This window comes from Nicotiana sylvestris, chromosome 11, assembly GCF_000393655.2.
Source record: "Nicotiana sylvestris chromosome 11, ASM39365v2, whole genome shotgun sequence".
Classification (NCBI taxonomy): Eukaryota; Viridiplantae; Streptophyta; class Magnoliopsida; order Solanales; family Solanaceae; genus Nicotiana; species Nicotiana sylvestris.
In genome coordinates, this window is record NC_091067.1 from 143,261,949 (window position 1) to 143,334,037 (window position 72,089).

Consider the following 72,089-nt stretch of genomic DNA (forward strand, 5'->3'; position numbering starts at 1 on the left):
AAGAAAAAGACTCAAATGAGCATAGTAAATAAACACTTTAAGTGAAATCATGAGAAGTTTTGACAAAGAAGAATTAACTAAGACCAATTCACGAGTTCAAATCTCTTTTAATTGTACTCATGTTCACCTATTGAGAACTGAAATCACAATATTTTCTAATCCCAAGTGTGTCTCACCAAATGAAGCGAGATGCCCATATATCACAAAATATATATAGATATAACAACAACGAAGGGCATATATAGAAAACAATCGCTCACTCTCAACAAAGAAGTACCTCAAACTACTGAAAATTGTCATAAGCTTGACTATCATGTGGTACTCCACTAATATAGGAGTCTTTCGGTTGAGATCTTGTAGGAATTTTGCAAGGTTGTAATGTAGGCTTAGGGAAGGGTAGGATACATATAGATAATAGTGACTTAAATTCCCTATAGGCACTACATATTTATTTTATCGTTTAAGTACAATTTTCTTTCCTCTCATTTAAATAATAATTCTCTATTTTGTTTTATCATTTTCACATTTTTTTTTGAGACGCCAACATTTCTTTTTTGCTATCCCTATTTTTGTTTTTTTTTAAATTTCAGAAGCAACTATCTTTTTTAGTTCTCATGGCAACATCTCAAAAGATTGACAAGTTCAAACAATTTTTCTTTCACCAGTTCTTTTCACAATTGCACCTCACACTTAGCTTTTTACATTTAGATCAACTCCTAAAGTGCCCAAAAGGGAATTAGGTGAACAAATAATAAGTCATAACAAAACAGGCAAAGGGTTAAAGCTTGGCGACCAACAAAATAAGAGATATTTATTTAAGTTCAACTGGGCTAACTAGGGATAAAAATCATCAAGGTAGGTCAATTTAGGCTCTGACTCAACAAAGAAGGCCTACTTTCATTTCTCAACTCAAAGATCTGCTTACAATTTTGCCTCGAACCACATTCAAGGCAAGTTCTAGATTTCTAAGTAAGCAAGAGAACTAGGCAATATAAGCTAACCATACAATACACTTGGGACCAATGAAAACTATGATTTCAATCACCAATAAGTAAGTATGAGCTTAGAAAAGCAATCTTAAAACCCATGAATGATACTTAATTAAATTCATTTTTTCTAAATTTCATGCTTTTCAAGTCAAATCAAATTTAGCCAACTTATTTACCAAAACAAGTTAAAACAACTAAAAGTCCTAAGAATAAGGCAACTAAACATTTTTTCATTTTTTTTAAAATTTTTATAATTTTACTAAAAACACATTTTTCAGTTGTAAAATATTTTTTTTTATATTTAATCGAAAAAAAAAACTTAAAAGAAACACATATATAACAAACATATTCCTCTACCCTCAAGCTTAAATAATGTCATGTCCTCATGACAAATAATTTAAAAGTAAAAGGAGATAAAGGAGCTTCCCTGATTTGTTTTGATTCTGGCCTCATTTCCTTTTTCTTGGCTTCTCAAGGTTTCTCTCATATGATAAAGACAAGATTATGGCAATGAAAATGTTCATTTTATGATAGGAGAAAACTGTCATTGTCTTAATCATGAGAGTGCTTCTTTATCATGGCAAAATATATTAATACATACTACATACATACATACATATATATTATATAATACAAACATGCAATTATTATTATTATTATTATTATTATTATTATTATTATTATTATTATTATTATATATATAAAAAAAACTAATTTTATTATATATTTACTAAAAAGGAAATATTATATGTTACTACTAATAATCACTTTAAAGATTAAAGAGAGGGGAAGAGAATAGTTCTAAGTTTAACGTCGTCAACTCGACTTATTTTAAAAATTAGACAAAAAGGATTGTTGAAGCCTGTTTGTCAAAGAATCTGCTGATATAAGGCTTCAAACGATGACCATTTACTTTGAATTTGTCTCCCCCATCTGCATGTTGTACTTCAATGGCACCATGGGGGGTCACTCATGTTACTGTATATGGTCATGTCCAGCGTGACTTAAACTTTCCTGGAAATAATCTCAATCGGCTATTGTACAACAGAACATGATCTCCAACTTTAAAATCTTTATGGCGGATAAGCTTGTCATGCCATATTTTGTATTTTCCTTGTACAATTTAGCATTTTCATATGCTGTAAGCCTGAACTCTTCCAACTCATCAAGCTGCAACAGACGATTTTTGCCTGCATCTGGCAAGTTTAGATTTAATAATTTTATAGCCCAATAAGCTTTATGTTCTAATTCCACAGGTAAATGACAAGCTTTCCCAAAAACTAGTCTATAAGGAGATGTACCTATGGGAGTTTTATAAGTAGTTTTGTATGCCCATAAAACATCATCCAATTTTAAAGACCAATCTTTTCGAGAAGAACCAATAGTTTTTTCTAAAATTCTTTTTAATTCTCTGTTGGAAACTTCTACCTGCTCGCTTGTTTGAGCATGATATGGGGTTCCTGTTTTATGCGTTACTCCATATTTTAGTAACAAACTAGCAAATTTTCTGTTTATAAAATGAGTTCCTTGATCACTTATTATAACTCATGGAGTTCCAAATCTAGAAAAAAAAATTCTTGAGAAAAGCACAAACAATATAAGCATTATTTTTTCTAGTAGCAATTGTTTCTACCCATTTTGAAACATAGTCAACAACTACTAAAATATATTCATAGCCACTTGAAGGAGGAAAAGGACCCATAAAATCAATGTCCCAAACATCAAAGATTTCGCACACGAAAATAGAATTAAGAGGCATTTCGTCCGTTTTTGAAATGTTACCGATTCTCTGGCATTTATCGCAAGTGGCGACATAATTCCTTGCATCTTTGAATAGGGTAGGCCAGAAAAATCCAACTTCAAGTACTTTAGTTGTTGTCTTTCTTCCTCCATAGTGTCCTCCTACAGCACCATCATGGCAGTAACTTAAAATGTTGTTCATTTCTGTCTCCGGTACACATCTCCTGATTATGTCATCTGCACAAAATTTAAACAAGTAAGGATCTTCCCAGTAATAATGTCTTGCTTCTTTTTTAAGTTTTTTCTTTTGTTCATAAGAAAAATCTTTTGGAATCCATCCTCCAGCCAAATAGTTGACAATATCAGCAAACTAAGGTGGTCGATTTATAATGGTTATGACTGAAAATATATGTTCATCAGGAAATTTCCTCTTTGATATCTTTTATCTCAGTGGGAGGATTTTCCAAACGAGATAAATGATCAGCTACCTGATTCTCAGAACCTTTTCGATCTTTTATTTTAAGATCAAATTCTTGCAAAAGGAGTATCCATCTTAGCAATATGGGTCTAGCATCTTTCTTTGCTAAGAGGTACTTTAAAGCTGCATGATCAGTATAAATTGTAACCTTTGTTCCTATCAAATAGGAACGAAATTTGTCAAACGCAAATACTACTGCTAGTAGCTTCTTCTCAGTTGTAGCATAATTCTTTTGAACTTCATTAAGTGTTCTGCTGGCGGAGTAAATAGGCCTGAAAATCTTTTCTCTCTTTTGTCCCAATATTACTCCTACTGCTGTATCACTTGCATCACACATTATTTCAAAGGGCTGGCTCCAGTCAGGAGAAACAACAATTGGAGCATTAGTCAATTGTTTCTTGAGAATCTCAAATGCTTTTCTGCAATCATCTGAAAATTCAAACTTTACATCTTTCATCAGTAGGTTAGTTAGAGGTTTTGAGATTTTTGAAAATCTTTTATAAACCTTCTATAAAAATCTGCATGCCCTAAGAAACTTCTATTGCCTTTAACAGTGGTAGGAGGAGGTAATCATGCTATAACATCAATTTTAGCCTTATCAACTTCTATTCCTTTAGCAAAAATTTTATGTCCTAAAACAATTCCCTCTGTTACCATGAAATGACATTTTCCCCAATTAAGAACTAAATTTGTCTCTTCACATCTTTTAAGCACCAAAGTTAAATGATAGAGACAATCTTCAAATGTCTTACCAAAAAGTGTAAAATCATCCATAAATATTTCAAGAAACTTTTCAGTCATATCTGAGAAAATTGCTGACATGCAATGCTGAAATGTAGTAGGAGCATTGCATAATCCAAATGGCATTCTTCGGTAAGCATACGTACCTTGTGGGCATGTGAATGTGGTTTTCTCATGATCTTCTGGAGCAGTTGGTATCTGATTATACCCAGAATATCCGTCAAGAAAATAGTAAAAATCATGGCCTACAACTCTTTCAAGCATTTGATCAATAAAGGGCAAAGGAAAATAATCTTTCCTTGTGGCATCATTAAGCCATTTGTAATCGATACATACTCTCCATCCTGTGACTGTTCTAGTAGGTATGAGTTCATTATATTCATTTTTTATTACTGTTGTACCTCCTTTCTTTGGTACTACTTGTGCATGACTTACCTAAAGACTGTCAGATATTGGATAAATGATACTTTTTGCTAGAAGTTTCACCACTTCTTTCTTGACGACTTCCTGCATTACTGGGTTTAGTCTCCTTTTTGTGACGACCCAGCCGGTCGTCTTAAGAATTGATGCCCCGATCCCCAATTAACTTTTTTCCCCATATTTGTTTCTACTATTGTGAGTTGTCGGGAGTGTTTATTTGGAGTTTCGTAGAGTTTTGAGACACTTAGTCCCTAAATGAGAGCTTAAGTTTTAAAAATTTAACCGTAGTCGGAACAGTATGAAGACAACATCAGAATGGAATTCCGATGATTCCTTTAGCTCCGTTGGGTGATTTCGGGCTTTAGGAGCGTGTTCGAATTGTGTTTTGGAGGTCCGTAGCCAATTTAGGCTTTAAATGTCGAAAGTTGAATTTTTGAAATTTTCGGTTCGATAGTGAGATTTTGATCTGAGAGTCGAAATGGAATTCTGGGAGTTGGAGTAGCTCCGTAGTGTTGAATATGACGTGTGTGCAAAATTTCAGGTCATTCGTACGAGGTTTGATAGACTTTTTGATTGAAAGCGTATTTTGAGAGTTTTGAAGTTCTTAGGCTTGAATCCGATGCTAAATTGGTGTTTTGATATTGTTTTGAGTGTTCCAAAGGTTGGAACAAGTTTTATTGATGTTATAGGATATGGTAGTAGGTTTGGTTGAGGTCCTGAGGGCCTCGAGTGTGTTTCGGATGCTCAACGGGTCATTTTTGGAACTTAGGAAATTGCAGAAAATGTTGCAGCAGTCAGTTCTGGTTTCCTTCTTCGCGTTCGCGAGTGGGGTATCGCATTCGCAAAGAGGAGCTCGGGTTGGTGAGGAATTTGTGCTTCATGTTTGCGAAGTGTCTACCGCGTTCGCGAAGCTGGGAGTTCTATACCTACGCGCTCGTATAGGAGGAGGAAGTTGTGAATCGCGTTCGTGTACCGGGCATCGCGTTCGCGATGAAGTACGCGATGAAGAAATCTGGCCCAAGTGAAATTTTGCTTCGCAAACGCGAGGGGTCTTCCGCGTTCGCGAAGAAGGAATATATGGGCAGTATTTAAATAGCCATTCGCGGCCCTTCTTCATTTTTCCACCATTTTGAACGGGATTGAAGCTTTTGAGGGTGATTTTTGAGGGAACCAAAGAGGAATCACTTGGAGGTAACATTTTTGACTTCATAACTCGTTTATATGTGATTAAATACCTAATTAGTGGTGAAAATTTTGGGAAAATGGTTAATTAGGGCTTGAGATTAAGAGACCTTAAAATGGGTATTCAAGGGGCCAATTGAGCTCTGATTTCAGTGTTCTTGTTATGTATAGACTCTGAGAGTATGAGTATTCTGAAAATGTAAATTTCACCCGATTCTGAGACGTGGGCCTGAGGGAAATTTTGGTCATTTTACCTAATTTTGCGTATTAGCTTAGAACTTAATTGTAGAATTAGTTACTTGAAGTATTATTTACATTATGAAATTGAATTAAATAGATTTGGGCCATTTGCAGTCGAGTACTCGTGGCAAGAGCATGGTTTCGGATTGATTTGAGCTGGTTTGAGGTAAGTGACTTGCCTAACCTTGTGTGGGGGACCTTGCCCTTAGGATTTGGTATATTTGATAATTGAAATACCCTGTATGTGAAGTGACAAGTGTGTACTTGAGCTAATTGTTGAAAATTCAATTTTCTTTAAGTAATTTCAATTATGTTCCTTTTTCTCCTGTTTCATTTTACTTGCAATTTAAAACTGTTGTTAGCTAAGAAAAGCATGTCTCATTGACTTAACTGTTTATTTGCTTAAACAGCCTTAATTGTATTACGTGAAGCATGTTAGGTTAGAATTACCTGTTTACTTGGTACGGAGTTAAGCTTAAATGAGTGTTCCTTTTGTTGATGCTGCGTGTTTTACTTTAGGACTACAGGACGACATCCCGGGAGATCCGCTGCACGTATTTATGATTTGAGCTGAGGTGTGGGATACTGAGAGACCCCTAGCATGGATATTGAGGATGCCAAGAGATCCTCGGGATACCGAGAGATCCCTAGCACGTATATTGGGGATAACAAGAGATCCTTGGGATAACAAGAGATCCCTAGCACATATTGAGGATACCGAGGGATCCTTGAGATACCAAGAGATCCCTGACATATATATTGAGGGTACTAAGAGATCCTCGGGATACTGAGAGATCCCCGGTTATCTCCTTGTGATTGGTTTTGCCTCTGTTTCAGTTATTGAATTCCTTGTTTTCTCGTATTAAATTCTTATTGTTAGTTTTCAACTGTACTACTTATCTTATACTAACATATCTTATATTTTTATTTTATCTTAGTAGGGCCATGACCTCCTCGTCACTACCTGACCGAGGTTAGGCTTGGCACTTACTGAGTACCGCTGTGGTGTACTCATGCCCTTTCTGCGCATATTTTCATGTGCAGATCCAGGTACTGCGACTCAATCTTATCACCCTTGAGGCGAGGCAACTGCTCCAGAGACTTCGAGGTACATCTGCTACGTTCGTAACCGAGGAGTCCCTTTCCATTCTATCTTGTAGTGACAGCCCTTCTATCTTTTCTTTAATGTAGACATTCCGGAGTTAGAACACTTTATTATATTCGTAGATTGTGATTCATAGGTTTTCGGGTTTTGGGAAACTGTATTAGTTTCGAGAATTTATATTGTGTATACCAAGAAGCACTTTTAAACGTTGTTATATCACTCTATTTCTGTTTTAAATTATTTTTATTCTGCAAATTGGTTTATCTTCCGCAATTTAGGTTTACCTAGTCGTAGAGACTAGGTGCCATCACGATGGTTCACGGAGGGAGAACCAGGGTCATGATAAATTTGTATCAGAGCTCTAGGTTCATAGGAGTCATGGATCACAAGCCGGTTTATTAGAGTCTCGCTGATCGGTACGAAGACTTATGTACTTATCTATGATAGGCTATGTAACTATTAGGAAAATTTTACTTCATTTGATTTCCTTGTCGTGCGAGATTTTGATATCACAATTCTAAACTTTTGTCTTCTATTCTCTCACAGATGGTGAGGACACGCGCTACCAAAGATGATCAGGCACCAGCGCCCCTACTGCAGACGTCAGAGGCTGGGGCCGGGTAGAGGCCGAGGACGCGCACGTGGTGCAGCCAGAGCACTTGCGCGAGCTACCGCCGAGGTACCACCAGCAGTTTCAGCAAGAGTCTAGGAACCTGATACGCCTACTGCTACTAATTCTCCAGCTCTTCAGGAGACTCTTGCGCAGTTCATGAGCATGTACACCACCTTGGCTCAGGCAGGGTTGCTTCCCCTTGCTGCAGCCACATCTCAGGCTAGGGGAGGAGCATAGACTCCCGCCGCCTGCACTCCTAAGCAGCGAGTGCATGTTGATCAGGTACCAGAGATTATTCATGTACTGCCTGCAGTGCCAGCTCAGACCGAGGACAAGGCAGCGACTTCAGAGGATGAGCAGCGGAGACTTGACAGGTTCAAGAAGTATGATCCTTTGATGTTCAGTGGGTTAGTGTCAGATGATGCCTTAGGATTTCTGGAGGAGTGCTACCGTATTCTCTATACCATGGGTATATCATGATAGAGCGGGGTTTCCTTCATTACATTCCCAGCTTCGAGGAGCCGCCTATGAGTGGTGGCGCACCTATGAGTTAGACAGTCCGGACGAGGCTGTTTTACTGACCTGGACCCAGTTTTCAAATCTTTTCCTGAGAGAGTTTGTTCCTCAGAGCCTCAGGGGTGCATGGCAGGCAGAGTTTGAGCATTCGCGCTAGGGTGCTATGACTATCGCAGAGTATGATGTCCGTTACACTCTCTTGGCTAGGCATGCCCCAACCTTGGTTTCTACTGTTCGCGAGAGGGTTCTCCGATTTATTGAGGGGTTTATTCCCAGCATCAGGTCTAACATAGCTCGTGAGTTAGAGACATTTCTTATCAGCAGGTGGTGAGCATTGCTAGGAGGATTGAGGGTATGCATGCTAGGGAGAGAGAGGAGAGAGAGGCCAAAAGGTCTCGAGTGTCGGGCCATTATTCTGGTGCTCGTGCCCCAGCTGCAGGTCATCATGGTAGGGATTGTATGAGTCGCCCTGTTCATTTAGCTTTTCCAGCAGCCAGTGGTGCTCCATCTCCTCCTACACCTCAGGAGCCTTATTATGCACCTCCGATTTCTAGCGCGCCTCCTGCGCGGGGTGCTTTCAGAGGTCAGTCCAGCTGACCTGGCCCAAGCTAGTCACAACCACCACATCCTCCCATAGCTTGTTTTGAGTGTGGTGACACATGCCATGTGGTTAGGGATTTCCCTAGACTTGGGAGGGGTGCACCTCCATAGACTTCTCAGCCACAACGTGCCCCGCAAAGTTCTCAAGCTATGGTTACAGTTCCAGTTGCTGCCCCACCTGCTCAGCCATCCAGAGGTGGAGGTCGGGAAGGTAGAGGTTACCCTAGAGGGGGAGGCCATGCCCAATACTATGCCCTTCCTGCCCGTACATAGGTTGTTGCCTCTAATTCTGTCAGCACAGGTATTATACTGGTTTCTCACAGAGATGCATCGGTTCTATTCGATCCATGCTCCACTTACTCTTATGTGTCTTCTTATTTTGCTCCGCATTTGGGTGTACCTCGGGATTCTTTGGGTTCCTTTGTTTATGTTTCTACTCCTATGGGAGATTCTCTTATTGTGGACCATATTTATCGATCGTGTTTGGTTGCTCTTAGTGGTTTTGAGACCAGAGCCAATTTATTGATGCTCAGTATGGTAGATTTTGATATTATCTTGGGCATGGACTGGTTGTCACCCCATTTTTCTATTCTGCATTGTCATGCCAAAACTGTGACTCTAGCTATGCTAGGTGTATCGCATGTTGAGTGGAGGGGTACTTTAGATCACACTCCCGGTAGAGTTATTTCTTTTCTTAAAGCTCAGCGTATGGTTGAGAAGGGGTGTGACGCGTATTTAACTTATGTAAGATATGTTAGTATTGATACCCTTTCAGTTGATTCAGTCCCAGTAGTACGAGATTTTCCCGATGTGTTTCCAGCTGATCTTCCAGGCATGCCGCCTGATAGAGATATTGATTTTGGCATTGATCTGTTGCCGGGCACTCAGCCTATTTCTATTCCTCCATATCGTATGCTCCTCCTGAGTTGAAAGAGTTGAAGGATCAGTTATAGGAATTGCTTGACAAGGGTTTTATTCGTCCCAGTGTATCACCTTGGGGTGCTCCTATCTTGTTTGTGAAGAAAAAGGATGGTTCTATGTGTATGTGTATTGATTATCGCCAGTTGAACAAGGTTACAGTGAAGAACCGTTATCCCTTGCCTCGTATTGATGATCTGTTTGACCAGCTTCAAGGCGTACTAGTATTTTCTAAGATTGACTTGTGCTCAGGTTACCATCAGTTGAAGATTTGGGAGCCAGATATCCCAAAGACTGCTTTCAGGACTCGGTATGGTCATTACGAGTTCCTTGTCATGTCATTTGGGCTAACCAATGCCCCAACAGCTTTTATGAATTTGATGTACAGTGTATTTCAACAGTATATCGACTCATTCGTCATTATTTTTATTGATGATATTTTGGTATATTCCCGGAGTCGGGAAGATCATGAGCAGCACCTAAAGACTGTGCTTCAGACTCTGAGAGAAGAATTTATATGCTAAGCTCTCAAAATGTAAGTTTTTGTTGGATTCAGTGACATTCTTAGACCACGTGGTATCGAGTGAGGGTATTCAGATGGATCCAAAGAAGATAGAGGCCGTGAAGGGTTGGCCTAGACCATCCTCAGCTACCGAGATTTGCAATTTCCTTATCCTGGCGAGTTACTACCGTCGTTTTATGGAGGGGTTTTCATCTATTGCAGACCCTATGACCAGGTTGACCTAGAAGAGTGCTCCATTTCAGTGGACGGATGAGTATGAGGCGAGCTTTCAGAAGCTCAAAATAGCTTTGACTACAACTCCCATTTTGATATTGCCTACAGGTTCGGGGTCTTATACGGTCTATTGTGATGCCTCGAGGATTGGCCTCTGAGCGTGTTGATGTAGGACGGTAGGGTAATTGCCTACTCGTCCAGAAAATTGAAGATATATGAGAAGAACTACCCTATTCACGATCTTGAGTTAGCTGCCATTGTTCACGCCCTAAAAATTTGGCGCCATTATTTATACGGGGTTCCCTATGAGATTTATACTGACCATCGGAGCTTGCAGCACCTATTCAAGCAAAAGGATCTAAATTTACGCCAGAGGAGGTGGTTAGAGTTGCTGAAGGACTATGATATTACTATTTTGTATCACCCGGGCAAGGCCAATGTGGTGGCCGATGCTTTGAGTCACCAGGCAAAGAGTTTGGGGAGTTTGGCTTATTTACCAGCATCGGAGAGGCCTATGGCGATGGATGTTCAGGCCTTAGCCAGCCAGTTTGTTAGATTGGATATTTCGGAGCCTATTCGGGTTGTAGCTTGCGTGGTTTCTCGGTCTTCCTTATTTGATCATATCAGGGAGCGGCAGTGTAATGACCCTCATTTTCTTGTCCTCAAGGATAAGGTTCAGCATGGTGATGCCAGAGATGTGACTATTGGTGATGATGGGCTATTGAGGATGCAGGGTCGGATTTGTGTACCCAATGTTGATGGGCTTCGAAAGTTGATTCTAGAGGAGGCCCATAGTTTGTGGTATTCCATCCATCCGGGTGCCGCGAAGATGTATAAGGATTTGAGACAACACTATTGGTGGAGGCGGATGAAGAAAGATATAGTTGGATTCATAGCTCGGTGTCTCAACTGTCAACAGGTGAAGTATGAGCCCAGAGACCGGGTGGGTTGCTTCAGCAGATAGAGATTCTGGAGTGGAAGTGGAAGTGGGAGCGGATCACCATGGACTTTGTAGTTGGGCTCCCATGGACTTTGAGGAAGTTCGATGCTATTTGGGTGATTGTGGATCGGCTGACCAAGTCCACTCATTTCATTCCTGTGTGTACGACTTACTCTTCGGAGTGATTGGCAGAAATTTATATCCGGGAGATTGTTCGACTGCATGGTATTCCAATGTCCATCATTTCAGATAGAGGTACTCAGTTCACATCACGATTCTGGAGGGTCATTCAGCATGAGTTGGGTACTCGGGTAGAGTTGAGTACAACATTTCACCCTCAGATCGACGGACAGTCCGAGCGCACTATTCAGATTCTTGAGGATATGCTCCGTGCATGTGTGATTGAGTTTGGAGGGTCTTTGGATTAGTTCTTTCCATTGGTGGAGTTTGCTTACAACAATAACTATTAGTACAACATTCAGATGGCACCGTATGAGGCTTTATATGGTAGATGGTGTAGATCCCCGGTGGGTTGGTTTGAGCCGGGTGAGGCTAGATTGTTGGGCACAAACTTGGTTCAAGATGCTTTGGAGAAGGTTAAGATGATTCAGGATAGACTCCGTACAGCCCAGTCCAGAGAGAAGAGTTACACTGATCGGAAGGTTCGTGATGTTTCCTTTATGGTTGAAGAGCGAGTTCTGCTTCAGGTTTCGCCTATGAAGGGCGTTGTGAGATTTGGGAAAAAGGGAAAGTTGAGTCCGAGGTTTATTGGCCCTTTTGAGATATTGAGGCGTGTTGGGGAGGTTGCTTATGAGCTTGCCTTACCTCCCAGCCTGGCAGAATTTCATCCGGTATTTCATGTTTCGATGCTCCGGAGGTATCATGGTGATCCGTCGCACGTGTTGGATTTCAGTTCAGTCCAGTTGGACAAGGATCTATCTTATGTTAAGGAGCCAGTGGCAATATTGGACAGGCAAGTTAGAAAGCTGAGGTCAAAAAACATTGCATCAGTAAAGGTTCAGTGGCGGGGCCAGCCGATCGAGGAGGCAACCTGGGAGACCGAGCAAGATATGCGTAGTCGTTACCCTCATCTTTTCACTACTTCAGGTATGTCTTTATGCTCGTTCGAGGACGAACGAATGTTTAAGTGTAGGAGGATGTGATGACCCGACTGGTCGTCTTAAGAATTAACGCCCTGATTCCCTATTAACTACTTTCCCCAAGTTTATTTCTGCTATTTTTATTTGCCGGGATGTTCGATTTTGAGTTTCGGAGAGTTTTGGGACACTTAGTCCCTAAATGAGAGCTTAAGTGTTGGAGAGTTGACCGTAGTCGGAATAGTGTGAAGACAGCCTCAGAATGGAAATATGAAGGTTTCGTAGCTCCGTTGGGTGATTTCGGGCTTAGGGGCGTGTTCAGATTGTGTTTTGGAGGTCCGTAGCTAATTTAGGCTTGAAATGCCGAAAGTTGATTTTTTGAAGTTTCCGGTTCGATAATGAGATTTTGATCAGAGGGTCGGAATGGAATTTCGGAAGTTGGAGTAGCTCCGTAGTGATTAATGTGACGTGTGTGCAAAATTTCAAGTCATTCGGACGAGGTTTGATAGACTTTTTGATTGAAAGAGTATTTTTAGAGTTTTTGGAATTCTTAGGCTTGAATCTGATGAAAATAGGTGTTTGATGTTGTTTTGAGCGTTCTGAAGGTTGGAACAAGTTTGAATGATGTTTTAGGATTGGTTGGCAGGTTTGGTTGAGGTCCCGGGGGCCTCGGGTGTGTTTCGGATGCTCAACAGGTCATTTTAGAACTTAGAAAAATTGTAGAAAATTGCAGCAGCCCAGTTCTGGTTTCCTTCTTCACGTTCGCGAATGGGGTCTCGCGTTTGCGAAGAGGAGCTGGGGCTGGGGGAGATTTAATGCTTCGCGTTCGGGAAGCTGAGAGGTCTTATACATATGCGTTCATGATGGTGTTCCCGCGTTCGCGTAAGAAGAGGAGATTGTGCACCTCGTTCGCGACTAGGGCATCGCATTCGCGATGAAGGAAAGCTGGACCAAGCGAAGTTGTGCTTCACGAACACGAGGGTCCTTCCGCGTTCGTGAAGAAGGAAATACCTGGGCAGAATATAAAATTTCAAAATCGAGGGTTTAGCCATTTTTATCAAAACTTAAGCTTGTGAGCTCGGATTTGAGCGAGATTTTGAGGGATTTTCAGATATATCGATTGGGTAACGATTCTTAACTCGTTTTTGCTTGTAAACCATTAATCCAAACATGAATTCATCATTTAATTTCTGATTGGAGATGAAAATTGGGAAAACGTTGGAAGAAAGTTTTTAGACCTAGAATTCAACTTTTGATTGGGAATTTGACCTTAGATTTGGTTAATTTTGGTATGCATGAACTCGGAAGAGCGTGAGAATTTTGAAAATATAAATTTTAACCGATTCCGAGACGTGGATCCGAGGGGCATTTTGGTCATTTTACCTAATTGCGCGTATTAACTTAGAATTTAATTATAGAATCAGTTACTTGAAGTGTTATTTATATTATTTAATTTAATTGAATAGATTTGGGTCATTTGAAGTCGAGTACTCGTGGCAAAGACGTGGTTTCAGGTTGATTTTGAGCTAGTTCGAGGTAGTGGCTTGTCTAACCTTGTGTGGAGGACCTTCCCCTTAGGATTGATATATTTGGTAATTGAAATGCCTTGTACGTGAGGTGACGAGTGCGCACTTGTGCTAATTATTGGAAATTTGGTTTTCATTAAGTAATCACTAGTATGTTTCCTTTTCTATTTTTACTACTTGTACTATTAAGCATGTTGTTAGCTTAAGAAAGCATGTCTAAGTGACTTAATTGCTTTATTTTCTCAACCTGCCTTACATGAATTATGTGCAGCATGCTACGCTAGAATCACTTGTTGCCTTAATATGAAATTTTACCATTTCTGAACATTTTTCCTGTTGTTGTTGTGTATTTATTTTGGGACTACGGATGTGGGATTCTGGTAACTCCCCCTTGTCTGTTTATTTTGGGACTACGGATGTGGGATTTCGGTAGATCCCCCTACACAGTTATATGGAACTACGGGACTGCACCCCGTAGATTTCCCCAGTACTGGGTATTTACATTTGGGACTACGGAACGGGATTCCGGTAGATCCCCGCGCACTATGAGTTGGACTACGGGATGGGATTCCGGGAGATCCATTGGATATTTATATTTGGGACTACAAGACGGTATCCTGGGAGATCCCCGATTGTTATTATTGGTGCTGAGCTATATTCCTTATGTGTTTACCTTACTTCTGTATAGTTGTTGTTGTCCTGTACATCCTGTGTTATTTTACTGCTGTACGTATTTATATTGTTCTGTTATATGTTGTTGATCTTTATATTTTATTTAACTTCAGTAGGGCCCTGACCTTCCTCGTCACTACTCGACCGAGGTTAGGCTTGACACTTACTGAGTACCGCTGTGGTGTACTCATGCCCCTTCTGCGCATGTTTTTCATGTGCAGATCCAGGTACTGCGACTCAGTCCTATCACCCTTGAGATGAGGCGACTACTCCAGCGACTTCGAGGTATATCTTCCGCGTCTGCAGACCGAGGAGTCCCTTTCTATTCTAGCTTTTAAACATTTGCCCTTCTGTATTTATTTTCCTTGTTAGATATTCTGGAGTTAGAGTACTGTGTAGTGATCCTAGCTTGTGATTCATGGGTTTCCGGGTCTTGGAGATATGTATTGGTTTCTAAGAGTTAAATATTGTGTATGCCGGGCGGCACTTTTAAACACTGTTTATCACTCTTCATTCTGCTTTAATTTATTTTTATTCCGCACTTTGGTTATCTTCCGCAATTTAGGCTTACCTAGTCGTAGAGGACTAGGTGTCGTCACGATGGTTCACGGAGGGCGAACCGGGGTCGTGACACAGCATCAACTCTTGGAGGGACAATGGCATATGTATCCTCAATATACTCATCTATATCCGCAAACACATTCTCTTCTTCCGGCTCACCCATGTTTACCTAATGACACCAAGCAAAGCAAGAAAAGTATGATGGAATAGAAGAAGATGTAAAGTAAAGCACACACTAATTAGTAATTTCAAAACTGTATTCCTCGGTAACGGAGCCAAAATTTGATACGCTCAAATTACACCTAAATAAATAGTATAAGGCGGTTGATGTCAAATATAATAATCCAACTAGGTTGGAGTCGAATTCCATAGGGAATAGGTGTGAAAAGGCTACTTGAGTAGTGTGAAACTTGACTTAAGTCATAATCTTACTCCGTTAGTTTGAAAAGAGTGTTGTAATTATAAATTATCAAGAGAACTATTTTGTTAAGAGAATGTGATTAATTTGATTAAGGAAATCAAGGTTGTGTCCCATCAATGGAATGTAATGCTATCGGTGTTAATATAATATATTTCTAATGGATGGTCCTTTGATATGCAAATGGTTCCTAAATGACTCCCAATATTTTTCAATAATTAGGTAGTATTTTCTCTTTATAATTTTCCCAAATATAAAAGAGTTACAATTAAAAACAACCAATATATGCCAAATAAAATCCACTTATTTCTAAGTGATTCTATTAAACAAGGTTTAAAACCTTGAGTTTTTGCTATTCAATCTATGATATTGCAACATTTGGTGTGCCTGTATAAATCAGTTTTGTTGGTGAATACTGCCTTTAAGTAATGAAATTTTATTTAATTTAAGCAACACTCATGTTTTTTCCCCTTCAAAATATGTAATCACACATGAATAGATATGCATTCCTTATAAGTGTCATTAATATACTGTATAAATATAAGGTATATCTATGTATATACGTTAATTAATGTATTCTTACAACTAGTTAATATTTGTGTATTTTAATGTATATTTTCCTTACAGTAATATACTATGTACATATACTTCAAATACAATATAATACAATGGAGTAGCTTAAAGTTTTGTGGGAATACTTATAATATTTCGATGTTGTGTTTTAGTGAATCAATTTGCTGGATGGATAATACCTTTAAGCAACAAATTTTTATAATTAAAAACAAAAGTTTTATTGATATGATAAATCATAAATACGATGCATATCAATACATGAAGAATGAAATATTCTTAACAAAATGGAGTTAATTTAGATTTGCATTGATGTGATGATAATTGATTGCTAGTTGATTCCCTAAATTATAGGATTCTACTATATATATTGGGTGATTTTATAAACTGAACGCCTAGTTTGTATAAAATAAAAGCACTTATATTGTACAAAACGTGAATCAAATAACAGTTGTAGATAATGGAAGGGTTTTTTTTTTTTGAGCAAACAGAAAATATATATATTAATAACTAAGGAACATCTACTACATGATTAACATAAGATGTGTCACGAATGATGCATTGGTTCCCTAAGCTTACTAACAATTGGCAAGCTTCATTGCATAACAGCTTTTCATGGGTAGTAGTTTCTAGTCTATCACTTTTCACAAAATCTATTACATATTGGTGGTTCAACAAAAACTTTTTACTGGTCTTCTGAGCATTACTTCTTCCTGCTGCTCCAAAAACTTGGTTATCCATTCCTAGGCTCCTTTTTGCTAGTTGGTGAGCAATCCTATTCCCCTACCTGAAAGTGTGCTAGAGAGTAACCCTCTGTTGGTGCATTAAGGACCTGCAATCATTAACAGTTTTATAAAATAATTTATGACCTTCCTGTAAGGTCTGAATTACCTCTGAGCAATCTGTCTCTATTTCAAGTGGGTAGAGATTCCACTCCTTTGTTGTCCTTAGACCTTCTCGTAGAGCTTTCAATTCTACTGCTAGTGAGCCATTTGCATGAGTTGGTTTTGTAAAACCAACTACCCAGCTACCATTTGCGTTTCTGAAAACACCACCTAAATCACAATTTTGGTTATAGCTATGAAAACTGGTATCAACATTCAGTTTGAACTAACCCCTAGAAGGTTTGAACCAATTGGTTTTTATTGGTTATTTAGGAGGGTGAATAGAGATTTTTTCCGTGAGTAATTTAAATTCTATGGCCCTTTGCATGATTTGAGAACTACTGATCTGGTTGGTAGTGTTATTGTATTACTGTTTCTGTTAACCTAAATGTGCCAAATGATGAAGGGAAAGTAAGTGTTCCATTTTAGGAAATCATGATTAAGAGGAAAGTTTAGGTCCTTTATTTGGGTAAGCCAGTGTTTCCCATGTTGATTAATATGGTGGTGCCATTGAAGGTTGAACCAAAATTTGTTGACAGCTTTGCATTCTAGGAAGATATGCTCAATTGATTCTTCATAAGGGCTTTTACATATGGGACAGTTAGGGTCAATGTTTAGTCCAATTTGTGAAAGGTATTTTCTGCAAAGGATTCAATTGTGAAGGCATCGCCATAGGAAGAATCTGATTTTATTGGGACAGTCCAATTTTCAAATCCAGTCGAAGTCTAAATTAGTGTATTAGGAGATTCCAGAAGCGTATAACAAGACTTGGTAGTAAAAACCCCCTTAGTGGTGAGAGACCAAATAGGTAAGTCAATTGAGAGACCCTTAAGACGGACTTTTATTTTAGTGATATTAGCTAGTAAGTCCGGAGGAAAAGAGAGGGTTAAGCAGTCTAAATTCCAATTGGAACCATCAAAGATATCTCTGATTTTTGTTGAAATATCTTTGGAGGAAGAGGTGCCTATTACATGATTCCTTAGATTACCAAAATTTGGGATCCAATTGGTCTCCCATAAGTTAAGATTGGATTGAAAGTGGGGGGACCATAAGATGCCCTTGGAGCAGATTTCCCACCCTTTGCAATTGCTTTTCCAAATGAAGGAGGATCTATTCATAGAGGAACTATTACAATAGTAAGAGATGATAAGCTTTGCCCAAGGAATTAATGCATTTGTGAGGAGTCTCCAACTTAAGCTAGCTAGAGTGCATAGATTTTTATTAAGAGCCTTGTGGATGCCTAAGCCACCGTATGGTTTGGGTTGGCATATGGTAGGCTAGTTCACCATGTGAATTTTCCTTTTCTCTCTTGTGCTACCCCATATGAAGTCCCTTTGGACTTTATCAAGCTCTTTTAGGGTTTTCCTGGGGAGGAGAATATATTGCATGTAATGATTTGGGATGGAATTAAGGCATGATGCTGCAAGGGTTGTTCTTCCTGCCAAACTAAAGAATTTTCTTTTCCATGAGGCAAGTTTAGTTCTCATCTTATCAATAAGGAATTGATAGTCCCTAGGTTTTGGGTTATGATGTAAGATAGAAAAACCTAGGTATGAGCCAAAATTGTTACTTCTCTTAATTCCTAACATAGTAGTAATATCTCTGATAAGAGTATGGTTGCAATTTTTAGAGAAAAGTAATTTTGAATTTGTAGTGTTGACACATTGATCGGATAGAGAACAAAACTAGTCAAGGCCATTTTTAATAGCTTGACAAGATTTAGCATTAGCTCTAGCCATTAGTGTAAGGTCGTCAACAATTAATAAATGGGAGATTTTAGGATATTTATAACCTAAGGATATAAGGTCCCAATTCTTGATGTCCACTTGATGTTCTATATATCTAGTGAGCATTTCTAGGCAGAGGATAAAGATATAGTGGGAGATGGAGTATCTTTATCTAATACCTCTACTTGGTTGAAAGTAATTCGTAACAGATCCGTTAACTAAGATTGCTATTTTACTGTTGAAATGCAACTCAGTAATAATTTGGAAAATTTTGGAGGGAAATTAAAGTAATCTAGGGTATGGCGAACAAAAGACTATTCTAAACGATCAAAAGCCTTTTCTAAGTCGATTTTAAGAATCATATGGCCCTGCTTGCCTTTCAATTTGTTAAACTTAGAAATCAATTCCTGGATAATGATAGCATTATCAGACACTCTTCTGTTTTTCTTGAAGCTAGCCTGATATGGACTAATCAATCGATCTAAGAAAGGTTTAAGACAGTTGGCTAGAATCTTGGTGATTAGTTTGTAGATAGTATTGCATAAGCCAATAGGTCTGAAATTTTTAATGTTGTGGCATTATGATTTTGGGAATGAGGCAGAAAAGAGTTTTGTTAATTTCCGGAGGGATTTACTGATTGTTAAAAATGTCATGACAAAGATTGCTAACTAATTGCCCTATGTGATACCAATATTTTTGAAAAAAGAAGGGGTGCAAACCGTCTGGACCAGGAGATTTAAAAAGTTTGAACGAAAAGACAATTCTTTTAATTTTATTGTCTAAAAGGGGTGTCTAGATTGTCTAGGTTTATCTTATTACATCTGGATTGGGGATTTAGGGGGTTAGCCCAGATAGAATGTGAGTGAGAAGAATTAAATGTAGAGGTAAAATAATTTTGAACATGAGACATAATTTGGCTATGATCATTTATCCAATTACCTGCCTCATCTTTGAAGTAATTGATTTTGTTTCTTCTTTTCCTATTGGTGGCTGAGACATGGAAGAATTTTGTATTTGAGTCTCTGTCATTAAGCCACATGATCCTAGACCTAAGTTTTCAAAAATCTTCCTCTATTTTTAGAATATCATTGAATTCATTTTGAAGGTCTAATTCTAAATTCCTAAGGAAAGAGCTGGTAGCATAGCTATTAGAAGTTTGGATGCCTTGGAGTCTAGCTAGCAATTTTCTCTTCCTTCCCATTATGTTGCCAAAGGTACTATCTTTCCAAGGTTTTGATTTATCTACAAAATTTAGGCTAGCTTTAAAGTAATCACTATCATTCCAATTATTTTTGACAATTATTTGAAACTCCGGATATTTACACCAAAAGGTTTCTAGTCTAAATGGAACCTTATGGGGTGACCTATTCCTTGGAATCAATTCTATAAGGATAGGATTGTGGTCAGAATGAGTTCTAGGCAAGTGAATAATAGAGCTTTTAGTAAAGAGTTCAATCCATTCCTCATTTCCGAAGACTTTATGAAGTCTTTCTAAAATAAGACCCTTCTTGTTATGTCTATTATTTGTCTAAGTATATTTGCTTCCTTTGAAGCCTAGGTTGACCAAGCTACACTTGTTGATTTTGTACCATATGTATCTAGCTCTACTATCCTTAATAGGTTTGCTACCGAATTTCTCACTAGCGGCTAAAATGTCATTAAAGTCACCACCTACTTGTCACACCTCCTTTTTCCGCCCCGCGAGGGGTGAAGGAGTTTTTTTTTCAATTAAAGGACAATCGAAACGGGATTTGTTTATTTATTTTAGAGTCGCCACTGGGGAGATTTATGGTGTCCCAAGTCACCGGTTGAATCCCGAATCGAGGAAAGAATGACTCTGTTTAACAGTCCGCGAATCAGAAATCCGGATAAGGAATTCTGTTAACCCGAGAGAAGGTGTTAGGCATTTCCGGATTCCGTGGTTCTAGCACGGTCGCTCAACTATTATATTTGGCTTATTTGTCTGATTTTTTTAACAATTAAGAACTTATATGCAAATTTAACTTTGACCCGCTTTTATCATTATTGTTATTATTATTATTTTATACAAGAATTGCAACGTCGTGAAAACGTATCTCGAATCACGTCACAACCAGTGTACACGTGATTTGTTGACGCATTTTGACTCCGCCAAGATTGGGATTTGGGTTACATAAATGCACACCCATATTTAAGAAAATACCCTTATTAAATACGCGCCTAAAGACTACGCGTTGTTATACTTTTAGGTAGGACCGTGAAATTTACTAAACCGCCCATCCCGGAATCTAAGTATTTTTTAAAAAAAAAAAAAGATTGGAGGACCCTGCAAATTTTTGTATTGTTTATATTTATTTATTTTTAGCGAAATCCTCCCTTATTTTATGAATATCTTAAAATGACTACATTTTTTTATTATTATTAAGTTTGTTTATAAATATAAAATCAATCTCTACATACTTAAAAATAACATATTAAATACTAGTTTAAAACAAATATTAACGGATAATTATAAATACAATATGGAATTGTCAAATAATTTTTTTTTTTAAAAGAAATTAATTATCCCATAACTGGATTAAAATCATATTGTTAGATGACTTGAGCTATTGAAATTAATTATTTACAAATACTGAAAATTAGAAACAATCTTGATTACTAATCCGTATTTCTAAAATTTAATTAATTTAACCTTAACTAACCTTGTTTTAATTCAAATCATGTCCTAATACTTGATTCGCAAAATTAATTTAAATTCATGTTTCAACTAAATTTAGCTACATGATTTCGATTAACTTAATGTTGGCGATACTAAAACCCTTATGAATAGTGAACTTAATTAGTTTTGCCAAACTGATTTAATAAAGCCATTTTTACGTTATTTTCTTCTCATTTTAATTATTAGACAGTTTAATCAGTAATGAACATGCTTAAATATATACTACCTAATAATCAGGTTAAAGCAAAGCATTATTTAATACATCACTACAATATGTCTAGTTATGCAAAACGACGGCGATTTACAGAATAATAATATATAAAATACCCTAAATACAATTAAAAAAACAAAAAAAAAACTAAATTAGAAATTTAACATTTCATTCTTCATTTCAGCTTACAAAATGCCAAAATTACAGTTGTGTACCTGGTATTGCCAATATAATAAGAAGAAAGTCAGCAACGTAGTACGTAACACAGCAACATCAATAATAACCAGCAATCCAGTCAACAGAAAATCCCAGTGATAGATTTGAAAATCAAGATAAAAATCCAGAAACACCGACAACAAACAACGGACATAAGCCAAGGGAATCTTTTCAGATTTGAAAGACTAATTAATATTTAACCCTTAATTTCTGAACCCGTATATCAGAATATTTATCAGGTGTATACTACTCTCTCTTTTAATTTCCATCTTTTTTATTTTGTATTTTTTTTTGAAAGTCTTAATATTTTTCGGAATTTTTATTTCTCTCTCTTTAATCTTCAGCCCTCTTTTTTCTGTCTCCTCCTCTAAAATCTGATCAAGTCCCTCTATTTATCCCCATCTTTCAGCATTTTTTAAACATAAAACCCACTATCTTCCCACTCAACCCCCTTTTAATCCCACTACTTAATGTTTTGTCCCCCACTACATTAAACAAATACCCCATTATATCTTGTCCCCCATGCTTATATTAAACAATTTCATTATTCCCCACCATTATATCTTGTCCCCCATTATTGATTATTTTAATATTATTTTAATCCTAATTGACAGAGCACTCAAAATAAATAATTGTTCAGAATTTTAATTCCAAAAATACCCCTCTGACCTTACTGAAATTACCATTTTGACCCTGAAAACTTTGTAATTTACCAATCTACCTCGTCAGCTATAACAAGTTCAACTAATCAATTCTAACCAAAATATAGCAACTATAACCAATTCCTAATCAGATTTTATGAACAAACTCAAACTATATGAGTTCATAATTTGAGCTCAAGAAACAACTGGAATTATTTTGATTGAACAATCTTTTTAAACAACAAATCTATTTTTAGATTCACCAATAATAACAAACAAGTATATTCAAATCATGAGCTCAAATTCAAATTAAACTTAAACAAAAATAAACATATTCAAATCACTAAATTCAAACAATCAATTGATCTTCAAATTAAATCCAACAAAATTACAGCAAAGATACATGATTCAAACTAAAATCAAAAATTAAAAAACTAAAACATAAACTCACATTAAATCACTGAATTAACATGAACTTCAAACAAAAAATGAATTATCATTTCTTAATTAAACAAAAAACATGTCAGATTCAAACGATTTAAACTAACCTCTTCTATATTAAAATTAAATCCTTTTAAATTAATAAAACAAACTGAAGAAATAATTAATTGAACTTCAACTTAAATCTAAAAACATTATAATTAAACTAACAATTTCTATCTAAAAATAAATAAGAAAAATGAAACAACTGAATAAAAATCAAGAACAAGAATCAAACATTTAATGATTTCAGATCCGAAAAATATCAAACAAATTACGGACAAAATGATACTCAAACCAACTAACCGGATCGGAACGACGAAGAACATGAATGAAAACAAATCCATCCGGAAGCGATTATCGCATCAAAATAATTCGACGCCGAAGACGACCCTGAACGGACCATCGAAGAACTTGAAGAAGGAAGCAGCGGACAACAGCAGCAGTGAAGGATGAAGAAGACCCAGCATCAGCTCGTCGAGGCAGCAGTAGCGACGAGGTGGAGCTGGGTTTCGACGAAGAAGAAGCAGCAACGTCCATGGCGACGTGAATCTGGAAGTAGTAGCACGATGGAGCAGCAGCGACGCAGCAGTGAAGGATGAACAACGCAGCAGCAGCAGTGTCGGAGAAGAAGAAGGAGACGCGCAGCAGGGAGCTTGACGAGCTCGTCAATGGCGGAGCTTGGCAGGGCGGTCGACGGACTGCTGTGGTTGGGCGAGTGAGCTGGTGTTCAGAAGAAGAAGAAGAAGGAGGGCAGTCCATGGACGAGCTTGAGCTCGAGGGTGGTCGTTCATGGCGAAGCTTCGAGGGTGGTCGTCCATGGCGAAGCTTCAAGGGGGGTCGCCCATGCTTCGTATGTTTGATGTGTGTGTGTTGTGTATGTGTGTGTATGTGGACGTGTGTGTGTGAGTGTGACAGGGTGAGGGGGAAGGGCTGGAGGGGGTGGTCGTTGGGCGAGGGGAAGGGCAGCCATGGGAGAGGATTTGGAGGTTTGAAGAAGAAGAAGGTAAGAGAGGGGCGGATGGGAGTTTTCAACAGTGAAAATTTTTTAGGGTATTATTTTTGAAATGAAAGATAGGGAAATAGGGTGTTGGGTATTTATGGTTATGGACTGGGTCGGCCCGGTTTGGAATGGACCGGGTCGTAGAGGAAGGTTGGGTATATTTGGGCCTGTGGTTCAAAATTGAAGAAGAGGCCTAATTCCGATTTTCTTTTATATTTTTTGCTCTCTTTTCTTTTACTTCCTAATTAATAAAACTAAAATTTTAAATTAACTTATAAACTAAATTAACTTATAAAAAATACTAATTAATTTCAAATAACTATTATCGCACATTTAAATAGCAATTAACGATAAAATCGCACAATTTAGACGTTAAATGCTAAAAATGCAACGTACATTTTTTATTTTATGATTTTCTCATTTTTGTAAAACAAACTTAAATAAATACTAAATGAAAATGCGACATATTTTATATTTTTATTAATTTAAACAAATAAACATGCACAGACAAAAATACAAATAATTATACAAAAATACCACAAAAATACAAACATTGCACACAAAGGAAAATTGGTTTATTTTGAATTTTTGGGAGTGATTCTCATATAGGGCAAAAATCACGTGCTCATACTACTAACCAAGGTCCTTTATAAGAATTGCTAATACTTTCTAGGTGATCCCACATAATATTTCTATTGTGAATAAAAGTACTAGCATATGTGGAAGTAAAAAGCCAAGGTTTACGTATAAGAATTACCTCTATGGTTCCATGAATCTCTTAACCCCTTCGAACAACATTTTGAACGTTGATTATGTCATCCTTCCACATCATTACCATACCACCAGACTGTCCCTCCGATGGAACTTCAATCATCTCAGTGAACCCAAACTCATTAAGCATGGTTGCGTGGTTACCCATCCTTGTTTCCAACAAAGTCACCATACATGGCCTATGTGTGTCAAGTATCTCCCTAAAGTTTCTCCGGAAATTGTCATTATTCCCTCCTCTTATATTCCATATTATGAAATTTGTAGGATGATTCATGGCTAAATTAGATTCAGGGTTTACCATCTCTCCATTCTCCCGTATCCCTCCCGTTTGGACATGATTTCTTCTCATCGAAGGAATTAGAATCATCGCCTTGTTGCCCACTGTTGGGTCGTGTGGAGGACGGATATCCATCGAGCACTTGTATATGGCCAACGGGCAGCTGAGTACATGCATCTTCTCGTGCCTCTCCGTGAAGAGAATTTTTTTTATTCCGTCTAGGTTTGAGAGTTCTAGGGTTGGCCCTAAGTGTAGGTTTAGACGGACATCATCCTTCTCTATTTCTGCCTCTACTGGCCTGGGTATGGGGTCGACCTGTTGTTGATGTGGGGGTATTGGAGGGGATGGGGGGGGCTGGCATCTCTTGGTTCCCCTGGTTGATGTCCCAAGGGAGAAAGATGGGGTTGCGTTGAGTATATATCTCTGGTGGAAAGAATGGAAGATCCAACAGGGCATTTTGAAGGTTTATGGGGTTGAACTGAGGTGGCATGCTCCATTGTTCTCTCATTACTTAAGTCATTTGAGGGTTCATTAATGGAGCCATCGGGTGGATAATGTTGTTGATCTATACTTGATTGAGATAGTTGTTCATGGCTAACCTTATTCCCTCTGTGATGAGTTGTGCTAGATATTGTGTGTTGTAGAGGATCACAACAACCTCCTGGCCATTGATTGGGACCGTGAACGATATTGCATGGCCCATGAGACCTAGTTCCATCCAGCTCGAGGGTTGGTAGTCTTGAGATTGGGGTGGTTGAGCGTAAATTATCTGGGGTTGTTCCTGAGGATTGAAGGTGGAATGTTTTCCATGTTGAGAGGTCTGTGTTGTGATAGGGTTTGGATTAGGAGATTCCTTCTTCTTAGGGATAAAGGAACTCTTGGCATTTTGGATAGGAGAAGAAATATTTAATGCACTGGTAGTAGGCGTGAGATTTTGGGTAGAAGAAGAGGTTAGCCGATTGGTTGGAGAACCAATGATTGTTTCTTCCAAGTTCATGTCTTTTGGTTGCTCTAGGTCTTGATTTATAGGACACTTAATTGCTATTTTGAAGTTTTCTAAGGGAGTGTCCATTTGACTACTCTCTTCTACAATCGTTGCCATTTGGCCAATATGCATAGTGTGGGGGAGAAGGATTAGTTACCTCCTATAGCAAAAGTTAATACCTTATTTATTTTAAATAAATACCATTTTAAAAAATTATATTCCATAACTACCTTTTAATTTTTATAGCCAAATACCTATTTATGGTCATCCTACCCTTAAGCCATAAAATACGCCGCCCTCTCTCTCATAAAATACGTTGCCTCTCTGGCTTGACCCTAATGAAGGCAACGAAATCTCCAAGGCCAACTACCTTTCAGCGATCTTTCTTGTTTTCTTCTTTTTTCTCCCATCGCTGCTTATGGAATCATGGTCGGAATTCGATGGGTCGTCGGAAAATCGTCGACTAAAATAGGTCGTCTGAAGTTTGGGGTTGAGCAATTTGAAGATTCTGTTACCTTTTATTAAGAGCATTTCAATGTATCTCGTTGTATTTCTATGTATTTCATTGTATTCACTATTTTTTTTTCATTTTAATTCAATGTATCTCGTTATATCTCATGTATTTCATTGTATTCAGTATCTTTTTTTCTCATTGTATTTCAATCTATCCCGTTGTATTCTATGTATTTCATTATATTCACTGTCTCGCTATATGCCATGAATGTATTCATATATTTTTTTTAATTAATATAATTTATGTATTCAGATGTATTATATAATTTCTCTGAAGATTGCTATGCATTTGTGGTATTTTTCGATTGAGAATCTTTTTTATAACTAACAAATACAAAATTTGTGTGTTATAATTGAGTTTGTTGAGTTATATTAGGAGTCTACTATGTTAGTTGATTTACTTTCCATTTTAAAAATAATGTAATTCCCTATTTCACGTCGTGAATACAGTCGAATACAGTCCATGAATACAGCCGAATATACTCGAATACAACAACTGATTAGCTGGACTTCCCTGATTCACGCCTATTTTGCTACTGTATTCATGAATACAATAACTTAAATACATCAAATACATCTTATAACCACAGAAAAAATATCTATAATTCGTATTATAGCAAATGGTATCTATAGATGACTAATTACTAATAAAAGATAATGCTTTATTAAAATTTCTCATAATGGAATATACTCTTATAAAAGTTGCAGTTATGAAAATTTCCCGTTTTGATTTCTGCGAAAAGCTGGCCAGAGCAGCTTCCCCACGAAGAATTTGGGGTAAGTTATACATTTGATCGGTCGGTCAAAAATAATTATATTCGCTAAATAATTATATAAAAAGTATGTATATTATAAATTAATATAATATATATATATATATATATATATATATATATATATATATATATTATTTTTGGGAGAGGCTAAACTGTATAATTCTCCCAAGAATTCTTCAAGAGAAAGGGTCCACATACCACCGAAACCGTTCTTGGGCTTATGTGAGTACTCCTACACGACCCATAATACCTGCATATTGTCTGATCAAATGAAGCAGATCCCATGAATTGGGCACTACCATCTTGTGGGCCACCCCTGACGTGAATCTTTCAAGCTTATCCATGGTTAAAGGGTGAAACTCAAAAATAGACAAATTTACGAGTAATAAAGGAAAAATAGCTACCGTTTTAAAAGTAATCAAAATTTAGTCACTTTTTATGTAAAAATAAATCTGAATGAAAATACTGTTCAAAATCTGGAAAATATTCTAGCATAATATACTAGAGTTCCAACATAATATACTGGAGTTCTAGTATAGCATACTGGTCTAGCATAATATGTTGAAAGTTCATACACAGGTGCTCCAATCTCCAGTATATTATGCTGGAACTTTTCGTGTGTTGGAGCTCCAGCATAATATGCTGGAAGTTTATACACAGGTGCGCCAATCTCCAATATATTATGCTGGAACTTTCAGTGTTGCAGTAAAATAGTGGCAATTTTTCAATAATTTTGCAAACGCTATTTTTTTTTAATTATCAGTCCGAAAACTGGCTAGACCGTGCAATTTTCACATGGTTATAAATCGTAGAAATTGTAGTCACTAGCCATTATTAAGCCCCGTAATTAAGAAATAACTACTGTCATGAAGTTTCAAATTCCACAGTTGCTTTCTATGACATTCTTTTGGAATTTAACCAATGAAATATGAAATTCTATGACAACGGCTATTTTTTTGTGTTCGGGAATTGAAAAGTGGCTATTTGTGGACTTTACCCGTCAAAATCACGTACACCTTTAATCTGTCTATTTTTGTTTCTACACTATTTTATTTTACTTTACTAAGTATGCAGCAGCAAATTGGATCACTATAAAACTTAATCATGTTGTAGTTGTTTTGTTGGCTTCCCATCCGAATGTTCGGTACTCACATTGGGACCCGACTAAATTTGAATTCGCGCCGGGAAGTCCCACGTTGGGGGTAAAGTGTTCCCTAACAAAGGTGACTCCATACCCAGGGACTCGAACCCGAGACTTCTGGTTAAGGATGAAGGGGTACTTACCACTCCACCACAACCCTTGTTGATCATGTTGTTGCAGTTGTTTCTCAATAAAATGTGGAGCCTAAATCACATCACAGTTATGGAAGACAGTGAGTCAGTGAATGCAGTGGTTGGGTAAAATTTTCAAGGATCAAGATCTTATTGTAAAAATTGCACAGAGCGTTCTATTTGGTCGCTCTCATTTAACTTATACCCATTTTTTTTAAAACTTTTAACTTGTACTCACTTTTTAAACAACTTCAGCTCCCTTTCTTCTCCGCTTCAGTACCTCACCAGAAGAAATCAAGGATCTAGATTGAGATTGATATGCATAAAAACAACATCACAAGCTGTGCAAAAGCTACCCTTTCACGTTCTTACTTTATTTTTTAGCTTTTCTTTTTTCCCTTCGAGAATTGGAATGACTGCTCTAGTTCTCTCCTCTGCTTTCTACCCACTAATCCAATCCCCCAGATGATACATGTATATATCCCTCTCTGACCTTTGTTTTTTTCTTATGCCTTTCACGTTTTTAATTAATTTAAAAATATTTATACCTGCCTAGCTAATACAAGACGAGCAATTGTATGTAATATTAATAGGTGGTAAAAAAACTTCAGCTCTAGAGCTGAAGTTTTGTGTTATAACTGGAAACTTCAGCTCTAGTATGTAATATTAATAGGTGGTAAAAAACTTCAGCTCTAGTATGTAATATTAATAGGTGATAAAAAAACTTCAGTTCTAGAGCTGAAGTTTCCCATTTACAACACAAAAACTTCATCTCTAGAGCTAATTGTACAGAGGAAGAAGAGGCTATGGATATGGCTATGATCCAAGCTAATTGTACAGAGGAAGAAGAGGCTACAATGGATAGGTTTTTAAATGGTTTAAATAAGGAAATAACTGATGTAGTAGAATTACAACAATATGTAACAATAGATGAGTTAGTTGATTTGTGTGTAAAGGTAGAAAATCAAAATAAAAGAAAGCAGACTAGCTCGTGGAAAGGTCGGACAAGCACCATCTCCAAGAAGTCATGGCCATATCATGAGATGAAGAGTTCTTCTAGACCTCAAGAAGACAAGGGTAAAGGTAAATTTGAGAACAAAGAGGGAGGTAAAACCTTTAACTCTAAACCTTTTACACCTTCTAGTTCTATTCAATGCCATCTCCTCTAAGATGCAGCTTTGACTTCCTTTTGGAAGGAAATCTCTCCTTCCTAAAGTGAACCCAAACTAAATCTCCAGGTTTAAAAATAAGTTGTTTTCGGCCCTTATTCTTTCTCAAGAAAGTTTGCTTATTTTTCTTCTCAATTGCAAGCCTTATTTGCTCATGAATTTTTTTCATCATCTCAACTTTTGTCCTACCATCAAGATTAGCAATATTATTAGTAGGTAATGGTAATAAATCAAGTGGAGTAAAGAGATTAAAGCCATAAACAACCTCAAAAGAAGACATACCTGTAGAAGAATGGATTGTTCTATTGTAAGAAAATTCAATCATAGGCAAGTGATATTCCAATGAAGTTAATTTACCTTTCAAAATAACCCTCAACATGTTTTCTAAGGTTCTATTAACTACTTCAGTTTGTGGGTGACAAGAAGTAGAAAACAACAATTTAGTGCCTAACTTCCCCCAAAAAACATGCCAAAAGTGGCTCAAAAACTTAGCATCTCTATCACTAATAACAGTTCTAGGTATACCATGCAATTTGACAACCTCTTTTACAAAAAGACCAGCAACATGTGAAACGTCATTAGTCTTTAAACAAGGAATAAAACGAGCCCCCTTGGAGAACCTATCTACCACAACAAATATACTATCCTTACCATATCTTGTTCTAGGCAGACCTAACACAAAATCCATAGAAATATCAATCCAAGGTGAAGTAGGAAGAGGTAATGGCGTGTAAAGATCATGTGGTAACACTTTAGATTTAGCTTGTTTACATTCCAAACACTGTGTGCACATTCTTTCAACATCTTTTCTCATTCCAGGCCAAAAGAAATTTTCAGCAAGTATGTCTAATGTCTTTGGGACTCCAAAGTGTCCCATAACTCCTCCACAATGTGCTTCCCTTACAAATACTTCACGTAAAGAGCAATTAGGGATACACAACTTATTTTCCTTAAAGAGAAACCCATCTTGTAGGTTAAACCTCTCAAAAGGACCTAACTTACAATCTGCAAAATTTTTGCCAAAATCAACATCATTAGCATAAAGTTCCTTGATTTGATCAAAACCCATTAATTTAGAAGTCAGGGTAGAAACTAAGACATACCTTCTTGAAAGTGCATCAACAACAACATTCTCTTTCCCTTGTTTGTAAGAAATTACATAAGGAAAAGTTTCAATGAATTCAACCCACTTAACATGTCTTCTACTAAGCTTACCTTGACTCTTCAAGTATTTTAAGGATTCATGGTCAGTTTTAATGACAAACTCTCTTGGCCACAAGTAATGTTGCCATGTGGCTAAAGCCCTTACCAAAACATATAGCTTTTTGTCATAAGTGGAATAGTTCAATGTGGCTCCACTCAACTTCTCACTAAAGTAGGCAATAGGTTTAGAATCTTGCATCAAAACAGCACATATTCCTTTGCCAGAAGCATCACATTCTAGTATGAAGAGCTGAAGTTTTTGTGTTGTAACTGAAAACTTCAGCTCTAGTATGTAATATTAATAGGTGGTAAAAAACTTCAGCTCTAGTATGTAATATTAATAGGTGGTAAAAAAACTTCAGCTCTAGAGCTGAAGTTTCCCATTTACAACACAAAAACTTCAGCTCTAGAGCTGAACTTCAGGCCCGGCTACTAGAATGCTGAAGTTTTGCGTGATTGCCTTTGCTACTTCAGCCCCGTATGCTGAAGTTATGCGAAAAAGCAGGTACGCTTGCAATTTTTTTGCAAAGCGGGCACAAGTTAAAATGTGGCATAAAAAGCGGGTATAGATGCAAATGCCCCGATCTTATTGTACACGAACCACTAGAATGTGACGCTAAAAGCCCTAAGTCCTACCATTGCCTTAGAATTAATAAGGACAAGTTACATATTTGGCCGGTCAGTTAAATATACAAAAAAACATAGTATGTATTTTGTTTCAATTTATGTGAATTTATTTCTTTTTAACCCGTGCTAAAAAGAATGATCCATTTTCATATTTGATAGTAAAAATTACCTATATGCAATGATTTATAGCCACATAAAATATGTGCCTCATTTTACTCCAATAATTTATAGCCACAAGTTCAAAAGTCTTCTTTTTTTCTTAAACTTCATACCCAATCAAATAGATTTACATAAATTGAAACGGGAAGAATATAAAATATGAATATTATACATTGCTATACAAAAATATATATTTTACCGACTATTATAAAAAATGTAGAACTTAAAATAATAGTCAGCAGAATATATATTTTTGGGAGTGGCTATACTATAAGTTTCTCCAATTAATAGCATAAATTCCTGCCTCAACGGAGAAAAGGCTAAGAAGTAATAAGTAGAGAGGTTATTATCTAGTGATTTTATCAATAAATATTGTGTATTCTTGACCTTTTTGTACATAAATGCTAACTTTATGTATACATCATGTACTTGTTTATCAAAATATTCTGTTAAATGCGTTTCACAAACTACACACACATTCTACCAACCAGCCTATTGAATGTTAAATGCACGATGCAAACATCAACGTTGTATTTTTGCCAGATGTGTGCCGGATAAACTTACAACAAATAGTTTTAACTCAATCACCATATTCATGATTTGAAGTTTATGGGTTTTACAATAACCTCAAATTAATATACAATAATAATCGAGTTCATAGTGAAATATTCATACATATTTCGTAAATTTTTAATACATATATAAAATCTATAAAAAACTACTAAGTTCATATGAACGTATATCTCATATCTAGATCCGTCACTGACCTCCATTAGGTTTAGTGGCAAACTTAGACTAGACGATGCAAATTGTATCTAACTCAAACTATATGTGATTGATTAATACATGTATAAAAAACAAAACCTACAAACTTTAAATTCTAGATTCGTTACTAGTTAAACTGATAACTCAGAAAAGTTTTACATGATCGTGAAAAAAGGTAATTAAATTTTTTAAATCTTATGGGACGATAGAGTGGAATTTGCACAACAGAATTCTGGATTCAATTACAAACCAATAGAGTATAACGCGATTAAGCCATTTGACCTCACAAAATATGTAAAACACTTGCACAAAGAACTTGTGTGTGGATTATGAAGTATATATATGATTCTAGTTATAATTAAGGGTAATTCGGTGTACAAAGTATTTCGCATTCACCTACGATTTGGGGAAAGGCCGCAACTCAATGGGTACGATGTAGACATTCCACTCGAATACAAGCATTAACGGCTGCTTCCACGGCTTGAAACAGTGACCTATAGATCACAAAGACAACTTTATCGTTGCTCCAACGCTCGACTTCGTCTGGTTCTAGTTATACTTGATCAATATTTACATATTCATAAAACTGACAAAACTCGCATTACAACCACAACTACAAATTAAAGATCCAATCCCTGAAGAAGAAATTATGTTCCTATCTATATATGGAAATATTTTCTTCGCCCTCAATAATTATTCTGCGTACAATATCTTAGATAGGATTTGGACTTACGTGGACTATGGAAGTGTAAATTGACAACTCAAAAACCTAATTAATACAACAAATAAATAAAAACTCAAGAAAAGATAAATTATTTTTTATTGTACCAACATTGAAACATGACTTTTCTAATCATCACATGCCCTTAAGGCCCAATACTCTCTTCTCTGGCTAATATTGTCCCTACCATTGTATGGGCATTTCATGTCAGATTAAAGTAAGGCAGCAAGAAGTTACTACAATACTACGTGAAAGAAAGAGAAGTGGACGTAGATATGCACAAAGGCGAATTCGAGATGATTTTATAATTTACATAACAAGTTAAACTCTTAAGAGGCGTCTATTAGTTGCTGGTTAGGAAGGGAATTATTTATGCATTAAACTTAATATAACTAATATAGGAGTATAACGTTTGGTAACTTTTTAATTACTCTGTAGTGTTTGGTTATCATCTTACAATCCCAAGTCATGAGTCAATTTATATATAATTTTATGCGGGATAAAAGATGGTATAATTAAAATCCTACCTAACAAATCTCTGTATAACCAAACAACGCATATTTAATTCCTATATTATTAATACAATAGATAACTCTAATCAGCAACTAAATGATTCTGACCCTTTTTTTGGTTTTCCATCCGGTATCCGGCACCCATATTGGGGCCGACTAAATTCGGATTCGCGCCGGAAAGTCTCACGTTGGGGGTAAAGCGCTCCCTAACAAAGGCGACTCAATACTCAGGAACTCGAACCCAGAACATCTGGTTAAAGACGAAGGAGTATGTATTATTCCACCACAATCCTGGTTGGTGACCGTGTCCTTACAATAAAAGTACATGGCACCAAAAGGGTCTAACCTTTTATTTATCCAACAATTGAGAGACAAACATGAGAGTATATGTAGTGAAACTGGGTGAGTAGCCCAGCCAGCTAAGCTTACTTCCGGGGGGGGGGGGGTCTCCAACTGCAAGAACGATAGAGAACAAGAAAGTTGCATCTGCCCCCATCCTAACATGTGCTTAAGTTCAATAAAGTGTAAAAAAAATATTTACAAATTATAGCATTGTATATCAGATTACTTATAAGGTAATTATGAGTAAATTTTTATGATAAGATTAAGTATTAACATGATTAAAATGGTAACTTAACCTAGCTACCATCGGGGGTGTAAAAAAATTAATATATAACTTAAATCCAAATGATATTCACATGAGTAGGGTACAATATCTTCATTCTCTTTTCCTTTTAAAATCTTTTGTCGCCAAGTAGTAGATACATTTCAAATCCCAGTCTGTCAAAAATATCAAAGCCCACAACTCATCAGTGTAATAAGCAGTACAAGTGAGAGACTGATATATACATATACTAGTACTTAGAGACAGATAGAAAGGAAGAAAGAAAGAAAGAATTTATAAACAGAAACAAGATTTGGAAGCTAGAAAATTGATGTAAAAAGTGTGTTTGTATTGGGTTGATGATTGGAGTGAAGACATAGGGATGAGTGTCTAAGCATGTGAATTTGAGGTGTAAAGGCATGGGAAGCCAATATTTCAAGACAATCATTCTCCCTTCTTGCTTTTCTTTTTAATTACCCTGATCTTCTTAGCCTTTTCTGCTAGTAAAAATTGTTCCCATTTCGATATAGATCTTTTTGTCGAACCCATCATTTATCTCTTCCATTATACTATATGCTTTTAAATCATTTGAGAAACTTCTTTATTTATAAGATCAGCTTCTGTGTAAAGGCTGCATACACTTTAATATCTACTTACTTAACTCTCTGGTTACTCCTGCAATCAAGGCAAAAGCTCAGTATCCCACTTTCTATTCAGGTATGTACACTCTCTTGACAATATTTAGTGATCATTGTGTACTCTGATCAATTTTGATGTTATAGATAAAATACACAGTTTTTTTTTCTATTATATATGTTCATCTAATACATTGGATCAAATCTTTTGAACCACTTTTCCTAACTGCATGCATGCTTTAATTTCTTTTCGATTAATCCAAATGGTCGCCCACCTAATTTGTTAAATTAAAAACAGTTGAAGGATATATAGTATATATATGTATTGTATAATATATGTATAACTGTGTATAATTTATGTATACCGACTAAAAAAGTAAATATTAAATTTGATCGGCTATTGTTAATGTGTATATTTCACATCTCATCAAAGCTTAAACATACTTGATTATGAACAGTACTATATCGCTATGGCCCTCGTTTAGCCCTTCTTTGGTTTAGGGTTAATTTGGACTGGACTAACAACTTGTTTGGATGGTTGTGATCTGTTCTGTTGTATTGAAGCGTATTGTTATTTTATAAATATAATATTTGTTTTGATTCACTTAAATTTTATTTTATTATATCGTTAAATTTGTTGTTACGTAACAACGAAAAAACCACTTTAGTAACGACCAATTAGATGGGATCACGTCATTACCTTTTTTTTTCCCAAACTTGCCCCTTTTTATTATTAAATAATCCTATTTTATCTGGTATATCCTACCTTTTTATATAATAATTCGATCTTGTGTTTTACTTTCTTTTGCAAGTTTATTCTTCGTATTATTAGTGCATGAAATCATGAAATAATGGCAAACAATACAATTTGTAGCGAAAATACGTATTGTCCAAATAGCTTTGTTCTTTATATATCTTTGCTGGACTCATGCATTTATAATAACTTTGATGAAAGCTAACAAGAGCTAATATATTCTATCTTCTACACAAAAACTCCAATTATTTAAAGAGTAATCCGGTACATTAAGCTCTCGCGCAGGGGCCGAATCACAAATAATCTATTATACACAATCTTATCATGTATTTCTACAAAAGACTATTTCCACCATTCGAACCCATAACCTCTTTATCATATGATTTAAGATTAGAAGTAAGATTTTTTGGCAAGCAATAAACAATTTTTTTTAATAACAATTGAGGTTAATATTCGTCTAATGTCGTTGTCAAGATAGAACGTGGTAGGGTTAGAGTGCTTTAAATAGCTAACTACTGGACATGTAATAAAAGTTGGAACTAAGTTGTGAATTGTGATTTTTTTAGCAACTTTTAGCTGTTTTTATAATCTTATTTTTGGACTCTTTTGGTGAATATCCTGATCTACCCTTCATTGACAAAACTACCCCTTTAAATATGAGGTTCTCAAGTGTTCTTTCCATGTTGGGAACTTTAGTGAACACATACTATTTAAAAGTTAGCAATTAAATTTCCTATTCCACCCTTATCTATGTCTCTATTCACCTCAAATCTCATCCTAGTGTGATCCTTGTTTGTGTCTTGTTATTGTCATACGTACAACACTTACAAATTTTCATTTTCAAGCTTCTAAGTCTTGCCCTTTTCAGTCATCTGCCCCCACGGGCCATTCTACTGTTATTAAGTATTACTCCTATCTCCTTAGCTACAATGACTTGTAATCTGACAAATTTCAATAGTTGAAAATTCTTTAATTTTGACATTTATGTTTTGTCCTTATTCCTTATTTACACTCTCTTATATCAATGACATAACATGTAAGTTCACAACAATAAAAAATATTTTTTGGTATATTTGATTTTTATATTTAGTTTGTGTCAAAAGTCTTTATTTTTATTAACCTTCGTATACAGTCACATATAAATATAAAATAGAACAGAGAGATAAGATATATTTGTGAAATCATCATCTATTTGATGAATGGAATGAATCCCACGTCGGACTGGGATGAGATTATCTCTGATCTCTTTATAAGGTTCGGACAATCCTCTTCCCTTTAGCTAGCTTTTGGCGTATAAGTTAGGTCCAATGCTTATCTTAACAACTATCATGACACTTTTGTACCTACCACAAATGTACAAGTTGATTTAATTGTTATTTTAAATTTTATACACTGATAGAATACTTAATTACTCTATGCATTCTAATTTATATGACACATTTTTTTTAATCTATTCCAAAAATATTGACACAGTTATATATTTAAAAGCTTTTTAATTTTAAACTTTCTATTTAACCCTTAATAACATCATGACATAGTTTTAGACTACATAATATTTTTGGTACGTGCCCGAAATTGTTTCTTTTCTTATTAAACTTTGCGTCCAATCAAGTTGTGACGATATAAAATATAAAATGGAGGAGTAAATACTACTCATAATACCACTATATGCTTGTGTAAATGAGCTAAGACTTAGATAAATATCATGTACATATAAAGATCATAGTGAGTATACATATATATCACCGATACAGACATGAGAAATAGAGTTATTATTATACGCAGAGAACATGGAACAACAGCAAAACAAGCAATCTCCTCCTCTTATACCACCACTCCCCAGAGATCCAAGAGGCTCACTAGAAGTATTCAACCCATCAACTTACTCTATTTTCCGGCCAAAAAATCCAGTTTTCCGATCATCACAGCCGTCGTGGAAAAATAATTGGGCCGAGTCCGAGCCCGAGCCCATTAAAAGAAGCAGCAGCATCCCTGAAACAGAAGAAGAATCAGAGCCTATAGTATCCAGTAATAATGATATTAAAGAGGAAACTACTGCCACGTCATGGATGGCAATCAAAGACCCAATTATTACTCCAATTTCAACGTCGCACTTGGCTTCTCCGATTACTCAGACGGCAATTTCGCCGGCGGCAGCGGCGGCGGTGAATGAAAATGGAGCTGCTGCTCAGAGAGCGGCGGAGTGGGGACTGGTGCTGAAAACTGATGATGAAACTGGGAAGTTAAAAGGAGTTAAAGTTCGAAATTCTGGAGATGATCCTAATGGTAAAGCTGAGAATTCTAGAAGGAACTCCGGTAACTCTATTCGGAGTTCCGGCGAGTTTTCTGACGATGGAGCTGGTAAGCATTGTTACACGAATTTAACAAATTACACTATCAGTATATACATACAAGCTCATTTTATTTACTTTATTTTTTATGTTGTCAATCTAAGTATAAATTTATCAACCATATAACCTTACGTAAAATTTAGTTCTTTTTTAAAATATGATCAGTTCCTGAACTGAAATTCAGGTAAAGAGAGGGGTTTTCCAAGGGTTTCAGAGGATTTGAGAGATGCCTTATCAACATTTCAACAAACATTTGTGGTGTCGGATGCAACAAAACCCGATTACCCGATTTTATATGCAAGTGCTGGATTTTTCAAAATGACTGGTTATACATCAAAGGAGGTTATAGGCAGGAATTGGTAATAATCATATACTTACGATATACTTTGGTTTATATTTTTTATTTGACAATGTCATAAAGGTTATTTCAGGAAAATAACAATATATGACAATTTTTGTTGGTTTTATTGTTGGGTCGCGTCTAGTCGGTTCATGCAGGGTTCGGATACGGATCCTGAGGATGTGGCCAAGATCCGAGAAGCATTGCAATCGGGTTCGACTTATTGTGGAAGATTACTCAATTACAAAAAGGATGGGACCCCCTTTTGGAATCTCCTCACAATTGCACCTATCAAAGATGAGGCTGGCAAAGTTCTCAAATTCATTGGGTAAAAGTCTAATCAATTTTTGTTATTTACCTTAATTAATGATTACTACGGATACATGTGTGATTACTGATGACGTAAAAAATATTTACTCCAACATTTGCTCGGTTCTAGGTTATGAAACCATTTTTTTACTCTATTTTCCAGGTTATCAACCCATTTTTACGTACAAATTTTGCTACAATTGATTTTGAAATTATATATATATATCATCGTCAACGGCTAGTTGAGAGTACATACTTACATCAGTGACGGATCCGGAATTATAGGTCACGAATACTTCACTTATTTTAGTTTAAATTCTACTAGTCAAACATGATCATAGTGGCTGCTTATGGTCAATTACTGAATCTTTTAGGTATTATCTATGGATATATTACATAATTTGGCCAAAGTCAATGACTGTTTCAGCACTCATGCCTCCTACGGTAGATCCGCCATTGACTTACATTTGGTAAATTTACATAATGTTAAGATGAAAATATCATACACTACCAATAGATATGATAGGACGGATGTAACCTCTCAACCCTTGACTGAAAGATTCGAGTTCAAGTTCTCGGATGAAATTCTTAATACAGAGTGTTTCCCTTTAATGAACCCTACGCTGCCCTAATATAAATTAGTCGAGCAGTAATTTGGAGAACGATATACTTGAATAATTGTTCAAAATTTAAATGTGAAAAACTATAGTAAGTAATGGGGATGTTGTGGCAATGTATTTTTGTTCCCTTATCTCTTCAATAATTCTTGATTTTCTTTGGTAACCAGCTGGACCCCTGTCCTCACCTTATCCATGGCCATCGGAATTGAAAAGATTCAATACATGATTAAGATGGAAGATAGTAGTGGGCCTTAAATATAAAGCTTTGTTCTGGACTGTTTGGATTGGGCTACATTTTCTTGATATGATAATAGGGAACCAAAATATGCATAAAGCCCCACTAGACTATTGCCATTGCATCCTTTTTACTTGTCAATTTTTGGAGTCATTCTCATGCACTCACAGAACTTGTGGTGGGCTTAATGGTGTGGTCCAATTTTATTGGAAAAATGATACTGTATAGTTACTGTAAAAATAATAGTCGAAAAATGTATAAAATTTGTGTATTTTTTTGTATATATATACATTCTGTATGTTATATACAAAACTTATACAAATTTTACACTTTTTCGGCTATCAAATGTAAATAGTTTCTGGCGCGGCTAAAAGTGATAATACCCCAATTTTATTGTGGTTTTTAGAGTTTAATTTTCCACATGCAAAATTCCTGAGATTGAGCGATAGCAAACTCATGAAGTTGCTACTTTACTTTAGAAAAACTACTACAACAACAACATATTTAATGCAATTCCACAAGTAGGATCTGCGGAGAGTAGAAAATACACAGCCTTACTTTTGCCTTGTGCAGGTAGAGAGATTATTTCTGATAGATTCTCGGCTTAAAACTATAGAAAAAGTATTTAAAGATTTATTCTAAAATAAAGTCATTAAAAAGGTAAAATTATGCAATCGTTCGTGAATTGATGAAGTCTCAAAGACTCAAACAAAATGAAATGAAAAAGGAAAGAGAAATCAGAAACATCCTCATTACATGGTATTAATCTATCCCTAGGAGTTAACGTAATGCCTAAATTGTTCATACATAGTTGCACCTTTACTTTTCTATTTTTCTTTTTTTTCTTTTAAGAGTTTCGAAGCTACCTACCAAGATTTATTATGACATCAAATTAATTTGTTAAGTAATGTACATTTCCCTACTTATATTGCTAAATAAAAATCTTTGAGATTTATGTTTTTTCCTCAAAATTGTGAAATTCAGGTGCGTGTCAATAAATATATCCAATAAATTATTATGTTCCTAAAATTTGGATTATGACAATATGAAAATTTGGCAGAATGCAAGTAGAAGTAAGCAAGCATACTGAAGGCGCAAAGGATAAGATGGTCCGACCAAATGGGCTTCCCGAATCATTGATACGCTACGACGGTATTATAGCTTTCTTCACCACTTTTTCCTATCTTGTACAATTACTTTGTACTAATGCATTTTTAACTTATAATTGACTTAATTAAGAGGCATTTGATTCATTTTATTTTAAAAGACAAATGTAGAAGTAGGCAACTAGGCATTATGAGAAACAACGCGGATGCTTATAGCCTGTTTGACCAAACTTCTAAAGTCAGCTTAAGTTTTTTTCTTAAAAATACTTTTCAAAAAATATACTTTTGGTAAGAAGTGTGTTTGGCAAATTAATTTAAAAATCACTTTTCAGTAGCAATTAGTATTTGAACAAACTTTTAAAAAGTGTTTCTGGTTAATTAGTATTTTTTTCTCAAAAGTTCTTTTTAAAAAGTGTTTTTTGGGAGAAACTAATTTTGTCTGCTTCTCAAAAACTTATTTTGTTTCTACTCAAAAATACTTTTTTCTTCTATAAGCTTGGCCAAACACCTCATGAACTGTGAATAAAAGATACTTTTTTTATTTTTTTTAAAAAAAATTATTTTTGGCTTAGAAAAGTTTGGCCAAACAGGCTATTAATTTGGTTTAACTTATAAGAAAATTACCTTCACAAAGACGAGGATGTTAATGTGATCAATCATTTTTATTAGTTTACTTTAATTGTTAGTTTAGGGAGGTTAATTAAGAGCATATCTTCTAGGTTGAGAAAGGCATGTTCTCAATTAGTAGTGAAGTTTGTTCACTAATTAAGTAAAAGTGTTTTAGAATATTTCTCTTGCTACCATGGAAATCTTTAAAGGAACTTGGAATCATAGGTGTAAAAAAACCTTTATTTTGTAGTAGTATAATAATTAAAAAAATTTAAAGCTCACTACATAATTGTAATTAGTATTTGTCTAGAGGCTTAGTTTCCACAGCACCCTTCCTAGAAGGTGGTTTTGGAATTAAGTGCTCTTTAGGTGTACTGATTTTGTTATAAATGGTAATATGTACCAAAAAAAAATTAAATTAAAATTTATGTATATTATATTATTATGGGGTTTTTGTTGGCAGCTCGTCAGAAGGAGATGGCTAGTAATTCAGTGACTGAGTTACTGGAAGTAATGAAAAAACCAAGGGCAAGAGCCTTAAGTGAATCGACAAATCGCCCTCTCTTGAGAAAGTCAGAAGGAGGTGGAACCGAACAAGACCGACAGGATATTATGGGCATCAGTAATAAACTAAATTTACAGAACAAAGCTCCAGCAAGAAGACATTCTCATGCTGGTACCAGAACAACCATGCAGATGGAGAAAATTAATGAAATCCCCGACAAGAAACCTAAAAAACCTAGTCGCCTCTCTTTCATCGGGTAATTAAATTCTTTTCCACAGTCAATATGTAGAACTTAAACTCTTTAAATTAAAGTGTAATCCTATGTTTATCATGCATGCATGCATACACGTTCATATAAATGTTAACATTACTTATTATATGTGGTGTAATTAAGTACAGGATTAAAAAGAAAGGTCGTTCTAGTACTACAACTGCTGATGATGATTTTGAGGCAAGAATGACTATGGATAATGATGACGACTATGACGACGATGATGAGAGCGATAATGATGGACGCCCTGATAGTGTTGATGATAAAGTGAGGAAGAAGGAAATGAGGAAAGGTATTGATTTAGCAACGACTCTTGAACGAATAGAGAAGAACTTTGTCATTACTGATCCAAGGCTGCCTGATAATCCCATTGTAAGACTTAATTTCTCTCTTTTTTATTCAAAATCAAAAGCATTTGGTGAGTTTTCTAGCTCCAAATTAATTATAAGTTTGTGTATGACGGTGAATTGTGTGTGGATAAATCAGATATTTGCATCGGATAGTTTCTTGGAGCTGACAGAGTACAGCCGTGAAGAAATCTTGGGTAGAAACTGCAGGTATTTATTTTCTTTTAATTTTGCCATGTCATTGACAATTATAAAGACCCAAAAAGCTAACTTAATGTATATAAATTATTAACTAAAGCTATTAAACCCGTAAAGTAAAAAGTAAAAATGTCCTCATTTTTTTTTTTAAAAAAAGAACCTATTTGAAGCACAGTCAGCATTTATTTTTTATTTAATGAATATATTTAAAAACTATCCAATATTTTATAGCCAAATTAAAATATTTTTAACTATCTGAAAAAATTATACTCCAGTAAAAGAGAGTGTAATACTAAGTGTAAATGCGGAAAATAGTGTTATTCTTACTTTAAATGATGGGGCATGAAACAACACGCAATCTCAAGAAAGAAGTTTGTTGATAATCATAATACTGCTTTTGGTTGGTGACACAGTGATGACAGTTGCTGGTGCACACTTATACCAAAGAAAAAGGGAAAACAGAAAAAGACCCAGAATTTTTGAGTTGATCAAAGTTTCGTATGTGTCTCACTCATACAAAATTTACTGATGTTTGGTTTTGAAATTGTTATACTATAGGTTTCTTCAAGGACCAGAAACTGATCCAGCTACTGTGAAGAAAATCAGACAAGCAATTGATAATCAAACTGATGTCACTGTTCAGCTCATTAACTACACTAAGACTGGTATGCTCTCAATAAACTTTCCATTCTTCCTCCCATTTTAGAAAGAGAAGTCAAACTTAAGATTTTCTTTTTGGATTTGAATTATATCTTGACAATGTAAAATCTTTTTACACCATCAGTGAACTTGTCATTAGTTATATAGGTTACTAATGAATGACATCATGAGAATTTTAGATTTTTTGGTCAGAAATGCAAAGTTTTTTATTGTTGAAGCAACTGATATTCCATATAAAATTCAGGCAAGAAGTTCTGGAATTTGTTCCACTTGCAGCCTATGCGTGATCAGAAGGTATGTGTATTCACATAGTTCCTGATGTCAAGATAAAAGTGCTGCTGCTCTAAAGGTATTGCACAAACACTTTTAAAAATCCTTATTCAATGGCTTTTGTGTGTATAAATAGGGAGAGGTACAATACTTCATCGGAGTGCAACTAGACGGGAGTCAGCATGTAGAGCCACTTCACAACAGTATTCCCGAAGACAAGGCAACAGAGAGTGCAAAGCTGGTCTCGTTTCTACTCTACTCTTCTTCAGTTGTCTTTATTTCACATAAGTTTTTGCTATGCTTTTCGCTTATGTCTCGTACTCTCGTAGATATGGCATATACAAATTTACTCATGAATGATCACTTTTTTATAATGTGTCAATATAATATTCAGTTTGACTGATGAGGCCTATCTTGTCAATAATGGTTTTCATTTGGCTCGTTTTCAGGTGAAAGAAACCGCTGAAAATGTTGATGACGCAGTTCGAGAACTTCCAGATGCCAATTCGGTAAATCCAAAATTTTGAACAAAAACTGTTTGAGATTATTTGTAGGTGTTGAATTATACAAGGCTCACAAACTGCTAAGCTGACCTGCAGAAACCAGAGGATTTATGGAGAAATCATTCAAAAGTTGTTCATGCAAAGCCTCATAGGAAGGACAGCCCATCTTGGCAAGCAATACAAAAGGTAAAAAGAAAGTTAGTTTACGCTCATCAATTGGCTTTCTATAGACAGGTATATATGTGCACATAGAAAATGCTTGCTCAGAACAGTGATAATATCTCAGTGTTACAGCATTCCTCCATTATGCAATATTATGTCTAGCTTTCTGAGTTTTTTAAATCATATGAAGATCAAAATGTCCCAATCATTTTGTCGGTATTGTGGAAACTCTGTAGAATAATTTTTGTTTCCACTGATTAATTTCAGCTTGAGGTTTTACCGCCTCTTTCATTACTGAGAGGCTTATGAAATGCAGGTTTTGGACAGTGGAGAACCCATAGGCTTGAAGCATTTCAAGCCAATCAAACCACTGGGATCTGGTGATACTGGCAGGTTGGTTTTACTAGTTCCACTTTCAAGTGGATCAAGTATTATAATATGCCACATATTGTTATCCGTTTCTCTGAATAAGTAAAACTGTAAAACAAAATACTGGGTCTGAGATTTGATTCAGTGGTATTTCAACTTACAAGTAAAATCTAATTTATATAATTTGCATGCCACAACTTTCCATCAGTAACACAATTATTAACTAATAATTGTGTCCTAAACTGTATAGGGAGTTTATTTTTGAAAATGATGCTAGTTCCAGCTTTGACCCCTGTCTAATTTCTGAATATAAAGAGATTAAACAAGATTCCACAAGAAGATAATTGTGGTGGCGCTCTGATTTGATATGCGAGAAAAGTTTCCATAATACTGCTATAAAGTTCTTAGATTTTGAATGAAGAGTATTGCTGATTTTCCTGGCTCCTAAATCTTTGTCTATAGAAACAAGTCAATGTCTGCCTTAAATTTTTATTTGAAGGGACTATTTATGTTCTCTTGGTTAACTGTGGTATAACTTGTTAATATGCAGCGTGCATTTAGTGGAACTGTGCGGAACTGGCCAATGTTTTGCTATGAAAGCAATGGATAAGAGCATAATGCTTAATCGAAACAAGGTAGGGATCTACATTGCAACATCCAACTTGTCGCTGTATCTTTAGTGATTGGAGATTTTTACTTATATTCCCGCCTTGTCATGGCATTTGCAAAGTTATGTGTTTGCATAGAATTTTTCTTGTGTTATGACCCCCGGCATCTTTGTGAAGGGATCATTTCGCTTTTTGGCTTCTTAGCTTAAATTCTCATTCTTCTATCTTGATAAGGATCATTTTATCTTTTCTACAGGTGCATAGAGCTTGTGCAGAACGAGAAATCCTAGATATGTTGGACCACCCTTTTCTTCCCGCACTCTATGCATCTTTTCAGGTTAGATACATAGAACTTGAAGAGAGGGAGCATTATTATTTAGTAGTAGTAACTTGAGAAAAATGTTATGAGTGCGAAATACAAATCACATATACACTTGAATCCTTCAAACTAAACTGTACTATAGCATGGGCATTTGATACTTGATGAATTCAATGAATCGATAATATCCACCTGAGTATACTTATGCCAACATATTCATTCTTTATTTTGATTTCGAGTGTGAAAAAGTTTAACCACCCTTATCACTTATTTCATAATCATCTCTTTTATTGCTCTTTCTTTTCTCAATTCTGATTTATTAAATATGTCTTTGTTTCAGACCAAAACCCATATTTGTCTGATAACTGATTACTACCCTGGTGGAGAGCTGTTCCTGCTTCTAGACAGACAACCAACAAAGGTGTTGAAGGAAGACGCCGCAAGGTAAACCAAATGTAAAAACAAATTTGAAGAACTAAACTGTCTACAGTTATACCTATCCGAGAAGCATTCTACAGAGTTTGTTGAGACTTTAATACTATCATATTCTCATGGTCTTTTAAACATTTATTAAAATATTTTTCATTTCGTCTGCTTCTTAGCCAATTTGAGTCACTTAGTTCCTGTGATCCCTATTTTTTTTTTCCTTTTTGTCTTCTTCATTAATATCTATAGGTGCCAATTTCGGTAGATAGACAATGTTACGCCAGCTTTGCTGCCCCGTTATCCGGTGATATTAAACTTTTTTGTTTTCCGCAGGTTCTATGCCGCTGAAGTAGTGGTGGCCCTGGAGTACCTTCACTGTCAAGGTATCCCTTATATCCACATGTTTCATATGTACAATCAGATTCTGAATCATAAATAAGTCTTTATTCATTCTTTTCTATTAGTCCAATCCTACTGATTTTTAGACTAGCATGATCAAACAATTACCTATACCTTATTAGCGATTTGCGATTGAGGAGAATTCATATTCATGAATCGACGTTTGATGTATCTATTTTTTACTTTACGTTCTTCCTTTAAAGCTATATGCACCATTCACTTTTACTTTAGTTGTACGGAATGGTTAGTGCTCGATACGAATATATATGGTGAGTGATCATTCAGTTATGTGGCAATGCTGCAGATGGCATACCGATCAGAGCAAAATCATAGTATATGTACTATTTATCACTTAAGTCTGCAACATATCCGAAGTCTGAAGAGTTGAAAAATCCATCTCCATATATCCTGAGTTATCTTCTGCCAACAGGTATAATTTACAGAGATCTGAAGCCTGAAAACGTCTTGCTACAGAGCGGTGGGCATATATCTTTGACGGATTTTGATCTTTCCTGTTTGACATCTTGCAAGCCACAGGTAAGCTTACTCCTAACTTTTGTCAAGTTCACCAAATCTCGTTTATTTTCATGAAGTGCCTTGGCAAACAAAATTAGTGACTAATGAATGCCAATACACTGTTTTTGGTGATTTGGACAGCTTTTACTTCCAGAAATCAACGAAAAGAAAAAGCATCAGAAAAGTCAACAGAATCCAATCTTCATGGCTGAACCTATGCGTGCATCAAATTCTTTTGTCGGAACTGAAGAGTACATAGCTCCGGTTAGACTTTTTCTTTTCCATTTAGTGTTTTATTTTGTAAGTTATTGCTGCTGGTTTTCTACGATCAATGCTTCTATTCTGAATATCACAAATTCTTATATGACTAACTGCAAGATTTTGCTCCAAAAATTTAGTCTTTTTTCTTCTACACTTTAAGTTTGTGTTATAAGTTAAGCTTTTATTCATTTATATCCTGTTCTTTAAATCATCTCTTTTTGCTTGTTTATCTCACAGGAAATTATAACTGGAGCAGGCCACACTAGCGCAGTGGATTGGTGGGCTCTTGGTAATTCTTTAGAATCCATTTGAACTTTTGAGTGCTTATATTTCCTGATCCTTCTGTCTTCATTTAGACCTTTTCACTCCATACTCCCTTCAGAAGTTTCTGCTATTTTTGACGAGCAAAATTGTCGCTTGGTAGGCATTCTTTTATACGAAATGCTGTATGGTTACACACCATTCAGGGGAAAGACAAGGCAAAAGACATTCTCAAACATATTACACAAGGATTTAAAATTCCCAGGAAGCATACAGGTATGATCTTTCAATCTAACGAATCAAATGCCTCAACGATAAGTAGAGACATTTCCTTTTGTGGGAGCGCCTTTTTTTTTCTTTCTGCCAATTGCTAAAGCTGTCTATTTCTTTTCTCCTTTTCCAGGTTAGTCTCCAAGGAAAGCAGTTCATGTATAGATTGTTGCATAGAGATCCCAAAAACAGGTTAGGATCCCGCGAAGGAGCAAACGAAATCAAGCAGCATCCATTCTTTCGAGGCGTGAATTGGGCATTAGTTCGATGCATGGTATTGTTATGAACTCTTTTCCTTTTAGCTTGTGAATCTTTCTTGTCTCATCATATGTTTGAATCCTGCTACCATTTCAAGTTATTTGTTGTGTGTCAAACATTCTTAAAATGGTACTATAAGTCAGATGATATACTTACTATTTACTGAAAAAAACCTGTGAAGAATCTAAATCAACTGATCATATACAGCAGTGACAGTTAGGGACGCAGCGGATGTCGGACAGAATTAGTGAGTTCAACTGAATCCATTGCCTTCGGGCTCGAATTGTGTATATATACAAAAAAACAATTTAAAATATAGACATCTATTAAGATTTCACTCATTCTGAACATACTGACTCTAGATCTTGGATTCAACTTAGACGGAGAACTATATTTATGTGTGTGTATACAGAAATGGATCCAAAATTTGAAGTATGTGGTTTCCGAACTTGCCACCGAATTCATAGTCTTAGTTACTTCTCAATTAAATATTCATACTTATTTAAAAGATTTCTTGATATAAATATAAGGTATAAGTAAAAGCTATTGGATTCGTCCGAACTTGTAACTAATGGTCTATGTCCGCCCCTATGTGTATGTCATAGGATGTTTTTACTCTTTCATATTGTGTGTATATTTCATCCAAAGACTTGAGAATAACACGTGAAAGAACTCTTCAGAACCCTCCAAAACTAGATGCTCCTCATTTGGGAACTGAAGCTGAGAAAGAGGCAAAAGACATCAACCCTGAGATGGAGGATTTACAAACAAATGTTTTCTAAAAGGTATTAGTATTTCTTTTTCTCATAATTCATTTATTCTACATTAATATAGTTGGAGAATATAACATATTATTAAATCTGCTGCAGAAATGAAAATATTTATATTCCAACCATATCAAGATTCAACTGAGTGGAGAAAAGTGGTCCTCAGATCCTCCCTGCAACAGTGACTAGTTAATCTTTTTTGTAAAGAAAATGATGGTTCTTCATTTTGTTTTTTTTTTTGTTTTTTATTTTTATTTTTATGGTTCTTGATTTGTGCTTTTGTTTTTGTATGCATAATTTGGTGTCTTGTAATCCCGCTTCATGAATTCTTCAGTAGATGTTAAGATAAATTAATCTGTTAAGTCTAGTTTTCTTAATTTAACTCATTATTTATTCTATCAAATATCATCCCATTATTTTTCTAATTACATTTCGGATTATACAATATAATAGGCTGACACCATAAATGTCAGATATTGAAAGATGCTTTTTGTTTGTTGGTGGATCCCCCCCCCCTCCCCCCGACCCACCATTAAGTGCAAGTTATTTTTTTTTTTTTGAGTAAATAAAGACATTTTATTAAAAACGTAGTACTTACTTAGTAGTTATTACAACATGAGATTTGTCTAGGCCATAAAGTGCCTATCCCATTTCTATCAAAAACTGGAATAGCAAAAATAGGCGGATAATAGTACAACATTAAATTAACAAAAGAGTCCAAGCTGCATCCGTTCTTGGCTAAGGTGTCCGCTACTCCATTAGCTTCTCTGAATGCATGCTTCAAAGTTGGCGTACCCGCCTAAGATAATAGGAACCTGCAATCATCAATAATATTTTGATAAAGACAATTATCATTTAGTGCAAGCTGAGACTACCTCAATCTATGGTATATGTATTCTTCAGTTGTGTTGATATCTTTGTTAAACTGGAGTGATAGGAGTAATATTTCTTCCAAGTTTTTAAAATACACTTAAAAACATACAAAAATATCTTAACATAAATGACGACTTTTGTGAGTTACTTAGTGGTACTGTTGACACAGTATTGATTTTGTGTTTGAATGGAAGGCTCTCCTTCCCGCTATCGAGTCAAGTAATTCGCTATCAGAAATTTATTGTTCTATTTCCTTACCTGATTAGAAAAAAACAAATCGTGCTTCTAATAGAGAGTTTTTTTTCCTTACCTCTATCAAATAGTAATTATACACAAATAGTTATGCATGAACGAGTCTATAGTAATAGTACTATACAGAAAACCTTGGCCTTTTGAGAGAGTGAAATATGAAATTGACAGATTTAAATATGCTCTCCAATTAACTACGTGATAGTTAGACGTCACCATATCTTGAATTTGACGGCATATACATTACTCCATTGTTAGAACCCTCGTAGAAGGGGAACATTAAACTGCAGACATAATTAATCCTTTGTCTAATTTACTGGTCCAATACATTTTTTTCTAATCTTTTTTAGGTACTTAATCTTTTACCAATTTTTTTACGCCTATATTAAACTTAAAGCCAGAAAAGTTCTTGAAGAGAGTATGGAAAACCTATAATATAAACAATGAAAGCAACAAAGAATTAAGGACTTAAAATTCTATAGCTAAATTCTTCCGGATCGACCCAATTGGTACGAAAGTTGCAAGATGGAAAAATTACAAAAAATTACGACTTATTTGAATAACCAGGTGACCTACCAATTGTAGAAATATGATTTCTGGCAAGCAATGAGAAAATACAAACGTTATTTGTTGATGGAACATGATCTTTTTTTGAAATTTTTGTTCAAGTTTCCAAAAACTGATTTAGGGTAGTTTTTTTCTTCCACTTCAAATAAAATGTATGTCCAAACACAATTTCAACTTTCAAAAATTACTTTTCAACATAAATTTTAAAAACTCTTTTTTTTAAAAAAAATTTTTGTTCAAGTTTCCACAAACTGATTTAGGGTAGTTTTTTTCTTCCATTTCAAATAAAATGTATGTCCAAACACAATTTCAACTTTCAAAAATTACTTTCAACACAAATTTTAAAAACTCTTTTTTCGAGTTTCAATTAAATCTATGTTAAAACGCTAGCAAAGTATATCATGTATTTAGTGTGTTTCATTGTGCACCATAAGAGAAGGCAGCACTTGGAATTGTAGTTATTGCAACTTCACATATATGATACATATGTCACATCAATTCTAATAAAGTCACTCTTCTCCTACCTTTTCCTTTCCATTACTGTTCACAGACTTACCGCATTTGAGGAAAAAAAGGTAAAAAACTAAAGAAAACAATCACAAAAAGGCATAAACCCTGTCAGCACGAGACTTCTCAGGCTGAAGTACCTTTCTTTTCTTGGTAAATTACTTTATTAAAAATCAATATATAATTGTTTGTGTTGTGTAAAAGTACACACCTTATATATACTAGACTAGAAATTTTCATACTTACTGATGAATTCAAAAAATATTTCATAATTTACAACTTTTAACTGAATAACATATTCTACAACAAAAATATAGTACATCAAATACGGTAGATTTCCTACAAATTAGGAAACTGATTCTAAATATACCATAATAGTGCAGTCTCCAACTAAAATCAAACACCCAAAAATAAGAGACTAACCTTATTTAAGGTAAGAGAAAGAAAATCAATATAAAATACAATCAATTATTTCCTAAACAATCTCCTTCTCTTTTGGCCTTTCTAAGCTACAATCCTTGCATGTTTTTTTCCACAGGCTAAAATAAATTTCATTCATTTTATTCAAAAATGTGGTATTGATGGCATATTGGCTTTGACCAAACTTTACTTTTCAATTTGTTTTTTGTTTCTTTGCAAGTACCTCAGCTATGAGTCTATATATACACTTTACTTTTCAATATATATAAGCGCACACACAAACACAATATTTATATACCTTTTAGTATTAATTTGGAATAATGTTCAACGCATATTATTTATATTATGTACGTATAATATAGTTAATATATGTTATCAATATATGTTTTACATTTGGAGTAATATATAACATAATCTATTTACATACATAATATATATCATTTATATTAGTACTAATATATCACATTTATTATTTATATTTGTACATTATACCAAATATATATTATTAGTATACTATATATATTATATATTGTGAGCACGTGATTTTTGCCTCACAAGAATTACTCCAAAAGAAATCATAAATAATTTTTCTTTGTATACGATTTTGAATTTTTCGTGGCATTTTATCAGTACATATTTATTTTATTCTAATTAAAGAAAAATACAGAAAAATAGTAATATAGGTACATGTGCATTTTCATAATTAATTAATCATTGGTTTATATAAAAGGATAAAATAAAATAAAAATATATTTAGGAATTAAATAAACCATAGTTGGTTTTAAAAGAAGAAAATATGCATTTAAAGTGTGCCATCGTGTGATTTTATTTTTTAAATATTTTTACTTGTGTGATAATTGTTGATAAGAGTTAATATTTTGTAGTTTGATTTTGGTTTTATATTTTTTTTTTTAGAATTTTTGTTAAAGTGTTAATTAAAAGAAGAAAATGAAAAGAATTAAAAACATAGGGCCAATCAGATCTGGGCCAAAAAAAAACTTTAAACCAAAAATCAGACCCAAAACTTTCTCTATACCCGGCCAAATCCAGTCCACCTGCAGCCAATCCAAACGACGCCGTATTGGCACTTTCCATCTGGACCGTCGATCAAGACGATCTAACGGTCCAGTTCAATTCTCTTGTTAAACCAAATGACGTCGTATGGCTGTATTTGATCAGGACCGTTCATCGTTGTTGATCCAATGGCTCCCAGGATTTCCCTCCTGACCCGACCCATCCCCATCTGAGACCGACCCAATCCCCACTAAACCAAAACGGCATTGTTCCCTTAAGTGAAGAGATGCTGGCTATCAATCTCACCTGATCCAACGGCCAGGATCCATCCACCCCTCCCCTATATAAGCTTAATCTTCTACCCCAGCCCCCCCCAAACCAAACACCCCCCTTTCCCTGTTCATCGTCTCCTTCAGAGACCAAGCATAACCCCACCGTCAACCACCGTGCACCGCCCACCGGAAATCGCCTCACGGCGGTTCCGGTGGTCCAAACGACCCCATCTTTACACCATAGCTTCCCCTCGACCTCCCCTTTCCAAATCTGTAGCCTATATCCTTCGAATCAGGCCCCAACATCTCGAATCTTCGATCAAAGTTTGGTCTGAAAACCCAACTTTCTCCGATGGCTTCCAAATCAACACCATAGCTTCTCCTGACCACCCTCACCATGGATCTAACAATCGTTTGTTTCAAATCTTCCTAAAACTCCTCGAATCTTCTTTTGAAGGTTCGAGCCGAACATGAACTTGCCAGATTTGTTTCAGATTCATACTAGGTGACCCCCAAACTTCCTTCACCCCTAAACCACTCTTGATTCCCTTCAAATCTGCCCAGAAATGATCAAACCCTAAATCCGAGAAAAAATGGAACCCTAAAATTCCAAATCATGGAATTTGTCCGATTAAATGAAGGTTTGGGGTCTAATGGACCTTAATCGAAGTATTCTCAAATTAGAATACTTTGATTCAGGTCCGTTCGACCTCAATAAGGTTCAAACCGATTCAAGATTAGGACATATTTTGGGTTTGAAGATTCAGAAGTATTTTCCCTGTTTTTCTTTTGTACTCTATGTATGTATTATTGCCTATTGTAGTAATCTGTATAATCTTCCTATTTTTTTTACTTAATTCTGTATCATATCCACTAGACCCGTTTATTCGATCAAATTCTAGCATTGTTTCTGTTTGTTGTAATTGCTATGAGTTACAATGTGTGTAATCGATTTAATTAAGTTCGTCGATTAGTTATTTTATTATAAGTCCATGTTCCTGTTATTGTTGATTGAAACAGCCTATTTGTTTATTTTGTATTGACTGTTATCGTTTGTTTTAGGTAGTCAGTTAAATTAGTTCTCGTCAATTAATGCACTCTTGTTTGTTAAAACAGAAAGTTTGTCAAACGTTGTTGTGTATATTTGATCCGTGGCCATTTGGTTTCAGGACATTGTCATCCTAATGACAATGAACTTGCATTCCTGATGTTTGCATTCATGTGCATATTGATTAATTATTTCAGTTTCAGTTTTAAGGATTTTGTTAAGTTCTATGTTGTGATTAAGTCTAGATTGATTTAATTCCAAGTTCATTTGTTCCAATTAATTTCTAACCTTAATCCTTCAGTAATCAGAAATAAGTTTGGTTAAAGTTGAAAGTCAGTTTTAATTTCAAATCTTTGTTAAAGATGAAAATAGATTTCAGATTTAAAAGGTTGTAATGCAGTAGTGTTTGTGTTAAAAGGGCAGTAATATTAAGGACTTTCAGGGGCAATTTGGGATTGAAACAGTTAAGTTCTTATTTTAGTATTAGTGCTTTATTAATGGGGTTATTAATTAATACATTAGTGGGGGACAACAGGAAATTGGGAGTTTGATTAATTGAAAATGCAGACTTAGTGCCATTTGAGTGGAGAAATCTGTTTTTGAAAAGAAAAAAGGGGTCGGGCACTAATCTGGAAAGGGGGGGGGGGCAGATTTATATAAAAAGGGGTTGCTCACTGATTTTAAGGGGGCAGACTAGAAAAGAGAGAAAAAATCTGGAAAAAAAATACTGGAAAAGAAAGGAAAAATTTAGAAAGTAAAAATCAGAACTTTTGCACTAAGAGTTAGAGTGTTAAGGCTGAACTTTTACATTAAGAGTTTCAGGCTGCTTTTCTTGAGTGTTTAACAAATCAGAAGACTGTGTCCTTACATCTGTCTGTGTTTCATTTTGGTACTGTTGGTTTTCAGTTTTAGTATTTCCTGGACTTACTGGTTGTTGTTGTACTGCTGTGTTGCTGTGTATGCTACTGCTGCTTTCTGCACTGATCCTCCTCTTCTTCTCTTTGTTTTTCAAATACCAGGTACACAAATTGATACACTGGTTCTTGTAGGTTAAAACTTGAAGCATGAATACAAAGAAGTGAAGAGTTGAAGTTTTAAATTCATTATAGTTGTTTATTTATTTGTATATGTATTAGAATACCTTTTTCATTAGAATCATGTAAGTGTTTATTTATGCATAACTGGACATGCCTTTTTGCAATAGTTTAGTAAGAAAACTTCCCATGTATGTTTAGTTAAAAGGATTGATGATATAGTAACTCTTGTTCTGTTACTTCAGTATTATCTGTTAAATAGCATATATCAAAAACATGTTAGGCCATTTAGATTATTATCAAACATTCAATAGTTATCTCATGAAACAAATGGCCTGTTTCGGAAATTGATAGGGACATTGTTTAATTAGATATAAATAGTTAATTTAATGCATGTAAATGGTTTAAAAAAAATATTAATACGATTTCCAAGTTCTTACATTCCAGTAGAACGCCACTTTAAATTTGAAGAAACTTGTTAATAAGATGATACCATTTTTTACAAGCTATGAATGTGTAGAAACCATTAACTAGCCCTATTGGATTAAGGATGCCCCGGGTCCAGTTTTACCTCACATACGTTGGATTTGGGCCCAATAAATGGCAAACGGATCGCCCTTATTGCATCATTTTCAGAATTAACAAATCGTATATGGATCTTAACTAATAACCCGCAAACATGTAAATAAATTAGGTATTTTTTCTTATTTTATTTTAGAGACGGACGGAAATAGAAAAACATAGTTACTATAGGACGATCCTTTTAGAATAAAAAAAAATGGAGGTGTGCCTCGCTATAGTAAATCACAAATTGCGGGGCCCTCAGTAAATATTTACTATAAAAATTGCTTAGAGTTCGGAATGGACCGTTTAGCAAACTTTCACGGCCCTACCCAAAGTAAGTGATGCGCTAGTTGCTTTAGGTGCGCCTTTAATAATTTGATTTTCTTAAAACTCGGGTGCACATTTATGTGACCCAAATCAAAATCTCAACAGAGTCGGAATATATCGATAACCACGGGTATATTGATGTGACGTGGTTCGAGATACATTTTCACGATGTTGCAATTCTCTATAAAATAATAATAACAATAAGGCGGTTAAAAGTTGAAATTGCTCTATAATTTTTGAACATGTATTAAAATCAGATATTTTAACCATTACAATAGTTTAAGCGACCGTGCTAGAACCACGAGATTCGGGGGTGCCTAACACCTTCCCTCGAGTCAACAGAATGCTTTACTTAGAATTTCTGGTTCGCAGACTTCATTTGGAAAGTCGAATATTTTCCTCGATACGGGATTAAATTGGTGACTTGGGACACCTTAAATCTCCCAAGTGGAGACTCTGAAAAAATAAATAAATCCCGTTTCGATTGTCCTTTAATTGGAAAAACTCCTTCACCCCTCGCGGGGACGGAAAAAGGAGGTGTGACAGCTCTGGCGACTATGCTGGGGATGAACCCAGAATCTCTGGTTCAGGGTTCAAAATTCGAGCTTAGATGTTTGAGCTTAATATGCAAAATGATGCTTTTTACTGCTTTGATATTATTTGAACTGTACATATAAACTGTGCTGAAGCCTTCTCTTCTTACCTCCGGGGATGTGCTTACTGGTTAAGACTCCCTACTCTGTTAGTGTCGTACCCAAACAAAAGAGGCTCGGAAAGTTTCTAAGCCGGCTGGCCTTTTGGTTCCCGGAAAGGAGCTCCTTCCTCAACTCGAGCTGTCCGCTCGGGTGCACTGTCTAGAACAAAGACCCAGGTTTTGAACATAGAATAACGTGACTTCATGCCGGATCCCTAGTAGGAACGCTTATTTGCATCATGTTGCATTTGACTTAGGGGACTCAACACAGGGTTTGGGTCTGTCTAGGACTAGCAACCTGAAATAGAAAAAGACCATCCTGCTGCATCCTGTGTGTTGTGCACATTTATTTGCTTTAGATCTGCATGCTGACCGACTTCTGAAATCAAAAATTTTTGAAAAAAAAATTTGTGAAAAAAAAGAAGAGAAAAAATAGCAGTGTAGGGAGATAACTACTTTTTAGAAAAATAAAACCAATGTCCGAGTAGTATCAAAACCCTGCCGAAATTTCGAAAAAAAAAACATGAAAATGTTTTTTTAGTTTAATGTGTTTGAAAAAAAAAAGTCTTGTTTACAAGTTTAGTTTATGTTGGGCGAACTACGCCGGTTTGATTCTCACAGGACGTGAGATACGTAGGCAACCCTCGTCGGGTCCAACCTCCCATTTTTGTAAAAAATTAATAAATAATAAAAATGTCAAAATTTTCATTTTTTCTGTCATAGAGTTGGGTGATGCTGTTTATATAAAAAATAGCCGAATATTCCCAAAAGGAACTCCGGAAGGCTGCCTTTGTATAAACGGCCACTTCTTATTTTTTATTTTGGTTAAATCACACAACCTTAAAATCTTCGTCCCTGAAGTGCTGAAAGGTCGTGTTCAGAAATTCTTTTTTAGGAAAAATGATCATATTTATTTTTAGTCGAATAAATTTTCGCTTGTTTAAATCTTATTAATAAATGTGCAGAATGAGCACGACTCAAAATGAACCTTTTTCAATCATGAATAAAATTCCCCTCCAATTGTGGCTATGGTGGAATGATTTAGGCAAAGAAGGGCATGACGAAATCAAGAAACATCTGAAAGGTCTCACGAGTTTGTTGGATATCAGGCCTCGAGGAGATATAATAAGGGCATTGGTCCCTCACTGGGACCCTACGCACAATGTCTTCCACTTATCGGACTTTGAACTTACCCCAACTTTAGAGGAAATAGCAGGGTACATCGGCAGTGCTGAGGTTCCATTGAGGCATAAATGCCTGGTTGCTCTAAGAGCCATAGCAGTACACCGGTTTTTGGACTCACTAAAGATAGTCAGAACAATCCATAACCCTGACTTGGCAAAAGGTTTTTGCACTATGAGTTTCATATACCAAAGATATGGTCACATAGGAGGATTCGACAAGCCAGAAAACAAGTTGTGCAGCAAAAGTAACCGTCGAAAGTGGGATGAACATAGACGGGTTGCTTTCATGATAACCTTCTTAGGGCTCTTAGTATTCCCAAGAAAAGACAGGAATATCGACATAAAGATAGCTGGGGTCGTCAGTACTTTGCTCACTCAAAAAGATAGCACGCTGGCGCCCATGATTGTATCTGATATGTTCCGAGCTCTCACGGCCTGCAAAGCCGGAGGAAACTTTTTCAAAGGTTGTAACTTGTTGTTGCAAATGTAGATGACCGAACACCTATGTCACCGAGCCCAGTTCCTGAGCCATGGATCTTCTGAAAAGACCTGCATAGAGGAGTTCTACACCAGAATTAATGAGTCCCACTTACCTGAAGGAGTCTCGGCATGGACCTCATATTTCCGGACCCTCAACGCCAGTCAAATACAGTGGACACTGGGATGGTTACCTGTCGACGAAGTCATATACATGCCAGCATCTAGGCCCCATTTTCTCTTGATGGGACTTAAGAGCATTCAACCTTATGCGCCGTATCGGGTGTTGAGGCAACTAGGGAGGTGTCATATAGAGCCCAAAGATGAGGATCTAAGTACCCAGGTAATTGAGATCAGTTCCGATGGTCAATTTCCTGAAGCAAGAGTCCGCCAGATTTGGAGCCAATGTCAATACTTAGAGGCAAATACTTGTGTGCTGAATCAGGTAAGAGGGGAAGTTTCACCTGGATATCAGGCTTGGTACAAAGGGGAAATGTCGTCTGGAAGGCCGACTAAAAGATCTCACCTTCAAGAATTTGCCAAGTCCTCACAAGAGCATTGGGACTGGTTGGCCAAAGAGCTGGAATATCTTGCCGAAATAAGCAAACTGAAACAACAGATTCATGATCTGAAATATGAAAGCAAAGTGCAGTTTGCTGCCAACAAGGGAGAAAAGAACAGATTAGCCAGAGAAGGCAAGATCCTCAAAGCTCAGATCCGTAAGATGAAAATGGATGCCGACAACCAACTGAGAAGCCGGGCTGATAAAAGGTTGATAGCAGGGTTAAAGAATCAGGTCGCTGAAGGCCAGAAAGACTTGGAAAGATCCAAGGCTAGCATAGCAAGATTACGGACCAGGTGGGAAAAAGTTACAGCAGCACGGAGAAAGCACCTATGGCAAGTGAAAAGGGATTACGAAATGAGTGTTACAACATTGAGAGAAATAAATTCCACTCTCAGTGATCGGGTCCTTAAACAATCCCAGGATGCTAGAACAGATAGGGAACACTACTATGAGTCAATAGCCCGAATGGAAGAACAAATGGGAAGGTTCCAAGGTCAGCTCATTGACAATACTCGAATATTGGGACTAAAGAATCAACGAATAGAACAGCTATGCATAGAGAGGGATAGAATCAGGGGTAGGATCAATGAGATTGGGCGCTACATCACCACGAAATGCCTAACATGTGAAGAAATGCCTCGTGATATCCTTTTTGCCTCAGTCATGGGTTATGTCCACCAGATCATGGAGGAATTAAAAAGCTTGCAAAGAGGCCTAACACCAAAGCCCGCGGAAAGGCCGAATGATGCCTCGCGTGCACCAAAATTCAAGGCTTTAATGTATCCCTAGTTAAATCTTGCACTTGTTTGTTTTTCAGAGTCTGTTGTCTACCCTTATGTTCTCTTCAAGCATTCTTAAAAAGTATGGAGTCTGTATTTTCGTTTGTTTTTCTTTCAAATGATGGCTTGTAATAGCATATTTGGGTAATAAAAAGTAAAATTGTGTCTTTATTTTACTTATGGCACGAATTACGCTTGGTCTGATTCGTGCGGGGTCACGATACGTAGGCAATCTCTATAGGATTCGACCGTAATTAAAAAAAAGAGGAAAAAAAGAGAGAGAAGAAGAAAAGAAAGGTCCCTGAAACACTCGAAAAAGGCACAAATAAAATAAGCCGGGATGATGCATGCGGTCGGAGCAAAAGCATGTTAGAAATGATTAACTGCCTAAGAACATTGCATCCCCCCCCCCAACGTGCAAATACAATATCTGTTAAGACTCTAACACTAACAAGTTTGTTGTTTTTCCAATCACTATCAGTTAGTTTGTTAAAGCGTACTGGCACCGTACCATTATCAAACAAAATCAAAAGGGCCCCTACCAGAAAGCATGACTGGTTCAGACAATAGTATTGAGTCAGAAAAGACGGCAAATCAGATGCTGAAGGAAGCCATGGAAAAAATGGAAAAGATGAGGCTGGAAATGAATGAAATGCAGATAGCCTTAGCTAGAGCCCAAAAGGGGCAGGAACTACCTATTACTCCTACTCTCCAACCAGGACACACGTCAGAATATCTCTCTCCCGGTCCTTCAACGAGTTTCCCAAGCTATCACTACTATCAGGGAAAAGAGGCCTATGATCCCCAAGCTCCACCACCCAATCAGAATCCTCCTCCACCAAATGTTCCCGTCTTTGTGGCACCTGCCCCAGCCCCATTACACAGATCGTCTAGCGAGCCATTGTTTCAGGCTCACGATACACAATATTACCCCCTGAACTCACATTCAAAGCACCCGAGCCACATACCTATAATCCCCACTTTGAGGTCCCGACGGAGATTGAAAAGCCAGCTAAGAGCCCAGAGCAGGACGAGGTGATGCGGAAATTTAAAAGCCTGGAGTTGTCCTTCAGGAACATGCACAGGTTAGGCAACCAGGTCAGCGTGGCTTACAAGGATCTATGCCCTTTCCCTGACGTCCAATTACCAACAGGGTTCAAGATGCCCAAGTTTGATTTGTACGAAGGGCATGGCGATCCTATGGCACATCTACGGGGATTTTGTAGCAAAATGAGGGGAGCAGGGGGAAAAGATGAGCTCCTGATAGCTTACTTTGGCCAGAGTTTGAGCGGGTCGACACTGGAGTGGTATACAAGACAAGATCCGAGCAGGTGGTACACCTGGGATGACTTGGCACAGGCTTTCGCAGGACACTTCCAATACAACCTTGAGATAGTCCCAAACCGTCTCACATTGCTAAAGTTTGAGAAGAAACCCGGAGAGAGCTTCAGGGAATTTGGGTTCCGATGGAGAGAACAGGCAGCCAGAGTTGATCCTCCAATGAAAGAGGGAGAAATGGTAGATTACTTTCTACAAACTCTAGAGCCAACTTACTTCGGTCACTTGGTGACTTCAGTTGGCAAATTCTTCAATGAAGTGGTGAAGATGGGATGTATGATAGAAGAGTGACTTAAGTCCAATAAGATCCTGAGTTACTCGGCAATTAAGGCAACAACTCAGGCCATTCAGAGCGGCACGAGGGGTGCGCTTAGAAAGAAAAGGAGAGAGGAGGTCACGACAATAGAGGCAGGCAATTGGTCCAGATCTAAAGGTCCTTCCCCTCATTACCAACCCATACCCCATCATCTAAACTACCCACACAATCCATACAACCCTCCGCAACCCTACTACCCACCACAATAACAACATTTTTCCGTCCATCACGCCCAAACTTACACCCAGCCTCCGGATCGTCCACAATGGCGTGTACCGGCTCCCCAACATACATATCTACCTCCACAAAACACATATCCACCTCCACAAAACACATATCCACCACCGAGGGCCTACAGGAATCCTTCAGGGCCAAACTTTCGCGGAAATCAGGCTTTCAGGAACGAAAGAATGCAGAAGCCAAGAACATTCACTCCGTTGGGAGAAACCTATACTACTCTATTTCACAAGTTGAAGCAGATAAGCCTGCTAAGTCCTGTTGAAACCAAATTGCCAAATTCCCTTCCCAGAAATCTGTACCATTCAGTAAGCTGCGAATATTGTTCAGGTGCTCCCGGGCACGATACTGAAAAATATTGGAAGTTGAAGACTGCCATACAAGATCTTATTGACACAAATAGGATCGAGGTTCAAGCACCAGAGACACCCAACATCAATGAAAATCCGTTACCGGTGCACCATGAAGCCCATATGATCGAACTAGTGCATGAAGGAGGGAAACTAAAAACACCCTCACAAACGGTAATGATGATTCGCGCCAGTGCTAATGAAGAGTCGACCAGTGGAAAGGCAGTGGTACAATCGGGAAAGGTATATGACAAGCCCTTTGTGGTAGCAGGGAAAGGATCGTCTATTACTGCGAAGAAGCCAGAGTCAGTCAGAGCAGTGTTGCAGGGAGTAGCAAACAAACCAATGTTGGTAGTAAAAGGGGTCCACGTGGAACCAGTTGTTATCAAGCCGGTCATACAGTTGCCGATAACAAGTGAGAAAGCTGTGCCGTGGAGTTACAGTCAAGTGACAGTGACGCATAAGGGGAAAGAGGTTATGGAATACGTATGCGAGGCACAGGGGTTAACTCGATCGGGAAGGTGTTTTGCTCCCGCAGAATTGAGAAGGGTCAATCCTGAAACAATAAAGAAACCAGTAACAGAGGAAGAAGCAGAGGAATTTTTGAAGAAGATGAAGGCGCAGGATTACTCAATTATAGAGCAATTGAGAAAGACCCCAGCCCAGATTTCGTTGCTATCCTTGTTAATCCATTCAAATGATCATTGTCAGGCCTTAATGAAGATTCTGAACGAGGCCTATGTCCTGGACAAGCTCTCAGTGAACCATTTGGAGAAAGTAGCGCACAAGATCTTTGAAGTAAACCGAGTGACATTCTCTGACGATGAGTTACCGGTAGAGGGTACTGAACACAACAGAGCACTCTATCTGATGGTAAAATGCGAAGAATCGGTGGTCACTCGAGCACTAATTGATAATGGGTCAAGTGCCAATATTTTCCCTTTGGCCACTTTGAACAAACTAAAGGTTGCGGATGATAGGACCCACAAAAACAATGTCTGCGTCCGAGGTTTTGATGGGGCGGCACTAACACAGTGGGTGATATCGTACTGGAATTAACCATTGGTCCGGTCGAGTTCACCATGGAATTTCAAGTAATAGATGTGGCAGTATCGTACAATCTTTTGTTGGGACGACCCTGGATCCATGCAGCCAAAGCAGTGCCTTCTACACTGCATAAAATGGTCAAGTTTGAATGGGATAGACAAGAGATTGTTGTACACGGGGATGACGACACACATGCCGTCAACAATGCTATTGTGCCCTTCATAGAAACCGACGATGATAAGGGCCCATGGGTTTATTAGGTTTTCGACGCAGTCTCAGTAGACAAAATTCCTGAGGGCGGGGGCCTTCCACTTCCCAGAATCACAGCTGCAACCTTCATGATAGCATCATAAATGTTGAATAATGGGTTTGTACCAGGAAAAGGTCTGGGGGTTGATCTACAGGGAATGATCTAGCCAGTTTCTTTGCCCAAGAACCTGGAAACTTTTGGGTTGGGATTCAATACTACCGCAGTGGATGTGAAGCGAGCCCGTAAATTAAAGAAAAGAGTCTGGGTCCTTCCTAAGCCAGTCCCACGCCTGTCCAGATCATTTGTCAAAGCAGGGTGCAAAACGTTGTCGGTCCCGGAAGTTCTTGGACCTCTGATGGGGACAAACGGAGATTTGAATGAAAGCTTTGGAAGAGTGTTTGCCGACGTCAACATGATAGAAGCTGGAGAGGGTTCCAGTAAGGCAGACATACAGTTTGTGGGTCCTAAGGTCAAGGTCAACAATTGGATGGCTACTCCTCTTCCTACTTGGAGGGAGTCCTGGTAGTTGGCTCTGATTTTCCTTTTCTGTTTTCTGGATTATTCCAGGGTTGTAATCCAGATTTCTTTTTATTGTGTTCAATACAGTGTGAAACCTTGTTATCCCATAATTCAATAAAACGAAAAGTTTCTTCTTTATTTCTTATCTTATTTTTTTTATTATTTTAATTTTGCTTCTTTCATTTCTTTTTCTGAACAGTTCTTTTCATACTGGTTCTAATGACATGGCATGCACAACGGATCTTCAACCTAGTCTAAATGATCAATATGATTCCAAGCTAACCATACAAGAGGTCGGCCAGAGCTGTCACACCTCCTTTTTCACTTACACCCCGCAAAGGGCATGAAGGAGTTTTTCCATTTAAAGGACAATCGGAACGGGATTTAATTGTTAATTATTCAGAGTCGCCACTTGAGAGATTAATGGTGTCCCAAGTCAACGGTTGAATCCCGAACCGAGGAAATTTATGACTCTGTTAACAGTCCGCGTACCAGAAATCCGAGTAAGGAATTCTGTTAACCCGGGAGAAGGTGTTAGGCATTCCCGGGTTCCGTGGTTTTAGCACGGTCGCTTAACTGTTGTATTTGATTTTATCTGATTTTAATACATGCTAGCTTATATGCTTTTTATTTAATTTTGAACAGCTTTTATGGTTATTTATTTTAAAAGAATTGCGACGTTGCGAAAACGCGTTTCGATCCTCGTCGCAATCAATGCGCCCGTGGTTGTCAACACATTTCGACTTTGTCGAGATTTGGATTTGGGTCGCATTAATACGCACCCGAGCTTAAGGAAGTAATTTAATTAAATCGTGCCTAAAGATGCTATCGTAGTATTATTTTGGGAAAAAACCATGAAGTTCGCTAAACGGCCATCCCAAATTCTAATTATTTCGATAATTATTTATTGAGGGCCCCACATTTATTTATTTTTGTGCGGTGAGGCTCGTCTCAATTTGTGAACCTCTTTTCTATCATTATTTTTTTTAAAGAATTACGATGTTGTGAAAACGCGTTTCGAACCTCGTCGCAATCAATGCGCCCGTAATTGCCGACACGTTTCGACTTCATCGAGATTTGGATTTGGATTTGGGTCGCATCAATGCGCACCCGAGTTTAAGAAGGTACTTTAATTAAAATCGCGCCTAAAGATTCTAGCATATTGTTATTTTGAGGAAGGTGGTGAAATTCGCTAAACAACCTTTCCAAATCTAAACAGTGAGATAATTATGCTATTAATTACTTAAGGATCCTAATTGGTTAAGGCCAATATTTTGTTGGATTTGAATTTGAACATCCAGGAAGAAATGCTGAGCAAATGGGCTCTGAGCCCATAAGGTCCAAATCATGCAATTGCACATGCTGCAGGCACAGACCCTTGGAGCTCTAGGCGTCGGGCATAAAGCAGGCCCAAAATTTTAACTTGCATTCGTACAGCCCAGGGATCGAGCCCTTGGACACCTTTTGATTTAATTTAATTCTTAAACCTTAATGCACCTAGGCCTTAATTCGATTTATCACCTAACCAAAATCTGGGCTACCTGTTAATACGCTAGGACCAAAACTGGCCCAGTAGGAAGCTGTTGAATGTACAATTCATATTAGACCAAAACTAAAAGCAGTCATGTGTATTGAACTCACAATCAATTACAACTTTGCAGATTTAACTTCAGCAGACTATGGAACTTAAACAAACTGAAAACTACGATTGCATAAACATGAAATGCACAGTCTAGACAGTCCACAGCCTTGATTACATACATGAATCTAAATACCCAAGTGCCTCCTTACTAATCAAAATGAACAAACTCATGCTTGACAATTCATCAGTCCAATTTATACAAACCAGGATTAGTCTAGTACCCGAATGACATGAGTAAGCTAACTGTTTTATACATTAAGTCAAACAAAAACATGAAGAATTCAGAGATCAACTTCAGACAGCATGTTTACTTCAATTCCATAGACTTGAGAGCTACAGAACAAGTACCTGGAAATTGAAATGTAAATAGAGAGAAGGAGAGGAGTCAGCTACTTGCAACAGCAACAGCAGCAAACTCAGCAATAATATACCACAGGACAGGCCAGAAAATACTTTTGAAAATCAGAAATACAGGCAGCCTCCACAGATTAATTTAACACATACTTCAAATATAGTCCTAACCCTCACAGCTGCACCCAAACACCTCTGCGATACTGCTAAACCCAAAACCCAGCTGAAATCCAACTAATAATGAACTATAGGATTGTTTTTGATTGTTTTATTTTTTTGATGTTTTGTTCTCTGAATAGAATTGGAATTAAAATGCCAGCTAAAATAGAAAGCAGGGAGGAGAGTTTTTGGTGGGGGGGGGGGGGTTTTTGAGCTTAAAGCTGAAAGGCAGAAGCAGAAGCAGCCCCCTTTCCCAAGGCATTTCATGCCCTTTTATAGGCAACCCCAAAGAGAATAGATCAGATTCTGATTTTCTAATTAGTCCCCTCCCTATTTTCAGTTTGGTCCCTCTATTCTTAACTTGCTAAACAAGTAAATGCATTACAATTATTAAAATCTACACTTGTACCCTATTCTAGAAGGCCCTAGAGTATTCCTCTACCCATACAATACCTATAATGCCCTTCCATATACCTTGATATTACTATTCCTATCAGAACTACCCTTTTCCATACCTAGATTACCCCTGAAAGCCCCTCAAAGTTACTGAACCTACCCTCATTCTTAACAGCTGTAACCAATACCCTAATCCAATTTAAAACTAGCTGAAGTTGACTAATTATCATTCAGAAACCAACTAATCTGACTGACCAAAACTAAATTGTTCAATCATATTAACTCAATCAAACTAAATGATATCAAACTAAGCTTAAGCTAACATGAACAACATTAAATGAACTGAAACTAATTCTTAATCCATAAACTCATAATCATTCAAACAAATATCAACTCAAAACTAATCAACAATTGACAGAACTAAACTAATACAACTAAGTCATAAAATTAACAGAAAAATTAACGAAACAAAACTGTAAATAAAACTTCAAACATGCGAGTAAAATGAAAACAGTAAAAACTCACAGAGGCACAAAGAACTCCGGCCAGTTAGAAACGTCTGAATCCTTTCAGATTTTTGACGTGTAACATCCCTAACCATGTGTTCTTACAAGAGAACACATGGTTAAGGATACAACGGTTCGAAATCACAAAGATTTGGTTTTAGGGTTTGGCCAGAAATTCCCATATCTAAGATTCGGGCCGTTTCACAGAGATTTGAAAGAAAATAACCATGGATTAGGGTTGAGGGAAGAACGGAGATTATGTGGTGTGATTTTGGGCTGGTTTGGATGAACTTGTCACTTGGCCGGAAAACTTCAAACTAAGATTCGACGAGTTCCGGCCTTATTCGAGGGGAGCCAGTGGGTGCAATGGAAAGAGGAGAGTGAGGGGGATCTGTGGTGTTAATCTAGGGGTGAGCGGCGTAGGTTGTGTTCACCGCCGGCGAGGGATTTAGGGGCGGCGTGGATTAGGGTTTGAGAGGAGGGGTGGGGTGCGGAGGACGAGGGAAATGGGGGTAGGGGGAAAGTTTCGGACCCTTTTAAATTAGGAAACTCGTTAGTTCCGGACCGTTGGATTGATGAGATCCAGCGGTCCTAATTTGGAGACCACGAAACGACGTCGTTTCGATTAGAAGGGGGAACGGACCGGGTTGGGGACTTGGGCTGGGGCTGATTTGCAATGGTTTAAGGCGTATGGGCCTGACAAATTCTTTTGATTTGGCCCAAATTTGGGTCTTTTATTAAGACCCAATTTCTATGCTTATTTCCTTTTGTTTTCTTTTCTCACTTTTAAAATTTTTATAATTTTTTTCTAATTTTTATGGGAATGTATAACTAACATGAAATCCTAGTTATTTCAAAACAACGACTAATTAATTACTAAAATTTGTTCAACAACTATTTCATTACAAATTCACAGCAACAATCATTAAAATGCAAAAGTGAACTTAATTTTTGTGATTTTCATGTTTTTTTTAAAAATACAATTAACCCTTAATTGATACTAAAACCTAAACGCAAAATGCATATTTTTGTACTTTATAGAATTAACATGCGCAAATAGAATGCAACACTTATCAGAAAATGACACCAAAATGCACAAAAGTTGTAAAAAATAAAGGAAAATTTTTTGTTTGGGATTTTGGGATTAATCATATTTTAGGGCAAAAATCACGTGCTCACAGCTGCCCCTCTTTGCTCGGAAACATGAAGGGTTTTCGGGCAAAGATAAGTGAGCAAATACGAGTGATTTTTGCCCGTTTGAGAATTCCGTGTGAAGCATTTTTGAAAAGTTTGACCGCATCCTGCTTCGGAGGTTGCCTACATATCCTGGGCTAAACAGGAATCAGGTCAGTGTAGTTCGGGAATGTCTGGTAGCTGGGACTACCAGGAACTGTGATTGTACTACGCTTGTTGTTGTTACTGCTGCTGTTACTGCTTGCTGACCTCCCTTATTACACCATGTCAAAGATAAAAGAAGCTAAACTAACTATGCTCTATGAATTATAAAAATCCTATCTAAATTCTTCAAACTTGCTCTTGTACTTCCTTGTTGCCTTGTTGTCTTGTTCTTTCTTGATAAAATCCATATTGCTATTCCCTTAGGCGGACTCCCAACTTCTGAAACTTGAACTGTATGTATTCTTCTGTTATCCCGGCGGGCTCCTGACTTCACAACACAAATACAACAGCGAAAACTTTCTCTATTCTCCAGACGGATTCCTGACCTCCGAAACTTAAATTGCATGCCTCTATTCTTCAGGCGGGCCCCTGACTTCAAAATAGACAAAGAGATTGATTGAAAACTAAAATTAAATTATATCACCTCTGTTCTCCAGGCGGGCTCCTGATTGCTAAAATTAAATTGTATGTCTCTATTCTCCAGACGGACTCCTGATTACTAAAATTAAATTGTATGTCTCTATTCTCCAGGCGGACTCCTGATTACTAAAATTAAATTGTATGTCTCTATTCTCCAGGCATACTCCTGACTTCAAGATAAACTAAGAGATTGAGGGGAAGGTAAAACTTGAATTGTATCACCTCCGTTTTCAGGCGGACCCCTGACTGCTTAAAAAAAATCTGAATGGTATGTCTCTATTTTCCAGGCGGACTACTGACTTCTGAATTTGAAATTAAATGTATTCCTCCATTATCCAGGCGGGCTCCTGATTGCTCCAACCAATTATGAACCTAAGGTGTTACTTCTCACTGTACCAAGGTATATTACCCGGGTATATGAACTACGTCCTATTATCCAGGAAGGTCCTGACAACTTGCATTTATTCTAATCATGCCAACTTTGCAATCAAATTCCATTCCCCTTATGCATTTCAAGATTATCTTGTATTTAATCAAACCGCACTTTGCGATCAAACCTGATTACTGCTTGTTTTTCCTTCTTGGAGAATTCCTTCTCAATGGCTAACTTTCTGCCCCTGTTACAATCAAAGAAAATTTCGTCAGTTTAAAATGGTGGTTAGTTGATGGCCTTTTTGCTGAAAAATCCTTCCACTGCCTTGCTTTGTGTTGACTGCCTTCCACGCATTGTCCCTGAATCGCTTGACTTTCTGACCAACTTTTAAATTTTCCAACATCCGGCGACCTAAATCATTTCACCGATGAAACTTCCATTAATTCCCTGTGTTCCACCTAACATCAAGTTATTTTTGACATGCTCTGACCACGTTGTTCTTTGCAATTCTAGAAATCGGTAGTGAGCTTTGAAGTCCTTTCTGCTTGCATTGACCAGGACTAACACTGAAACATCTCAACTAGATAAAACCCTTAAAAGAAAATGAAATGCGATGATTTTTGAGTCAAGGATAAGAAGAATCCAAAACCAGATGGTTATTTCAAAAAGAGAAGGAAACGAAACTTATCTGAGCGAGACAGCTGGTACCAATGGTTATAACATGCATTTTGAATTGATCGGCCCAATCTGTCCAAATAACCGACTTTCAATCGCCATACTTTGTTGCCCCGAACTTCCATCACTTGTTTGAATTACCCAAACCTTAACTTTACTTTCCTGCGGTACCTCGAAACATTTTTTCACCCACAGACCTTTTGCCATTCAAACACTTTCCAGCTCACTTTCGCCTCAAGGTGCCCGCGAGGGTTTTCACCAATAAGACTCTCTCATTTATTTTCTCTCAGCTCCCGTTGCCTTACAGTGCCTGTGAAGATTTTCACCAATAAGACTCTCTCATTTTTACTTTAGTTCTTTCTTGCTTGAACCAGAGTGTCGCCACTGATACGAATTACCGCTACCTGCTCGACCTGGCATTTCTTAGAAATTGATCAAAAGGTCTTTCTTTGGACCGTAATGTAGGCTTTTGGATTGGGTTAGAAAGAAAGGTATGAAAGGCTAAAAAAAATTCAAATGGATTTTAAATTACAACTTTCGGAATCCAATTTTCACAGAAATCACAACTTCTGCCCCAGTTTCTTGCTTGGGGATTTTTGGGTTTCTATTTTGGTATGACTGAACCTCGGAGTAAGGCTGCCTACGTACCCTTTTCGGGATCAAGTCAAACGTAGTTCACTGTATTTAACTTTTGTTGTTGTGTTTTTCTTTTTTTTTCCCTTTTCTTTCTCTTTCTTTTTCCTTTTCCTTTGTTTTTCTCCCCTTTTTTTCTTTTGCTTTTCTTTCTTTTCTTTTCCTTTGTTTTTCTCTCCTTTTTTCTTTCTTTTCTTTCTTTTCTTCCTTTGTTTTTCTCTTCTTTCTTTTCCTTTTATTTTTCTCTTCTTTCTTTTATGTTCGGCACCTGTGTTCCCTAATAGTGCCGTTGATTCCGAAAGAGGGGTATGAAAAATAAGTAAGGCTCAAAGGAGATAACAAGGGGTAAGAGTGTTTGGATATCAGGACAAAACGCCTTCATCATTTCAATATTTAAGATATGCCAAATACAAACAGATACATTCAGAAAATAAAGAAATCATACATAATATCTCTTGACCGCATCGGAATTGATGGCCATTTCTATACATTTTCCTTCCACATCTGTCAAATACAATGCTCCGTTAAACAACACTCTGGTTATTACAAATGGTCCCTGCCAGTTTGGGGCAAACTTTCCTTTTGCTTCAGCCCAATGAGGCAAAATCCGCCTCAATACTAATTGCCCGACTTCGAATTTCCTTGGACGTACTTTCTTGTTGTATGCTCTTGCCATTCTTCGTTGGTACAATTGGCCATGACACACTGATGCCAGTCTCTTCTCGTCAATCAAACTCAACTGCTCAAGACGGCTTTTCACCCATTCATCATCATCGATCTCAGCCTCCGCAATGATTCGCAGAGATGGGATTTCCACTTCTGCGGGTATTACTGCCTTGGTACCATATACCAATGAGTAAGGAGTCGCCCCCACCGAGGTACGAACGGTGGTGCGATATCCTAACAATGCAAAAGGTAATTTCTCATGCCACTGTCTAGATCCTTCAACCATCTTCTGGAGTATTTTCTTTATATTCTTATTGACTGCTTCAACCGCACCATTTGCTTTGGGACGGTATGGAGTAGAATGCCGATGGGTAATCTTAAACTGCTCACACGTCTCCTTCATCAAATGACTATTAAGATTAGCCCCATTATCTGTGATGATTACCTTTGGAATCCCAAACCGACATATGATATTTGAATGCACGAAGTCGACTACAGCTTTCTTAGTCACAGACTTGAACGTCTTAGCTTCCACCCATTTGGTAAAATAATCTATAGCTACCAAAATAAACCTGTGTCCATTTGATGCTGCTGGATCGATTGGCCCAATAACATCCATGCCCCATGCAACAAAAGGCCATGGTGCGGACATCGTATGTAATTCTAATGGTGGAGAATGAATCAAATCTCCATGTACTTGGCATTGATGACACTTACGCACAAAACTGATACTATCCCGCTCCATCGTGAGCCAATAATAACCCGCTCGGAGAATCTTTTTTGCTAGAACATACCCACTCATATGCAGTCCACAAACTCCGGAATGTACCTCAGTCATGATAGTTGTGGCATGCCTTGCATCTATACATCTCAACAAACCCAGATCTGGAGTTCTTTTGTACAGCACTCCTCCACTAAGGAAAAACCCGCTTGCCAATTTCCGAATCATTCTTTTCTGATCACCGGTGGCCTGTATCGGATATACTCCCGTTCTAATGTACTCTTTGATATCATGGAACCACGACTCTCTATCAATTTCCTCTTCTATCACATTACAGTAAGCATGCTGATCACGGACCAGAATCTGCAATGGATCAACATAAGCTTTATCTGGATGGTGCAACATTGACACCAAAGTAGCCAAAGCGTCAGCAACCTCATTATGAATCCTTGGAATGTGCCTGAATTCTATGGCCTGAAAACGCTGGCAAAGCTCATGCAGACACTGCCGATACGGTATAAGCTTCAGATCTCGTGTTTCCCATTCTCCTTGAATCTGGTGTACCAATAAGTCCGAGTCACCCATGATCAAGACTTCCCGTACACCCATATCCACAACTAATCTCAATCCCAATATACACGCCTCATATTCTGCCATGTTGTTTGTACAGTAGAAACGAAGCCGAGCTGTAACAGGGTAATGTTGACCTGTTTCCGAAATAAGTACCGCTCCTATTCCCACGCCTTTCATATTTGCGGCCCCATCAAAGAAAAGTTTCCATATCGACTTCTCAGATTGTTCCAATTCATCCATGTGCATCACCTCTTCATCAGGGAAATAGGTTTTCAAAGGCTCATAATCTTCATCGACGGGGTTCTCTGCCAAATGATCGGCTAATGCCTGTGCTTTCATG

General features: G+C 36.9%; 1 protein-coding gene across 1 annotated transcript; it reads left to right on the plus strand.

The window, feature by feature from the left end:
• Nucleotides 1-34,514: 34,514 nt before the first annotated feature.
• LOC104250128 (phototropin-1) lies at nucleotides 34,515-49,030 on the plus strand. The gene is made up of 25 exons (XM_009806690.2): nucleotides 34,515-34,993; nucleotides 37,451-38,026; nucleotides 38,201-38,375; nucleotides 38,502-38,684; nucleotides 40,581-40,672; nucleotides 41,699-41,996; nucleotides 42,140-42,383; nucleotides 42,498-42,568; nucleotides 43,115-43,221; nucleotides 43,461-43,510; nucleotides 43,623-43,727; nucleotides 43,936-43,995; nucleotides 44,086-44,175; nucleotides 44,468-44,544; nucleotides 45,071-45,155; nucleotides 45,385-45,465; nucleotides 45,788-45,891; nucleotides 46,207-46,256; nucleotides 46,703-46,809; nucleotides 46,930-47,052; nucleotides 47,287-47,338; nucleotides 47,474-47,586; nucleotides 47,714-47,854; nucleotides 48,519-48,623; nucleotides 48,708-49,030. The coding sequence occupies exons 2-24, from the start codon at nucleotides 37,456-37,458 to the stop codon at nucleotides 48,618-48,620; spliced, it is 3,081 nt and encodes a 1,026-aa protein (XP_009804992.2). The 5' UTR covers nucleotides 34,515-34,993; nucleotides 37,451-37,455; the 3' UTR covers nucleotides 48,621-48,623; nucleotides 48,708-49,030.
• Nucleotides 49,031-72,089: the final 23,059 nt, after the last annotated feature.

What these genes read in the sequence shown, in the direction of transcription:
- LOC104250128 (XM_009806690.2), top strand. Translation starts at nt 37,456, where the DNA reads ATGGAACAACAGCAAAACAAGCAATCTCCTCCTCTTATACCACCACTC. An exon ending in AGTCGCCTCTCTTTCATCGG is followed by an intron (nt 41,997 to 42,139) that starts GTAATTAAATTC and finishes AATTAAGTACAG; the next exon opens with GATTAAAAAGAAAGGTCGTT. An exon ending in CTTGGCAAGCAATACAAAAG is followed by an intron (nt 44,176 to 44,467) that starts GTAAAAAGAAAG and finishes TATGAAATGCAG; the next exon opens with GTTTTGGACAGTGGAGAACC.